This window comes from Lactuca serriola, chromosome 6 (assembly GCF_051521515.1).
Source record: "Lactuca serriola cultivar US96UC23 chromosome 6, Lser_US96UC23_V15, whole genome shotgun sequence".
NCBI lineage: Eukaryota > Viridiplantae > Streptophyta > Magnoliopsida > Asterales > Asteraceae > Lactuca > Lactuca serriola.
The window spans coordinates 55,074,984-55,147,072 of record NC_136413.1 but is presented as its reverse complement, the minus strand read 5'-3'; the positions used below and the strand labels follow the sequence as shown (position 1 = coordinate 55,147,072).

The 72,089-nt window shown below is 33.6% G+C and overlaps 5 protein-coding genes across 5 annotated transcripts; 2 read left to right on the top strand and 3 right to left on the bottom strand.

The window, feature by feature from the left end:
- The first annotated feature begins 29,787 nt into the window (after positions 1-29,787).
- On the top strand, positions 29,788-32,412 carry LOC145058564 (glucan endo-1,3-beta-glucosidase 14-like). The gene is made up of 4 exons (XM_079006455.1): positions 29,788-29,944; positions 30,496-31,526; positions 31,604-31,730; positions 32,216-32,412. Exons 1-3 carry the CDS (start codon positions 29,902-29,904, stop codon positions 31,661-31,663), a joined length of 1,134 nt encoding a protein of 377 aa, XP_078862581.1. The 5' UTR covers positions 29,788-29,901; the 3' UTR covers positions 31,664-31,730; positions 32,216-32,412.
- An 18,115-nt stretch (positions 32,413-50,527) lies between these two features.
- LOC145059770 (uncharacterized) lies at positions 50,528-51,049 on the bottom strand. Its single transcript, XM_079007558.1, has one exon. The coding sequence runs from the start codon at positions 51,047-51,049 to the stop codon at positions 50,528-50,530; it is 522 nt and encodes a 173-aa protein (XP_078863684.1).
- A 2,321-nt stretch (positions 51,050-53,370) lies between these two features.
- On the bottom strand, positions 53,371-55,037 carry LOC145058471 (Calcium-binding EF-hand family protein). Its single transcript, XM_079006370.1, has 5 exons — positions 54,435-55,037; positions 54,151-54,197; positions 53,870-54,045; positions 53,762-53,780; positions 53,371-53,638 (listed from the first exon to the last, which is right to left on the bottom strand). The coding sequence occupies exons 1-5, from the start codon at positions 54,829-54,831 to the stop codon at positions 53,531-53,533; spliced, it is 747 nt and encodes a 248-aa protein (XP_078862496.1). The 5' UTR covers positions 54,832-55,037; the 3' UTR covers positions 53,371-53,530.
- A 2,782-nt stretch (positions 55,038-57,819) lies between these two features.
- Positions 57,820-61,622, bottom strand: LOC145058470 (sec23/sec24 transport family protein). The gene is made up of 13 exons (XM_079006369.1): positions 61,177-61,622; positions 60,734-60,799; positions 60,558-60,611; positions 60,291-60,463; positions 60,009-60,192; positions 59,790-59,935; positions 59,493-59,647; positions 59,326-59,407; positions 59,135-59,250; positions 58,871-59,066; positions 58,525-58,802; positions 58,236-58,450; positions 57,820-58,161 (listed from the first exon to the last, which is right to left on the bottom strand). The coding sequence occupies exons 1-13, from the start codon at positions 61,502-61,504 to the stop codon at positions 57,950-57,952; spliced, it is 2,205 nt and encodes a 734-aa protein (XP_078862495.1). The 5' UTR covers positions 61,505-61,622; the 3' UTR covers positions 57,820-57,949.
- A 6,939-nt stretch (positions 61,623-68,561) lies between these two features.
- LOC145058932 (uncharacterized protein At2g27730, mitochondrial-like) lies at positions 68,562-70,339 on the top strand. The gene is made up of 4 exons (XM_079006813.1): positions 68,562-68,713; positions 69,335-69,482; positions 69,662-69,700; positions 69,903-70,339. Exons 2-4 carry the CDS (start codon positions 69,381-69,383, stop codon positions 70,110-70,112), a joined length of 351 nt encoding a protein of 116 aa, XP_078862939.1. The 5' UTR covers positions 68,562-68,713; positions 69,335-69,380; the 3' UTR covers positions 70,113-70,339.
- The last annotated feature ends 1,750 nt before the right edge of the window (positions 70,340-72,089 follow it).

The window sequence follows — 72,089 nt, the reverse complement described above, 5'->3', positions numbered from 1 at the left end:
CTTTATATTATGTGATAATTGATATTGATCTGATGTATCCGCATGCTAGAGTAGGCTAGGTGTTACTATTAGGACTAGAGTGGCCTGATTTGTGTGCCAGAAAAAAAATACGGAGGGCACCTACCAAAAAATGTGTGTCGTGTAACTGTGTAGCTTTATATATTTTTTTTAAGGGAACATGCGTTTTAGGGGGGGGGGGGGGGAAATAAAATCCGAAAAATTAACCCCCCCTCCTATTCATCCCAAAAATTCCATGCCTCTTCGAATTAGGGCCTTCGTCTTCATCCACAGCTTCCTCAATTCCTCGATCCATCACCTCCACCAAAAAGCTAATTCTCGGTTCCAACAAGGTCTTAAACTCTTAATTCGATCCTAATGAGTTAAGGATTTAGGGTTCTTACCTCCCGGTTATCAATTTGATCCGATGATTTAGGGTTCCTAAATCCGACCCTAATTTTTTCTATCTCACTCTCGTATTTCCATCTCATCCCTCTCGTCTAGTTCAAAACAATTAAGGGGCAACGAGGATTTATTGTCTAAGACGTTACAGGTGGAGGTGCAGGAGAAGACGTAAGGGGAGATGGAGTTTAACTTGGGCGGCGGCGGAGGTGCACGAAGCAGTGGGAATGACGTGGAGCTATTGTCTAAGACGTTACAGGTGGAGCATAAGCTGTTTTACTTTGATCTCAAGGAGAATCCACACGGTCGTTACCTGAAGATTTCGGAGAAGATGTCGGCGACAAGGTCCACCATAATCGTACCTTTCAATGGAATCTCTTGGTTCTTTGATATCTTCAACTACTACGTCACTTTTGATGACCAAGATATTTCTAGTAAGGAACTTTAGCTTGATAGCAAGGCAATTTATTATATTACACATTACACATAGTATACATACACTTTCATATTTATTACTCTACAAAATGTGGATTGACTTTCCTAGTTTCTTCAACAATTATCATAGATTTTTCTTTCAAATAACCTTCATATCTGTCCAATTACCTTTCTGATTAGGGTTCTTTCTTCAAGTGTTTTACTTTGACATTGGGGAAAACAGGAGGGGTCGGTTTCTCAAGGTATGCAGTTGTGTAATTATGGTTTCAGTATGCTTAAAAACGTGGAAGCTTGTAGGTTTTCTGTTTGTGCCTGTATAATCATGGAGGAATCACTTGTGTGTACTTGTATTGCAATATGAATATACCTAAAGAGAATGCAATAATGTTTGTTCAGATTGCTAATCTTCACTAGGGGTATATTTGTCCGAAAAGATCCTATTTTGATGCCATCACAAGATTCACGGCTGTCTGTGGGTACTATTAGACGTGAGGTTGGGAGTAAAGTAGTTGCAGTTGAACAAATTCAAGAGACCCCTCTTGTGATCAAATCGACTTCTTGTGAGAACTTTTTTTTAAAATTTATTTAATCACCATTTTGTTATCATCTTGTTTTGTATTTGAAATTATTTTTAATTTAATGTAAATTAATTGTATTTATGAATGGTTAAACATGACAACTGGTTCTGAGCAAAGGAAGGTGGGACCCAGTGAGCTTCAGGGAGTGGGGAAGAATGTGGTTTCAGAGTCATCTTCACGACCATGATCATCTTCTCATGTCTCTTTTTCCATTTCCAGGCCTTTATCAAGTTGTAATAATAGGATGCAACCTGTCATCTTTAATTTAAATTTTTAGTAGAGTTAGGAACTAACTCTGTTTGTTTTTTTACTTGTAGATTGCTCCTGTTATTCATGAATGGACATATGATGCAATGTTCCATGATTTACTTCAAATGGAGGGAAATAAATATGTTCATGTGGTTAGTGTAGTGTACATTGTTTATTATTATAAAATCTTGTTAGTGAAATTTTTTATATTATTTTTGTATTATACGTCAAGTACTTATACTGCTTAGGTTCCAAGCAAAACAGGTGATGGTTATGAAAGGAAAGAGGTCCTTTTAGAGGATCCTGATCCAGTATGGCTGGAGCTCTGACATTCCCATATAGCAGATGTATGTCTTTTTTAGATTTTTTTATTTATTTGGTTTTGGTTTTTAATAAAATATATAATTATATAGCTTTTGATCAATGGTTCATTGTCAGGCTAGTGAACGCTTGCATGACAAGATGACAAATTTTGTGTCCAGAAATAAAGCTGCTCAGATGCATGGCAGGTCTGTTTGTTTGTTTTTTCTAGTGTGAATGAGACCAAATGACCATTTTACCCTTACAATTCAACAAACATTTGTAATATTCATGAAATTTAACATGAATATCATGAGACTAAATGACCATGTAAATTGTGTATACATAAGGTCTGTTTTTTTCTTTCTAGAATGAATAAAGTGTCTGAATGAGACTAAATGACCATTTTACCCTTGTAATTCAACAAACATTCATAATTGTTTTTGTAGAGATGGTGGGGAGATGTCTACTCGTGACTTGCAAAAGATGGTTCAAGCATTGCCACAATATAATGAACAAATGGACAAACTATCCCTCCATGTTGATGTAAGTCTCTAGGGTATTTGTTTGTTTGTTTTTTTTAATAAATAAATAAATAAATCCAGGGTTATGTTGATATAATGGTCAACTATGTCTGATATTAGTTTGACTGAAACAGCTTGCTGGAAAGATTAATGGTATTATCAGGGAGATGGGGCTTAGAGACGTGGGGCAATTAGAGCAAGACCTTGTCTTTGGAGATGCAGGAACAAAAGATATCATTAAGTTTCTCAAAGAACAAGTGAGCAAACAACAGGAATTAATAATTTATTATATGCATTCCACATGTCATGTCCATAATTGTAATGTTGTATGTTGTTGCTTCATGCAGGATGCAACAGATGAACAAAAGATCCGATTATTAATGATATATGTAGCAACTCATCTCGAGAAATTTGAGACTGATAAACTTGCAAAGATATTGGACGTGAGGATCTTTTTTTCTTTCTATTATAGCATTGTATTTTTGTTATCAAGGCATTGTAGTTTGTAAAATATACCCAATAACATCATTTTTTTAATATTCAGTTAGCAGATTTGCTTCCTGAAGATATGAAGGCAATTTACAATATGAGATTTCTGGAGTCAGCACCAGATAGTATGAACAACTCAAACAGTGGCTTCCCACTAAAATTTGACAAGGTGTAATTATACTTGTTGATTATAATCATAGCATCCTACTTTAATGTTTGACCATGTTTGACCAGTCAATCTGTTTCTCTTCAGAAGAGGCGTGGTCTTAGAAAAGATCGTCCTGGTGAAGAAGTGGCTTGGCAGTTATCACGCTTTATCTATCTAGAATAAAAAAACTGATCTATGGATCTAATCTAAAAGCTCAGGTTCAAGATAAAAAATGGTATCCAAGCAGAACTTGAAGAAGAAATAAAATTTCAGAAAGATTTGAAAAATAATTTGAGTATACAATTGAATAAAACTCAAGAATCAAATCTTGAGCTAGTTTCTATCCTCCAGGAACTGGACGAACAAATAGAAAAACAGAAATTGGAGATAAATAGTCTCAAGGCATCAGAACAATCAGTAGTTGATGAAGACAATGTAGAAGAGAATACAGGGGTAGAAGTGTCAAGAATTACAACAAAAGACAACTTTAGACTTGAGCTTGAACTGCAGAAATTTCAGGAATCACAAGAAAAGTTGAAAATCCCATGAGAGGTATGATTATGAAATAGAGAAATTAACTTTTAACTTTTAACTATTAATCTTAATTCTTAAATCTTAATCTCTTAATTAATTAAGGTTATTATCTAATTTTTTTAGCTGGTCTGTCTTCACCTTGTTCATAATTATGTTATTATTGCATATGACCCTTCTGCCCTTGGAGCCACTGGTGCCTTAGTTGTACGAGCTGTTGTACTTCTTCCTTGTAGGCAAATTTAAATAATCTTATTGGTGGCCATTTTTCCAATGAAAAATGATCGTAACACTTATGGAGAACTGTGTGTAAACTTGTATGAGTTCTGATCGTAGCACTTATGTAGAGTACTGTTTATATATCTTTCACACCACACATCTCTCTAAACACAGTATAATCTATTTTTGTATCTTTTTTTCTTCTCCTCCTAAATCTTGCACAATCAATCAAAAACCCTATCTTTATATTTTTAAAATTCAAATCTTTTGATTTCCTTTTCTTGAATATACGAGTCTGAATAGCATAGTAGCAGATCAGATGAATTCTTGATGTTGTTCACTTAGCTGCACTAGAGATGGAACAAGCCATGCCCCTGCTCTACAAGAGGTAATAATTAAAGCTCTTTCATGATTAATTTAATTATTTTTGATGTATTTTTATGATTTTTATTTTTTGAAATTGAAATTGTAGGATGATATTGGTCTTGCTATGGGCATCCAAGGAACTGAAGTTGCAAAAGAAAGTAGTGATATCGTAATCTTGGAAGACAATTTCGCTTCCATTGTAAAGGTCTGATATCTTCTGTTTCTTGTCTTTATGTTGGTATAGAAAACGCTTCAAATTATTATTATTATTATTATTATTTTTTGAGATTAATGTGTTTCTTCGGCATGCAAACATACAAAAATTTATTCAGTTCCAACTCACTGTAAATGTGGTTGCCCTTGTGATTAATGTTGTGGCAACTGTTTCTTTAGAGGATGTCCCCCTTAATGTAGTGCAAGTCTCTTTTTCTCTCAATCTTGTCAAAATATCAAAGATCAACAATAATATGATAAAGGCAACTTACTTTGTATCACTGTACTTTGATTAAGATAAGCCAAAGAAATTTAATATATGAATATTTCTTTTCTCGATAGTGTTGCTCATTTATTGGAGTCACGTAGAATGATTTATGAAGCTTTAGCAGTTGCTACAGATCCTGATTATAGATTTGAACTAGCTATTCAGCTTGGTAAACTAGAGATTGTGAAGGTAAGCAAAAGATATTCCAATACTTGACTTTATGAATTTGTTTGTGTATATAGGATATCGCACTAGTAGCACAAAGTGAGTCGAAATGGAAGCAGTTGGGTGAATTAGCAATGTCTACTAGACTGGTATGTGTCATTTTCAATATATTTATTTTTGGTTTTAGATAAATAAATCTAAAATAATAATAATTTATAAAACATTGCTGTTGGAAATGGCTAAATTGCAATGTAGCTCCAAGACCATCTACTAAAGCAAGGTTGGTTTAAGAGTTGATGACGAGAACATTGTTCCAAGACCTTCAGTGAGTTATGATGATGTCCCTTAATAGCAATGTAGTATTAGGTTATATAGTTAGGGATTATTATTTGTATTTGACATGTTAGTGCAATGGATTATCTTTCTTATTTATTGTATTTTATTTTGTATTTTGTATGACATTAACTTTTGTGCAATGGATTGTATTTTTTGTAAATGATATTTTATTATCTATTATTAGACATGAAATGCAAATTTAATTTGAAAATTAGTAAATCTATAAATAATTTTTTTTTAAAAAAAATAAAAATTACGATACGCAAAAATGTGTGTCATCTTCATTTATGACAGGCCTTTCTTGACAGCGACTTTATTGATACGCGTTGCGTGTCATAAATGTGCGTCGTCTCTAGAGGACACGCAAAAGCGCGTCGTCTCTCGTTATGACAGGGCCTTCCTTGACACGCATCTGTGCGTCGTCTGAGCATTTTACGACACGCAATGAGCGTCGTAAAAGGTTGTTTTTCTAGTAGTGTATGAAATGAGTGTCATTGGAAATGTTTAAAATTGATCTATTTCACAAAGTAAGGACCATAGGTAAACATAGTGTGCATGCTTGGAGCATGGGATGACTATTGTTTTAATTCAAGTATTAAGTTGATCAGTCAAAACATTATATAATGAATAATGTGTAATCAATATGGTGATTAAATAAAAGGTGTTTTATTTATATTCAAAAGTTTTTAAACCATATTGGATTCGATTATTCTTGTGTTTCACTTCGCATGTTTTGGCTTCACGAATAATAAGATTATTCAAACCATCCACAGTCGATCACACTTTGGAAGTAGGTATTGAGGCAAGACTGTCATGAATCCATCTGTAGATTGTCTAAGTGTTAGACACAGCACAAGTTTGTTGCGGTATTAGAGAGTACTCTTATAATAAGATTTGAGTATTGAATTAAACCCACGCTCATCTGTATCACTTCATGGATTTTATCATGAGTGATTGTGAGACGATAATATCTTGTATTCTTGAAACGGAGAGATATGAGTTGTAGTTTACAAGTCAGTTTCACATTGATGATTTAAAAACACACCAGTAACTTGGTGTTATAAAACGCATTATGTGTGTGATTTGATGAGTAAATGGAGCAAGCATATGAGTCGAAGTTTATCCATTCCTTTTACCCTAAGAGGGATAAAAAGGATATATGTGGGCCCCTCGATGATTTAGTGATGACATCCTAAGCGCTTGGCCAAGCCTGGACTGATTTGATTTGTTCAATTAGTCAGTCATCATAAATCAGAAATCGGGAAACAACACATGGACATAGAGAATGATTATAATTCATGTCTCATATCCATACGATATCTAGAATGGATGAATATATGATCCCCTATCTAATGGACACGTTGCTACGATTGCTAATCGGATTTTGGAGACGTACTTGCAATAATAGTTATTAAACTTATCCAAGTGGGAGACTGTTGGATTAGGTGTCTAAGCCCATAACTATAATTGGTATGTACTTGACCCGAGAGTAACATGGTCTATTTCGGGTTGCCTTCACCAGAACAATTTGACAGGGTGTATATTTGAGAAAGAGGTTATTTGTAATTTATTAATATATTATAAGAATAATATATTAATTGAGAAATAATATTATTTAATTGGTATTGATCAAGAATTAATTTGGAATTAATTTAGTGATCAAAAGAGACTGATTAAATTTACAGGGACTGATTAAGTAAATCAATAATACTTATAGTTTGGGCTAAAGATCCATGTTGATTAGGATTGGACTAAATCTTTGTGAGAGTCCATGAAGAGTTGGTCCAAAAGGCTAATGAGTTATTGGATTAAAAGCCCAAGTGAATTAGGGTTTACAAGTTGAAACCCTAGGAATTCCAAACTATAAAATGAACTCCTAGCTTGCTAAAATCGGCCTAAGACTCCTAAGGTGAATGCCTAGCCGATTTTGAGCTCCCAAAACCACTCTTCAATTATCCTCCACTTGTTCATGGTGTTTGTGACTTGTTTGAGGCATCACACTTGAGGTGCTAAGATCTTGAAAGGCCAACAACTACAAGCTACAAATAAGAGGTATTCGTCTAACTAGTTTTATGATTTATGTACAAATTTGTATGCTATATACGTTTCATGCTTTGGATAATTTTGGTTGCATGTATAACTAGAGAAAACTTAGATCCAAAGCATTAGGGTTGTATGTTCACCATAAGAGTGTTATAGTACTTCAAACCCAACATAAACTTGGACCAAAAACCATAGATTGCATCTATCTTGGCCCTGCCATGAATAGTACAGCCTATAGGTTTCTTGTGTATAAATCACACGTTGATGATATCCATAACTAAACCATCATGGATTCAGCAGACGTTGAATTCTTTGAAAATATTTTTTCTTGTAAGGATAAAGGGAAAGAGGTTACCTGCTCTAGGAAAAGACCTCTAGATGATGGACTGAATGAAACCATTCTTGACAAAAGTTTACAGTCAAATGAAGAGAGTTCTTCAAATGTTCAAGAAGAGAACTTAGAACCTAGAAGAAGCAAATGGGGCAAAATAACCAAAGATTTTGGACCTTATTACATGACCTATGTAGTGAATAAAGAACCACAAACTTATAAGGACGATATGGATTTTTCTAAAGCTCCTTTTTGGAAAGAGGCAATCAAAGGTGAGATTAACTCCATTGTGCAGAATAACACTTGGAAATTGGTAGATTTGCCACCTGGGAAAAAACCAATTGGCCATAAATGGATATTCAAGAAGAAGTTTAGACCTGATGGTACCATTAAGAAGTACAAAACTTGTTTAGTAGCTAAATGGTATCGTCAAACGGAGGGTCAAGAATTCTTTGACACTTGTTCGCCTATTACAAGAATTACACCAATTCGTACATTGGTAGCCATTGAAGCCATTCACAAGTTGGAAATACATCAAATGGATGTGAAAACTGCTTTCTTGTATGGTGAATTAGATGGAGAGATATATATGAATAAGCCTGAAGGGTTTATGGTAAAAGGTCAAGAAAACAAAGTCTGTAAGTTAGTTAGATCACTTTATGGACTAAAACAGACTCCAAAGCAATGGCATGAGAAGTTTAACAACATGTTGCTTTCTAATGGATTTAGAAATAATGAATATGATAAATGTGTTTATGTCAAACAACACAAGAATGTTTGTGTCATCATATGCTTGTATGTGGATGATATGCTTATAATAGGTACTAGTTTGGATGTGATCAATCAAACCAAAAAATGCTACATTCCTCCTTTTCCATGAAGGACTTGGGAGTAGTAGATGTGATTCTTAGTGTACGAGTTCAAATAAGACCAGATGGTTATACTCTTACTCAGTCCCATTATATTGAAAGTGTACTCAAGAAGTTCAGACACTATGATGACAAGTCAGTAGTCACCCCTTTTGATCCTTAAATTCATCTTAAGAAGAATAAAGGTGATAGTGTAGCTCAGTTAGAATATACTCAAGTTCTTAGTAGCTTAATGTATATTATGAATTGTATTAGATCGGACTTGGCATACAATGTAAGTAGATTGAGTCGTTACTCCTACAATCATGGGAAAGATCATTGGTACGTATTAGTGAGAGTGCTTAGATATTTAAAGCATACAATGGATTATGGATTGCATGACACAAGATATCCTCCTGTTCTTGAAGGATATTGTGATGTAAATTGGATTTCCAATACTTCTGAGGCAAAATCCACAAGTGGATATGTGTTCACTCTTGGTGGAGTCGCTATCTCTTGGATATCATCTAAGCAAACTGTGAATACTCGCTTTACAATGGAAGCAGAGTTTGTTGCTTTAGATAAAGCTGTTGAAGAAGCTGAATGGCTTAAAAGCTTCCTATAAGGTATTCATGTGTGGCCTGAACATGATACTGCCATTGGTATACATTGTGATAGCATGGTTGCTCTCACCAGAGCACAAAGTAAGATATACAATGGAAAGTCAAGACACATTAGGCGCATATACATTACAATAAGAGACTTGTTGAAGAATGGAATAATTTCCATTAGTTACATAAAGTCAAAGGAAAATATAGTTGATCCCTTGACATAAGGCCTTAGTAGAGAGCAAGTTCTCTTAACATCGAGGGGAACGAGCTTAAAGCCAACACAATGAGTCACCACTTGGCGGAAACCTCACCTAGCAACATTGGAGATCCCATGGTCTAGGTTCAATAGGATAACTAGTTGGGGAAGACTCAAAGAAGCACTAACATAAAGATATGTTCACTCCTATGATATTTATTTTGTGTTTTTCGTTGATGATATAGGGATGAATTCTTTATTCGTAATAATGTTGATAGCTTTTATAGTGGAATAGCACGAATTATTCCATATTAGCATTACATATGTGAGATGGATGAGAGGTCGCATCTTTGGGAGCTGATATGGCTATGCTCTCTAAAAGTCTCATGAAGAAAGGATTGTTCATGACCGAAATGAACACAACGGTAATATGATCTATGTTTCGATATGATATGTGTGATACTTCTTGTTTTTTATTCTACTATCAAAAGTGGTTAGTTCAAGACTCTAGTTCACTACCCATAAAGTAGATCCAAGTAGTACTCCCTATGAAAGGTTCAAGTTTTACAACACCTATTCAGATGTATGTCATATCTTACTTCCCTTATTTTAATATATCAAAGTTCTCTTATTTTCTATTCAGATGTAGGGTATTTTTAGAGTTTGAATAGGAAATGTGGTGTATTGTTAGAACTTTGCTTGCTAATTTATTTTGTGGGACTTGTCCCACATTATAAGCAAGAAAGAAAAAGCTCCTCTATATAATTCTAAGCCTTATTAGTTTATAAATATGGATAAACCATTGGGCTAAGATTGATGGGATTGGTTTGTGGTGTTGGACTAGCCTAATTGGACTCAAAATAAGCTAATATCAAGAGAATATTAATGGTCAAAAGACGAGCCTTGGGCCTTGGGACCTTTGGGGTCTTCCTGATTAATTAAATATTTTTCTTTAATTACGAAATTAATTTTTATTTTTAATTACATTCATAATTACTGAATGACATATATTATGGCAGTTATTTTCGGTTTTTGACATTTTCCAACTGTCATAATCAACACCTATAAATACATGTTTTCAGTCATTTGTGGAAGGTTACAGAAATCACATCACGCCACAAGTTCTCTTGAAAATTCGTTTTTTCTGAAGATGAAGGAAACATAGAAATTTTTGAAAGATTCAAGATCACTTCTTGGATTGATTGTTGTATCTTCTAGACAAATCCCTATTAGAGAAATTTCTATCTTAGAACACTGCAATTCGCAGACCTCAATTTACATATTTTCGTATTTGTGTTTCTGTTGTAAACATCAACATTTTTCTAATTATGATTCTTGTCTATAAATTTGATTTAATTGTGTATGTTTGCTAGATTTCGTGTTTTGATTACTTTTGTCGCAACAAGTAATTCATAAATTAATTTGTCAACTACCAATTCGTTGTTCCACTAATTTGATCAAAAATGACCTTAAATCCAAGTTCCTAATTCTTAATCAATTTGTATTAATCATCAAACCTAAATACATTACTTAAACTTTTACGTAATCGTCTGGCGATCGCTCAATATAATCGATCACTAAAATTTTTGACGTAATGAATTTTAATTTGCTCTGTAATAAGAAGTTAAAGATATAAAAATTTAAAACTTTTGACATAATAAATTATATATATCTCTAAAAAATTCCAACCTGGATAAAAACGAATATGTCATGGCAAAGGCACCGACCTTTTGGCGATTGCTTGGCCCCAATATCATTAACACGTGCTCTACTACGGAGATCTGCGTCACCTTTTCTTTCATTATTAGACTTTCAGTAATGACAAATCCCGTCCCTCAGTTATTCATCAAATTGCAACTTTGGCTCACTAAGATTCGGCTTTTTTGCTTTTCAAATTTTAAAACCATAATTTTGTATATCGTTTTAATTTTGGAGAAATATCGTCCGTTTATTAATGTCATGTCATGCAATACATCATCTTGAGACATGGTATGGAATTAAAAAGCGGGTATGTTGTTGAAGTTTAGAATAGTTGTCGGAAAAACTAGAAAGAAAAAGAAAAATTGAAAACAACGTTTGAACGGATATGTGTGTAACTAACAGCATTTTAAGTGTTTACTCCCTTTCAGGTTGTAACTTATAAGAAAGAAATTGGAGGTGGATTTTAATAGTTTTTAGAAGTTTTTAACTTTGAGTAAATTATATGAATTGTCTCTGTGTGTTAAAAGGAACTTTTGTTTTCTATTTTTTAAAATTAATTGACCACCTCTTCTTAGTTTTAAAGTTGTACGTTTCATCCTTAAAAAATGAATTTATTGTTTTAATCTGTTCCAGATTTAAAATGATCATATTGTCCTTGGTGTATTTATTTTTCAATTATCTTTACTTATTCTTTTTTAAATTTATTTATTATTTGTTTGTTTAAAAATGTAAATGGTCACACTCACTCTTTTTAGTCTCTGTTTCTCATCTCAAGTGAAGAGAAACCGTCAAACCATCATCTTAGTTCACCAATACCTTACTTAACTATTGGATGAAATAGGGTTCATTTTGGATCTGAATACCCTTTGGATCATGTGAACACATTCCGAACTAATATTTCTATTCTATGTCTGGGTTGCATGAAATTTAGCCTAGAATAATCCAATAGGACACTTACGAATCTAGGTATAGAAATTGTAAGTCAAATTGCTAGAAAGATTTTATGTCCGTTTGAAGAAAAAGAGAGCTAATGATTTTCGTGTGTCTCTTCTCAAAGAGAATAGTCGTTTATATAATAAACGAGATTAGGTTTTGCCTCTTAGGGTTGGCCGTCATAGGTTGCTTTGGAAGCAAGTCAGGGAAATCCGAAATTTAATGAGGATTTAGGGTTTTCAAAAATAACGAATTTCGTTAGTTTTACCATAATCACCTTCAAGAATTCGATTTTCCAACTATGCTCTCATATGTAAAATTCGAAGACCCTGCTAGAGCCCCTAGCGGGGGCTCTGCCCCTTGGACCCCGCTAGGGGTGTAACGTATACTACGACTTTCGTTTAGATCGCTAAGGCTAAAATGTATTTTATCGCAAACTCACTTTTTACGATTCCCGGTGTCATGCCGGTTTTGGCGTAAAATTTCGACATGTTATAACTTATTCGTTATAACTCAGATTTCAATGTTCTTTATATGTACGAAACTCTTGTGACATATATTATAACTTAGTTAAGATTATTTATTCTAAATAATTTTCTATGAAAAAGTTATTTATGACGCTTATTGTTTCTAAATTGACTAGCCCGAATCTGCGGGCGTTACAATTATCTCCCCCTTAGGATGATTATGTCCTCGAATCATTAACGAAACTGGGCGTGTATAGTGCTCCATAAGTTATCTCTTCATCCTAGGTAATAACCGTAACTTCTATGTTCCTTTGAATGAGTATTTAACTCTGGGACTTCTTGACTGCAGGCGGTGCTCAATCTTGTACCCGCTCTTTATCCTATGTTGAACTTTCAATCTTAATCTTCGAGTTACAAAATCGATCCTTATTAGAGACTCCTAATTCTTCTTAAACATACTTAACTTAAGAGAAGTTCTTTAGTTTGATTATCATGACAGATCGATGGGTTACGTTCTAATGACCTCATGTCGTATGATGCAACGCTTAGACTCGGGTCTCTTAGAGTCAATTTCCAGAATGGAATATACCTTCTTTCATGTTCTAATGTGATATAATCACATTCTAGCATGCAACACTTCTAGCTACAAGCTTCTTACTTTAACAATGATCATGATACTTCAACTGATCGCTTCGATTATCTTTCATTTTGATCTTCTGGCTTAAGTCAGATGCTACATCGATCTTGGTTCTCTGAACCATGTAACATACTCATCTTAGTCGGGCTCGATTTGATATGAACACTAGGTTCAGAAAACAATCATCTTCTTAGTCATTACCAAAACAATGGTAACGACAGGCATGAACAAAATGGGATCAATTACTAGTGCCTTAATAACCTTGTGACTTACCCTAATCCAAGTGCGAGTCCTGTGCTTCTGGTAGTATAGGCCTCTACTACCATTCACACCTACTCATACTCATCCCAAGTATTATCTCACAGTTCTCAAAGTCACCATACAAGTATTTCACATAGTCATTTAACACATCGGATAACATAATTAAGGTTTATATTATTTCTTGAAACAGTTACATAGATGTTCACTAGGCCTTTTATAATAGGCTACACCACATGATACTATCTATATGGCTACTTCATATCCCGATAATTGGATATATAGATCCTCACTCCTGATCTTTTGCATTGTCACATGCTTCGTCAATGATCATCTGAGATGCTCTTGCCTTTGTCTTTGGAGGCGCATTCGCTCTTGCTGCTTCGTTTTTCTTCGGGAAGTCCCTAAAAATATTCCCTTCTTCCTTACATCCGTAACACACCCTCTTGTTAGATGTATACTCATTGGCGTAATGCCTAATTTTCCTACACTTGAAACAAGTCACCTTCCTGCCATATTTTCCAGAGTGTTTCTTTTTGCACTTTTCACACCATTTCTCTTTACCTCCTCCTCCTCCAGACTTTGAGAACATGTTGTTCTTGTTGGACCTTGAAGTTCCTCAAATTTCCTCTTCTTGCCAAATTCAACCTTGTTGGCGGTTCTTCCTTTGATCATTTCTTCAACAGACTTAGCAACCCAGATGGTTGCCTCAAGAGTAGGTGCATGGCATACTACCATAGTAGGTTCGTCCTTATTTTGTTGAAGTAAATCCCTTGTCTCTCCATCTGACGATCCAACATCATCTGTATCAGTTCTTGTACTCCTACCATCATGATTAGCTCGGATGCAGCTGCTACTTCTGGTGCATGCTCACTCACTTATGGCTCAGGTTGCGGGTTACCACTTTCCAATCTGCTTCGAGTTCCCACCATGTCGATCTATACACCAAATCAGACGTTTGGTGTGTAGTGACGAGAATTTGGATAGGGAAAGCTTTATTTATGATAGACGTATAAATCTCCTTATAGCTCCGAAAAGTTACATACCAATTCTAGTACCGTAATTAAACGTTTAGAAATCTGAACACATAAAGTTTCTAGATCCGATCAGCAACAGACCATAGATCCAATCAAATAATGGCATCATAAAGCATCACAAATCATTTATCACATAAATGAATTTTAGGCATCTTCCCTAATTAAGCTAGTGCTTGTGTCTATTCAGGTATACTTCCTAATATATATTAGCAACACTCCTCACGATCATCGCTTAACATTTTAACTGTAAGTCTAGAAATAAATCCTTATTTCTAGTTCGCTTAAACTAATAGTCTAATACCAATTATGACGTTCCAAAATTCACGGTCATTTAAAAATTTATTTATGCTTATTTTAAAAATCAGAGTATCCACTTTAAAAAGTAGTATTGCGGAATTTGTTCCAGAAAAACATGATAATACTATTATCAAAGCACTTACGAAGAAATGTATTTTTTTTATATTAAACCTTTGGGATGTCATCATCAATACATAAACATAAGCATAAATAGACCTTACATTCATTTACACTAGTGATTTACATCTCCTTTAATCTCTCAGTGTAATATAGCTTCGTATCGACACCTATGATACAAATAAACTGAGTGGGTCAGGTTGGGAAACCTGGTGAGTAAATAAGGTTTTCAACCCAGAATATAATAATAATGTTATTATGTTTCACCAGCAAACAATTAACCCAATTAATCATCCTCATTATCTTCTTTATTTATTAAGGATCTACCCTAAGAATCATCTATTCCTCAATATTTATTCCTAAGGATTGTCCTAAGGAATAGGCAAGAAGTCTATCGTAGTCAGGGTTTATATAACAGGCAGTAAGTCCATAGTTGCCGATGTTATTTGTTAGGCACTAAGTATATAGTTGTCAGGGTTTATCTCTTTTATTGACAGTATTATTTTAGGGAGTCCACCCACAATACATGTAAATGGATTTTTAGAGTACATCTGGTGAACACATCGTTCATAACACCTACAAGTTGCGAGTCTGCTAGTGTTTCACTGGACTGTCGAGAATAGTCTGTGGTTGTCATCTATACTCTGCTAGATGACTGGGTCATCGCTTGGGTCATCCCTTCTCATCATTTTTCATCTCTCATCATCTATATCATCTTTCATCTCTCATCATTCATCTCATGTTTCATCTACCCATCTTTAACCATCGTAATTGTAGGTATAAAATACGTATACAGTTTAAATCGAGTAAAACATGTATGTTATGTTTATCCAGCATAGATATCAAGAACACAAATAATATGTACACATAGCATGTAATTTATATTAAATACTTCATATCTATGTGTAAGATGAAAGTAATTATGCACTCAATTGTTAAAGTGATGATTCCAAACTCGGGTAGCGCTACGCTTTTAACAATTCTATTTTCCTTCGGTGAAACCTAGTATCATTACCGCTAGATTTTAGTCTAATATTTATTGCAACTATTTATGAGCGATATTGTTTTATAAGTGTTAAAAAATACTTTTCAACTACTATGTACATAGAGGGGACATACATGAAACACCGGAGGGCGGGACCATTTTGGCATTTAAGCACTTCTGAAATCCAACAACCCTATGTAGCCTTTCAAACCAGATTCCCCGTACCGCGAGTAGTTAAAAGATATTATAATAACACTTTGTATATTATATTTTGTAATATATATATATATATATATATATATATATATATATATATATATATATATAGGGTTAGGTTATATTGTTTCCAGTAACTATTGTGTGTCAGAATGCACAGATCTGGACCATCGGATGAATAGAATCAACAATCATGATCTGAGGGTCTATGATCTTACAATAGGGTAGCATGTATCATATAATCACACAATTTTTATCAAAAGGGTATTTTGGACAATTAACTACATTTATAAAAGGAAAATTTCGGATTTTTAGGATGATTAATTCTCCTAATTTTAAAAAATCTGAATTTTTTAATTAATTCAATTTCAATTTTTACCGATTTTATTCTATCAGAATATTTTTTTGTTAGAATGATACTCTTTCAGAATTTTATTCTAACAGAATATTACTGAAGAAAAAAAATTCATGAATAAGATGTTCAAATAACAAACATTCTAATATATTCTTATACATCCGAACTTAAATACAAATTCATACATATTCTTACAGACTAAAAGTCTTATACATTTTAATATAGTTATAAAAGTTCTAAAAGAATATAAACAAAAATGAATAACATTCTTAAAAAAAATTAACAACATTCTGCTAGAATACTATCGTGTGCCATGTTTTCTTCTTGAATTCTGAAAGAATATTGTTGTTTTTGGATGTTGAATCTTGAAATTCTGAAAGAATATTGTTGTTTTTCTTCATTCTTTGAGAATGAAGTATCATATATATTTTTTTTCATAAGTTTCCTCATCATTCCTGCATCATCCTAACAACTGCACCCTAAGCATACAAATAATTAATTGCAATTCTTTCAGAATACAACAAAAATATTCTTACAGAATAAACTATTCTTGCAGAATGTTTTTAAATATTCTTAAAGAATTTGTAGCCTTCTTTATCAGATCAACACAGACTTGAAGTGGCACACCAACCACACAGGAGCCCACGTTTGACCGTTATTCTTCCCGATTGAGTCCCTAAATCATTCCAATTGAGGTACAATTACCAATTTCATGGTTCGCATCACACATCCGATTTTGACATATGCCCCGATTCCAAGACCCATAACACAGCGAACCTGAAAAACGTGAGGCACCAAATTGCGAGATGGAATTAACAGTGCTTCGATAGCCTATGTTCTGACAGTCTTCAAGGCATCGCACCATTGTAAAGGCTTGTTCCAAAAACTAGATTAACAAACAAAATCGCCAGTTCATTGCAACAACAGCCTTCAATTGTTTAATCCAATTTTGACTTTTCATTCTTTGACCAACTGTTCGACAATTGTACATCACAGGACCCAAAAATCTTATTCATCCAACACCACGTTAATACTTAAAAGATTAATTTCATTTAGAAATCATTAGCAATTTTAAGAAACAAATGAACTCAAGTCAACAGAAATAACGGGAATAAAAGAAAACGATGAACAAAGAATGGATGAGCAACAAATTCAAGATACGTCTTTTACATATGGGTCGATTGTAATAGCTTTAAAGAAACGATCTATATTCAAACGTTTACAGACAATAGCATCAGTCAATCATCGAATTGTTAATTTTGACAAACAGGAAAGATTGACTTGAACACAGAATGAAGACGCAATCGGAGACTCAAAGAAAGAAAATCTTAATAATTGATTGGAGAAGGATAATTACCTGGTAATGAGTTTTGAATCTTGATGATTGATTGTAGAAGAAGAAGCAGAAGCCGTGGATTAGAAACGATGATGAGTTAAATTTAGGGCTAGGGTTAAGTAGTTGGTCAAAGAGATTTTTATGGTAATTCCCATTAATTAAGTGATTTTATTTTAATTATCATGCTAAAGTTACATAATTACCCTTATTCAATTTTTTAATTATTTCTCAATTCCTATTGGTGCATTCAGTCACACAATAGTTGTCAAAAACATTTGAACCTAGCTCTCTCTCTCTCTCTCTCTCTCTCTCTCTATATATATATATATATATATATATATATATATATATATATATATATGTGTGTGTGTGTGTGTGTGTGTGTGTATTGTTTATAAGTTCATAATGATGATAATGAACTTAAATATAAGCTATACTTAAAGTAGGGTAAGCATAACTCACTTACTAGGATGTTTGGCTAGGAACCAGGCTCTGCGGGGGCAAAACTTCCAAGCTGAAAGGTCTTCTTCTCGGAGCCTTCTGGAGTTACGGGACTCGCTTCTTAGCACTTGGGAAGTACTAGGGATTGGAGGGGTTTAGAGAGATGTTTGAGAGAAAAAGAAAGGCTAAGGTGTGAAGAATATGGGAGGGCCTCGCATCTTATTTATAGTGGTTGGCTTCGGACTACGTTGGGCGTACTCCTCGGGGTACGCTGCACGTACTCAGTACGTTGTGCGTATGAGGCTACCTGCGCGTACGAGGTGGCAGCTGTCGACTTCGCATGTGAGACCGTGGAGAACAAGCAAGGGCCAGGATTTTGCCATGTCACCCTACTCGCAACAGCATTGTCCTGACTTCTAAATTCCGTAACTTTTGCATACTATATCCATTTTTTATGTTCTTTATATCCACGTGTAGGTGGCGACGTAATCTACAACTTTCGTTTACACTTCGTTGGCTAATTTTGACTTTATTTTTGAAGTTACATTTTAACAGGCGTAAACAAGTAAAGTCCAATAAAAATTCATAATTTTGTCATCCGACTTCTGTTTTCTTCTATCTTTATTTCGTTGAGTTCTTATTAATGAGATCTTCGATTCTCGTTTAGATTGTGCCGGCTCAAAATCGATCGATCTGAAATTCAAAATCATGGTTGTGCACTTTTGTGTTAAATCTTGGAAAAATCATAACATCCTCATACGAATTCAGATTTGGACGTTCTTTTTATGAACACTCTCGGTTTAACATATACTACGAATTTCATTTAGATCGCTAAGGTTAAAAGGTATTTTATCACAAACTCACTTTTATAATTCTCGGTGTCGTGAATTTGCCGTAAAACTTCGACAGGTTATAACTGTTTCGTTATAACTCGGATTTCATCATTCTTTATATGTACGAAACCCTTATGAAATATACTATAACTTAGTTAAGATTATTTATTGTAAATAATCTTTTATCAAAAACTCATTTTGATGCTTATTGTCTCTAAATTGACTAGCCCGAATCTGTGGGCGTTACACTGAAACCAATGGTTCCTTACAAGAATCCATTGAAACATCTTACTGTTGCTAATATGTACCCTGGAGCTTATATACAACACGAAAGACGAAGAATGGTAACGAAGAACATCCTGAGATTCAAATCGTCGTCCTGAAACCACCATCCTTTCTGGTGATGTTCCATATCTGTCATGGCCTTCGATCCAGGGTTTCTTAAAAACGGGTTCAAAATCAGAGGTTTGCGAACAATTTCATATATGAAAACGATTTAAGTGTTCGTGTTCTTGATTCGGGTTGAATTTCTAGGTTCGTGTTAAAAAACACACACATACACTACCATCTTGTTCATAGATTTCTAGGGTTTTTTTGTAGGTTTACACTCCCAAACGATTTCTGTGATTTCTTCAAATAATTTTCTAGGCACGAGTTTGTGGATACAGGGGATCAATGGGCATGAGTTTATAAATCTAGTGGATTGATTTTCCAGAAATTGTATAAAAAATTTATGGGATTTGTACAAACATTTTCAGTGATTTCTTCAAGCACTGTGTCAATATTCATGAATCTGGAACTCAAGAACTTTAAACGATTTTTTAGGATTTATTCAAACAATTTTCAAAATATATATATGTGTGTGTGTGTGCGTGTTTTAGGATCGATTTGGGGATCTTAGTATTGATTTTTATATTAGGTATTTTCACTAGTGATGGTGGTTACGGGAGACGGTTGTTGGATTGTCGCAGATGGTTGGTGGTGTTGAAGCTCCGGCAACTATTGAACGACTAGTTCAATAGAGAGAGATAGAGGAGGGGGGGGGATACAAGCGAAGAATGATAAAAGAGGATATGACCTACTACTTTAATAATTAAAATAATTATATAGATGAATTAAAGGTAATATAATTGAATAAAAAAAGAAATTAATAAGAGCAGTATAGTCATTTCATGTCGGCAAGAATAATACGTGCAACTTTTAAACTAACAAGGGACGGTCCAAGCTAATTTTTGAAAATATGGATTGAATATACTTTTTGGTTCCTGCACGAGGGACGATGCGTGTAATTTACTCTTTTAATTTTTATGTATTTGTAATGTCTTATTTCTATAATGATCTATTTGTTTGTTTTTATACTAAGAGTTGTCGGGTTCGCTTCTTAAATACTAAACAACTAATATTTAACATATTTATCCAAGTTCTTAATAATATATTTATACATTATAAATATATTATTTATTTATTTATTTATAATATTTTTAGTGTAACATCCTATTTTCTTGGTATAAATTTTTTTATTTAATTACTCGGTTCGACATATGGGGCATTGGACTTGTCAAAAACTAAGATTTTGTATTGGGCATGTGTTGGCCCAGTAGGCGCGATGCGCCCATTAAGGAGGCACGGGGCGTCCTCGACTCATGGGCTTGACAAGATTATTAGGATTTGTGTGTTATTTAAAGACACTTAAACCCTATAGTTGATCATTTTACAACCTCCTTCACCCTTGAATGATCCCAATTGAAACCCTAACCCTCTCTCTGTCTCTCATTTTGAGCTTAAAATCTCTATTGGAAGCTTATTCTTTCATGTTTTGGTGTGAAGCTTAAAGATCAAGTTATGTGTAAAGTGTTTTGATGAAGAGCTCAAGTGTAGATCTAGCAAAGTTATTTCATTATTGGACCATTGTGAGTGAAAAGCTTCTACATTGATATTTAGTTTGCTAGATCTTAAATTATTATTGATCGTTGTAGGATGAACAAATTGATGATGGGGAATTTGCTGCAACGATGAGGAAGTGTATTGGGCTATTGGTGGAATTGGGAGAAGAAGCATCTTTTTTTGGGTTGTTTTGATTCCTTTATACTCAAGTGTTAATACCGAGTGCCATATTGCTAAAATGAATGTCAATAATGCATTCTCCCTTTATTATTCTCTTAAGTAAAATTTCAATGTTCAATTGTTTAACTACCCTTTCGAATTTGGAGACGTTATAATGATATTGAGTCCTAAATAAAACCGAAGGTTACCAACCCCGCAAAGCGGGGGAACCTTCACTAGTTTTTATTAAATATGTTGTTTAAAATTAGTTACATCAGAATTATAAATGCAGCATGCATTCCACATAAATCAGAATTATAAAAGCAACATGCATTCCACATAAAGTTTAAAGTTTTTTTTTACAAAATTTTTGCAAATTTTAGATATTACAATAATTGAAAAAAAAATCAGAATTTTGTTTTTTAATTTGTGTGTGTAACTGTGTATAAGTATCATAAATGTTTGGTATCCTAATGGTTTCGATGGATATTAGAAACCACAAACGTGGTTTGAAAATATGTAACTAAAAAACAAAATAACTAAAAGAAAATATCAAAAGTATCAGAGAAGTTGCACGACAAAAACAATAAAATTGCATACATCCCAATCAGTACTAAAAGTTAAATTTGTAATTTTCTATATAATTTTCGCAAAATAAAAGTTAACGGAAAGGAATATTCTTTTTTGATAATATATATATATATATATATATATATATATATATATATATATATATATATATATATATATATATATATATATATATATATAGGTTTAGGTTCTATAGAAAACAAAAAACCTAAAAATCATAGAAAATGCATAAAAAAATACTTAGAGATTAAAAATCTATTTTTTGACTTTTTATAAATAAAAATCGCAACCTTTTATAAATTCGCTGAAAATGTTTTTGAAAAAAAAAACCAAAAAAAAAATTCGATTTTTTTTTCAACGAAAATGTTAAAATACATGCGATTTTTATATATAAAAAGTAAAAAAAAAAAAAAAAAAATAGTGATCTGTAAGCATTTTTTTATGCATTTTTATGATTATTAGAGTTTTTTTTTCATATGGTTAGGTTCATGTGAGACGGCCTAATTTTGTGAGACCGTGAGATGCATTTTTTTATATTTTTTTTAGTTAATTTAAGTTCCGAAAATAATATTTAAAAAAAGAATTTTTGGATTTTTCCATTTATTTTGCATTTTAAAATTATTTTTTAGAATATGTACAATGTAATATTCTATTAGAATATTTCATGTATTTTTCAAAAAAAAAAAAAAAAACGGGATTTTTTTTAGTTAATTCAAGTTCCGAAAATAATATTTAAAAAAAGAATTTTTAGATTTTTCCATTTATTTTGCATTTTAAAATTATTTTTAGAATATGTACAGTGTAATATTCTATTAGAATATTTCACGTATTTTTATTTTTTGTAACATCCGGATTTCCAGGTATATTATTTATTCATTTATTTTGGAGATTTTGGAGGGACTCGGCGAGTTGATGCTTAGACTCGCCGAGTAGAGTCGCAAATTCCATCCGGATTAATGACCGGACTCGGCGAGTCGACTAGTGGACTTGGCGAGTCCGCGTTGTTTAAGGAAACCCTAATCTCCGGGGTTTGAGGCCTATTTAAAGGGGCTTGTAGCCACCAATTGCGGCTACCAGACCCCTGAGTGAAACCCTAAGCGATCTAGAGCATTTTTGAGGAAGGAGAGGCCATTTTTGATCCTTGTGTGGGTGTTTTTGCGAGAAGAAGGTGACCAAGGCAAGAGGGAGCTGAAGAGGGTGCTATTATGTGGATTTCAGAGCCTAAGAACTTCATATCGAGGTATATATTCAATCCTTCTTCAGTTTTGGGTGTTAATCCTTGAGAGTTAGGGTTTCTAGCCCATTTAGAGTATGAATGATGGTGCAATTGGTCCCTTCTTGTGTTGAGGCTTCGGATCTGGATCCAAAAAGGTCGAGAGACCTTAACTCCCTGATCTTTATGGGGTGACATTAGGTAATATGAGCTTAGGGTGACATATTGAGGCCATTTCTTCAAATAGAGCCATTGGATCTTTGCATGGGCATCAAAATCCAGACTTTACGTGTTTATATTGCTTACGGAGGCCAGATCTATGGATTAGAGGAACGGATCTGACCTCATGAGGTCATTTGAGCTTGAGCATGGCATGAACTCGTCGAGTCCCAACAACAGACACAACGAGTAGGGCTAGGGTTTCTCATAGTTCACTCAGTGAGTAACTTGCCGAGTTGAGAGAATGACTCGGTGAGTCAGAGGGAAATAAAGGACTGGAGTTCAAGGCGGAACTCGCCAAGTTCATAATGGGACTTGGCGAGTTGAGTCGGGGTGGCCCCGCGATTCATGCCAGGTGTAACCTGTCGAGCAGGGGAAAGACTCGACGTGTCATGCGAGACTAGAGGGATAGTGGACACGCGTAGACTCGCCGAGTCACCCAAGTGCACTCGGCGAGTCGGGTCAAAGTTTGACTGTTGACTTTGTTGACTTTGAGGGTTTGGTCAACAATGGGGTCTTTATGTCAAGAGAGGGGTAAAATGGTCTTTTACCCTTCTGAGGATGCCAAGAGAGGGTTGAGTCTAGTCTCGATAGCTATATTTATAAGAGTATTTACTTTATGTGATTAGGTGGAGGCTAGACCATATTTCTACCGAGTCAGAGATTTACCGAGACATCTGAGGTGAGTCTTCTCACTATACATTACATAGAGTGGTAACAGAGTTATGTGCTAGTGTATTGTATGCTATTTATGTGTTATTATGATACGTGATATGCATGATTCTGAGTTTCCAGAGTTAGGACCAGTGGGTCCATAGAGTTGGGGCTAGAGGGCCCACAGAGAGAGTTGGGACTGGAGGGTCCCACTGAGACACACTTACCAGAGGGTCAGCAGAGTTATAGCCTTGAGTGGCTAATATATGTTAGAGTGGTATTTTGGGGAACTCACTAAGCTTCGTGCTTACAGTGTTTTGTGTTATGTGTTTCAGGTACTAGTGAGGAGCGCGGGAAGGCGTCGGCATGATTTGTATACACACACATGGAGTTTTATGTATTTTGATCTTGGGAAATGTGTTGTGGAACAATAGATATAATACAATGAGATTTTATTAATAATTGTGAATGAACAATGTGTTTTGAAAATGTGAAAAATTGCTTTAATTTTTACGGTGTTACATTTTTTTATTTTTTTTTTATTATTTTTAGTTAACTCAAGTTCCAAAAATAATATTTAAAAAAGAATTTTTGGATTTTTCCATTTATTTTGCATTTTAAAATTATTTTTAGATTTGGTCTCACGGTCTCACAAAATTAGAATGGTCTCAAATGAACCTGAACATATATATATATATATATATATATATATATATATATATATATATATATATATATATATATATATGGGTAAATTACACCAATCGTCCCTCGTGCATATGACAGAAAGTGTGTTTAGTCCATATTTTTAAAAATTAACTCGGACCGTCCCTCGTTTGTTTAAAAGTTGCACACTTCATCCCTCCAGTCATAAAAAGACCATTTTGCCCTTATTTCTTTTTTGATTTATTTGTTAGTTATTAACTATTGATCTATTAAATGAAATGGTTTAATTAAATATATGGTTCTTTCACTATTTTTTACATCAACAAGCATTACTACCGTGGAGTACAAGCACTAACTCCAACACTCCGGCGAGTGGAAGTCATCTCCGACGACACTCTCAAGACTCTAACAACCATCTATATCTTTTCATTTGCTCTCTTGTACCCCTTTCTCTCTCAGATCTCCAACTTTTTTTTGGTGAATCAAGACTGAAAAGGAAGAACAGATCGGTGAACCCCAAATTAAAAAGGAAGAACTTTTTCGGCGTAGCCCTAAATCATCATCGACACATGAAGTGTCAAAAGCAAACTCTAAATAGCCGTTGTATCCTTTCATCTTTTTGGGAAGAGTCATAGTCACCACAATCGCAGAAATGCATAACCACTAACTCATATATATATGCTTTCGAACAGAGGTGGCGATGGTTAGGGTTTCAGACAACGTTAGGGTATCCGTGAAGATCTACAATGACGATGACAACTCACAACACAAGTGATTTCAGTGCCAATCTACGATGGTGAAGGCGGCTCTGCAAAGTCAACCTTCTCCGACGAGGTGATGGCCTCAAACTTCGTTGGAAGTGAGGGAGTTGTCTGGACACGATGATAGATGTAGAGAAAATGTTCGTCGGAGGATGGAGGCAGTGATGATGGTTGTGACTTGTTAGTGACTTGCCGACGAGCTATGTCTCATTTTTCCTTTTCAACGAGTGTGTGCATGTGTGTTTCCGATCAGTAAAAATGTGAGGGTGGGGAAAGTGATGGGGATGGTATAGTTGGCCCTATTTTTTTAAATTGAAAATAATAAAAAAATATCAAATTAATTGAAAAATAAAAAGACAAGGGTATTATTGTCATTTCAGTTCTGGTATGGACTAAGTTTGCAACAAAATCGTCTTTCAGGGATGAAGCATGCAAGGTTAAACCAATCGAGGGACGGTCCAAGTTAATTTTTGAAAATAGGGACAAAACATGCTTTTCGGCACCTGTATGAGGGACGATTCATGTAATTTACCATATATATATATATATATATATATATATATATATATATATATATATATATATATATATATATACATATATATCATATTTTGAGGTGTATATCTAGATATAAAATATACTAAGTGTGAAACCCGTGTATTACACGGATTTATTAAAAGAAAGTTTTAATAACCACAAAGACCATGTTCATAAAAAAAAAAAAAATAAGTAATGATTGAGTTGTCACATTTTGGTAAACCGCATGGACTATTTATGTAATTTGGTCGTAATTAATCTATACTAATAAAATTAATTAATATTAATTTACAAATGGAATGTACTAATATACATATATACATTAGTTAACATATTAAGGCCATGGGGTATGGTCATTAGATATTCACTAGAAAAGTGATGCCACCTATACGCCACATCACCCCACTTACATATTCACTACATGTTTACTAATCATTAGAAATGGTTATCACTCCACATTGTTTTTTTTTATTTTATTTATTATTTTTTTTACATTATATTAAATTAAAAACACAATAAAACATTAATAAAAAACACATTAATAAAAATAAAAATAATATTTTTAAATTCAACATATATGCTTACTAATAAAATAAACATTGATAAACATAAAAGTGATATTTTTAAAAATTCAACGTACATTTTACTAATAACATAAAAATTAATAAAAAACATTGAAAAAAAACTATTCGTTTGCATCATTGTCCTCATCGTCTCCGTCCTCATCCACTTCGTTTTCGTCTTCAAATTGTCGTTGCCATATGTGTTCAGTCAAATCTTGACGTAAATTGTGATGTGTTTCACTATTCTGTATTTCCAAAAGCCTTGTAAAGTATGTTGGGCTGCCGACTTGTATTACTGCAGGTGGATTGAGCATATCATTCGGAGTATACGTACAAATAGCTCTACCCACTTCTTCTTCTAAGATCATGTTATGTAAAATAACACATGCTTTCATCACCTTCATCAATTTTTCCCTTTCCCATGCTCGTGTTGGATATTTGATTATGTGCCACTTCTGTTTAAGGACCCCAAATGCCCGCTCCACATCCTTCCTTGCAGATTCCTGTGCTAATTTGAACAATTTCCTTTTTTCATCAGCTGGATATGTGTATGACTTGACAAATGTTGCGTACTCTGGATATATCCCATCAACAAGGTAATATCCATGATTGTATTCACGTCCATTAATACCATATGGCATGTTTGGTGCTTTACCCTACAAAATATCGTTAAATAATGGAGATGCTCCAAGCACATTCAGGTCGTTGTTTGACCCTGCCATACCAAAAAATGCATGCCAAAACCAGAGGTCCTGTGAAACAACTGCTTCTAGTATAACAGTAGGCACACCATGATCACCTCGTGTGAATTGCCCTCTCCATGCATTGGGACAATTTTCCCACACCTAATGTGTACAATCAATACTACCTAGCATTCCTGGAAATCCATGTTTAGCCTGATGTGCGGCATACAACTGTTCGACATCATTTCTGGTCGGATTTCGCAAGTATATGTCGCCATAAAGCTCTATTACATACTCACAAAAAAAATATGTGCATTCTCGACCGGTCCTCGCAGACATCTTCAAATATTCATCTGAAGCGTCTGCGGCTATGCCATACGCTAATTGTCTAAGTGCTGCTGTGCATTTTTGAAACGTAGTAAACCCACGTTTACCCCTAGCATCCCATCTCAGTTGGAAGAACTCATAATTGTTTTCCAAATCTCTAGCTATACGTAGAAATAAATTTCTACTAATACGAAAGCGATCCTCAAACTTCGATAGGTCATATAAACTATCAATGTTAAAGTAATCACGTACCAAAAGTTCATTCGTCGCCTCTCGATCCCGGTTGATGGACTTTCTTTGTTTCTTCTCGACATTTGAAGTTTCGTCTCTCTGACGTACAATGTCGTGTGCCGCAGACAACAACGTGTGCATAACCAACTCATCATCATCGGAGTCTTCATCAGATGATGAAGACGAAGAAATAGCATCCAAAAAATTATTCATATTCTTGTTGTTGTGTGATTTTTGTTTAGTTGTTGTAAAATATATAATATGTATTCTGTTTGTATATATAGGTGAGGTTTTAGTTTTGATTCTTTTTTTTTTTTAATTAATGTTAACGGTCAAAAGGGAAAGGAGATAACGGTAAAAAAAAAAGAATCAACCAATCAAATTGTGCGTGAGGACCCGTGAGAAGTTCCAATCCGCGTCACATTCACCGGTAGGGGGGGCGGTGTTCACGCGTGAATACCCCCTACACGTCATCCATTACGCGTTAAAAATCAAGCCATACCCCATGGCTTAATAGAAAAATGATTCAAAAATAGAAAGTTTTTATGTACATTAATTAATATATTTATAAAATTAATTAATATGAGGTGACATTTAATATGTGAGATTTGAATGAAAAAAACTATAAAAATGACAAGTGAATATTAAATAATTCAAAAAAATCTAGAAAATGACAAGTGTTAAAATGAAAGAAAAGATGACATGTGACAAAATCATTCTTATTTATTAAGGTAGATGTTTTGAAATGCGATTAACTAATTTATACAAGGTAAATGTTAAAAAGGACCAACACATTATTTTATTTTATTTTTAGTTAATGAATTTATTTTTGTTCAATTTTAAATAATAAAACTTTTTATAATCGTCTATTTTTAATCATTCAATTTACTTTTGTCTCATTTTTAGCAATAAACTTTTCTAAAATCATTTGTTTTTAATCATTGAACATATTCCCTAGGATACCCTCGTAAAATGACAACAAAAGGGTGTTGCTAATAAGACACTCCTTGGACATCCCATTGACCATTTTTTAAAAAGTCAACCAATAATTAACTACTTATAATCAGCTTTTCTGGAAAACAATGCAATTTTAGCCAATAAAATTATTTAAAAAATTAATTAGGGTGTCCATATTGCAATATGGGGTGTCTTTTTAGCCAACCCTTTTTTCTATATAGACATTCTGTTTGGTTTTTAAGATATTTTTATTGGTTAAATTTACATTATTTTTCGAAAAAATAAGTTATAAATAATTTATTATAGGTTGACTTTTAATAAAAGTATTCATAGGATGTCAAAGGGGTGTCACTTTAGCAACACTCTTTTGAAATATTTGCTATCTAAAAATAGACACAAATAAATTGAATGATTAAAAATAGACAATCTTAAAAAAAATTATTTACAAATAAAAAAAATAAGCTTAATAACTAAAAATAAACAAATAAAATAATTCCTTGATATTTTTAATATTTTTTCTTTTATAACAATACGCTTAAAGATTCTAATCCACATGTCCATATTTAAGAAAAAAAAAAAAAAAAAAAGAGAGAGAGAGGATAATTCTATATATTTTAGGGAGTTGATATTTATTTTTATCTTTTTTATTCATTCACATTATAACAAAAGGATTTGATATTTATGTCGTCATTTTACTCGAAGAGAGAATAATAATAAGGGGTGAACATCATATATTTTAAATTAACAAATCAAAATCATAAATAAAAATAACACCTCCTATTATTTAAGGTAATTAACAAAAATGACTGTATAGAGAAATTAATGAAAATAATAAGTTTTTTTGTATTTTGAAAAAATAATTATTTTGTTCTGAATCAAAATATATAATGTATATATTTTGTTATTTTCGCAAAAAAATTTGGTTAATTTCATATCCAAAATTTTTGTTTCCAACTATTTAATACTACCGTTTTTTCAATTAAATGTTTATCGTATCTAATTTGCATTTGCTAACTTTTTTGTTATATTTGAATAAAATGATGTGTTTTTTTTAAATGTTGTTTATTTGATTTCATATATTTTCTTAAAATTCTAAAATAATTATTTATTATTACTATATTATTATTTTAACATTATTATTATTATTATTATTATTATTATTATTATTATTATTATTATGTCCATAGTTGAATTGCTACGAAACGCAAGTTCAAAATATATTTTCAGAAAAAAAAAAATCTTTAATATGACATAAATTTAGTCTAATATAACACAAGTAGTCAAATTTCCTAAAACAAAAGAAATTTGATATTTTTATTAATTAGGTTCTTCATTCTTCATTAATAGTAGTTATTTTGTTAATCTTCTCTTATTTAATTAAAATACTAAACGTAATTAAAATTTCACAGCAGTCACATCACGAGCTCATTAAGGAATTTAGCTGTAATTTCAAAGCGTGACTGTGTATATCGTGTATATAAAACCGCCCCCATTGAATTCGAATCGCCTATTACACCTCCAATTTTCGCCGGAGACACTTCATCAGACGGAGGAGCACGGCTGAGAGCGGCGGAAGCTGCAAATCTCATTTCCAATGACCGCTATACTCTGTACACTTCTTCTCCTCATTTTCTCAAGTAATTCCTCTTCCTTTTTCTCCACAACATTTCTGTAAAACTTCTTAACTTTATTTTTCTTTACATAAATGAGAAACTTATTGCATTATCTCGTGTAAAATTTGTAATTTTTTCAGTTGGGTGTTCATAAATCTTCAACTTATGTTTTTCAGAATCAGATTCAAACATCAAGATTCGTCTTTTCTTTGATTTTCTGCCACCTTGATGCATATTCATAACATTTGAACAAGAAAAACCTTAAATTCGAATGCAAAAAGGTTTATAGTTTTTTTAGAAATCATTCAATCTGCAATCTTTCCAAAAAGGGTTTTGAATCTGATTCCAATACAATCACTTCTGTCACTTTCAATGAATATTCATAGCATTGAAGCACAAGTTCATGTAAAATCCTTCGTTTTTCCTTGATTCGATGAATTACATGTCAGTTTTCTGGGAAATTATCAACTTTCTAAATGGGTTTTTGAATCTAGCTTCATAATTATATCATCAAACTCCAAACTGTTTGAATTCATGAAAAATAATCGATCTTTCTTCAATTTTTTCCTCCCCAGAATCATTCATCGGAACTTTCAGTCTCGGGGTCGGAATCAATTACGGACAAATTGCGAACAATCTTCCATCTCCTTCACGAGTCTCCATCCTCCTCGGATCTTTAAACATCAGCAGAGTAAAACTATACGATGCTGACCCAAATGTTCTAACAGCATTCGCGAACACAAACATCGAATTCATCATAGGTTTAGGCAACGAATATCTTCAAAAAATGCAAGATCCACAACAAGCCCAAATCTGGATTCAACAAAAGGTACAACCCTACATTTCACAAACCAAAATCACATGTATCACAGTCGGAAACGAAGTCTTAGGAGGCCCAGATCCTCAATTACCATCCTATCTTCTCCCCGCCATGAAAGCCATGTATCAAGCTTTAGTCAACTTAGGTCTAAGCTCTCAAGTCTACGTCACCACAGCTCATTCTCTCCAAATCTTGAAAACATCATTCCCCCCTTCAAGTGGCGCATTTCGCGATGAATATGTCCAATACATTCAACCGATTTTAAGCTTCCATGCACAGAGTAACTCGCCATTTTTGATCAATGCGTATCCTTACTTCGCTTACAAAAACGACCCGAAAAACGTTCCGATTGAATACTTGCTTTTTGAGCCGAATTCTGGAACTGTAGATCCGAATACGAATTTGAAATATGATAACATGTTGTATGCTCAAATCGATGCGGTTTATGCGGGGATGAAATCATTGGGTCATAGTGATGTTCAAGTAAGGATTTCTGAAACTGGGTGGCCTTCAAGAGGTGATGATGATGAACCAGGGGCAACAGTTGGAAATGCGGGAATTTATAATAGAAATTTGTTGCAAAGAATGCAAGAGGGACAAGGGACACCTGCCCACCCTTCACAAAAGATTGATATTTACGTTTTTGCCCTTTTCAATGAGAATATGAAACCCGGTCCAACTTCTGAGAGGAACTATGGATTGTATTATCCGGATGGTACTCCGGTTTATAATCTTGGTGTTCAAGGGTATCTTCCTATAATGGATTATTCGTCTTCCGGGGAAAATGTAAGGAAATGACGGTTTTGCCCTTGTGGTTTTCGGGTTTTTGGATTGGTTTTGATTGGATTTTGTGTTTTTTGCAGGGGTTTTGTGTCTTTAGGTTGGTTGTTTTGTTGGTTGGATTGGTGGTAGTATTTGGTTGAAAGATGGATGGTTTCACTAACTTTACATAGAAAGGTGAAAATTCCATAAAAGGGTTGTCATATAAAGGTAATGTTTAAAACAAGTATTTTTAATCTTGAGGACATATTTGTCATTTCACTAATTTCTTTTTAATAATTATTTAGTTCATAATTTGCCATATAGTTAAAACTTAAAAGTAGGTTGTTACTCTTTTTTCGATTTTTTTCGATTTAAACCGGTATCTTACACAATTTCTGCAAGATTCTGGTTCGAATCTTACCAATATCTTGTAGATTTTCTGCAAAATATTGGTAAGATTCAAAGTTTTAGGCAATCTTAAATAGTTTTCAATGATATGAATTATGAACAAACACAATAAATTCTTAAAAACACGTGAAATATCCCCAATTGCAATTATTCATTTTAGAAACTAATTTCTTATTGTCTTCAACTATAAAGTCCAATTTTGAAATAGGCAGCTTTTTACGTTCATTTTTAGTTGATAGTAATAACAATAAATTAATAATAAAAGCATAATAATCATCTAACGATATTGGCATTGTATTTTGCAGGAGAATGTATGATTGGATAATTTATCACTTATGTCATCATCTAACACTGAAGACGACCAAGATCCACAATGCCAATGCTTTAGTGGTCGATGTTACAAAATAGTAATTTACCAAAATGTATTTAGCAATTTCTGTAAAATACATAGGAAATTTATCAAAAATATTTATTAACAATAAAATTTACATTTTTAAGGAAATAGGAATTCCTTCTCTCTTTTTCTTTTTCCAAATATTTGTGCTCATTAGTCATTAGGACCATGTTTTGCACATTCTATTGTAATTATTTCATGCGAAATATGAATGAAAAGTTATTGTAAACATTAAAATAGTATTTTTTTTTTATATTTAATTAAGGCCGGTATATAGAAAAACAATCATATGGTCTTATTAAAACCAACAAAGTTTGTAATTTTTTCTTTGTTGACCATTGTGACTGTTATAATAACAGGTTAAATTGCTTATAATGGAATAATTTGATAAAATTTATCGAATTTAGTGGAGTAGAAAATGTTGTCAAATTGTTCACTATAAATAAAAAATATTCTATATACTAAAACCATTCGACTTCAACAAAATTTTCTATTTTGATCAATATGTTAAATCAGTTCACAGTGGCCGACATAAAAAATTGTTAAATTCGGTTGGTTTTAGTTGAGCAATTTGATTCATAATTATTAAACCATAAAAATGCCAAAATATAATTATTTTTTTTAGTTTCTTTTTTATTTAATATACGAAAACATATAAATCAAATTAAATGTAAAATTATGAAGTGTAATAATGTTTTGTACGACTTGTTTGATAAATTGTGACAGAAGCGATATTATTTTCAATAAATGGACTCCACAAATACAATAGTGTTGCTTTCACTTCTCACCTTCATTACAATCAATTTTCATAATGGTTTTTCAAGTGCATTATGTAGTTGTAACGTATATTTACCCAATGCATGATCAATTATTAATAAATCACCATTTTTAACAAATCTTTTGTTGCTTCAAGCTCCTTCAACAACTTTCATTTATTTACAATCATTTTTTCTTCTAAAAGTCAATTAAATAAAATAAGATATTTAATTACGATTTTTTACTACATACCAATAAAAATTTACAATAAAATTACATACTCTTAAGTGATTTATGCATAATATTTTTTTAGTTATACGTAACAATAATATGTATTAAATAGTTGTACACTGTATAAATCATAAACTGTTATATATAAACTAAAAAGTGTTATGTAAACACCCGAAAGTTATATCAATTATATTTCGTTTTTTTTTTCTAGTTATGGACTATAAGAACACGTTGGTATTTTTAGGATCCATAAAATTATTTAATTTTATTATTGTTTGGAAGTATTCATATATTTGAAAGAATGGAAAATGACTTAAGAGGGTAATTACCTCTTATCTGTGTTCACATATTGGCAACTTCTTTTTTTTGTACATAATAAAGCAACTAACTTGTTTTAACTGTTTAAATTACACTAATATTACCGGCTAATACCTGTTTTAATCGGTAACTCAAAGGGAAAATGACGTAGGAGAGTAACTACCTCTTATCCGTGTTCACATATTGGCAACTTCTTATTTTTTGTACATAAGAAAGCAACTAGCTTGTTTTAACTGTTTAACATCCCAAAAATCATGACAAAAAATTTCGTTTTTAATTTAATACTAAAACCATAATTGTCAAACCATTAATTTAATACTCCGGCATCGGGCCTCGCCCGGCATCAGGCCCCGCCTAGCATCGAGCTCGACTCGTTATATAGATCTGTCTCTCTTTGGCCACACATAAAGAAACATACTTTACTGTATCCCTATCCTAAGAAACATACTCTGCTAATAATGAGATACGGAACTTCGTCCGTACTCAGCTAGTTCCAGTCAAGGCTTCAGCAGTGCAAGATGAGTCTCCTCACTGTGTGAATGTGTCTAAGGCCACAATGCCAGCCCATGTAGTCTATGAGTAGGAAGACCCGGGGGTTAGCCCTAGGCATTGTATGCTTGTATGTTTATCTAGACCAAGGTCCGATGTCGGGCGGGTGCCCGAGGAATGTTTGCATGTTAGATTATACTTGTTGTCTGTGTGATACTTGTATGTGCTTGGTAAGGAGGTGAGTGTGGGCGAGGTCCCGTATCTCATCACTAGCTGAGTACGGACGATCTTCCGTATCTCATTATTAGCAGAGTATGTTTTTTAGGACAGAGATACATTAGAGTATGTTTATTTATGTGTTAGCATGTTATATGATTGTATGTGTTTAGTGGGCGGGGCCTAAGAGAGACAAATATGTATACCGAGCAGCGCTCGATGCCAAGCGGGGCCTTATGCCGGGCGGGACCGATGCCGGAGTATTAAATTAATGGTTTGACAATTATAGTTTTAATATTAAATTAAAAACGAAATTTTTGGTCATGATTTTTGGGATGTTACACAGTTAAAACAAGTTATTTTCTTTCTTATGTACAAAAAATAAGAAGTTGCCAATATATGAACACGGATAAGAGGTAGTTACCCTCCTAAGTCATTTTCCCTTTGAGTTACCGATTGAAACAGGTATTAGCCGGTAATATTGGTGTAATTTAAACAATTAAAACAAGTTAGTTGTTTTATTATGTACAAAAAAGAAGAAGTTGTCAATATGTGAACACGGATAAGAGGTAGTTACCATCCTAAGTCATTTTTGCTTGAAAGAACCCATATTTATATAATTATATCTGTCAAAGCGTTAGTACTTTTTCTAGGATGTATAAAAAGGTATTTTATGCCGAATATACTAATATAGTCCGTGGTTGCTTAACATCCATTTTTGTTTGCTATTTTCCCTTATTTTATTATGTGATTTAACATTTTGTTTTTATATAATATATTAATAATCTATCATTGATACTTTTTGCATTAGCATATATTGTTTGCTTATACTTTTACGTTAAAAGCTATAGAACTTTTGACAGAATTTATATATAAAATAATTATCTTGCATAGTCGTTGCTTGATGCTTGAAAAACTTAATAACGTGTTTGCCATGAAGCTTTTGAAAAGTTTTTGTGAGCTTTTTGTTTTTAACTTTTATGAAAAATACTCCATATATATATATATATATATATATATATATATATATATATATATATATATATATATATATATATATATATATTACAACGGCAGCGTTTATCTATTTATCTTTTGTTTTTATGTAAACAATTATTTTGTGGAATACTTTTATGCAAATAAAACTTAAATTTTCAGTTTCTAGCTACCAATTATTTGTTGTCAACTAGTTTAGCAATAAACGACCAATGTATTTAGAAAGATTTATTGTTAAGATTACATTGTAAGCTATTTGTAATTTATAACTTTTTCTTTTTTGATTTAGAAAAGAAATTTTATACAATAATTTAATTGAGGCAATAGTTAAATATTAAAAGGAATTAAATGCTTAAAACAAGTAAGAAATTATTTGGATCCCAGCATGCATGCGGGTCCCGTGGAGATCAGATCATGTCATGTGATTGTGAGGTTGGAGGTTTGAAAGAACGTGAATGGTAAGCATGTGTATGTGTCAAATACAGTTAATGAAGCTGACATACTCCTCAGTCCCCCACCCCCACCCACACCTAGAGGCCCCCACCCTCACGCCTTCCCAAATAATAGACAAAATATCAAAATTACATTATTGGTCCCTATGGTTTTTCCCAAATGAGATGCATTCAAGACAACTATTAAAGATTGAAGCTATGAATTGCGAAAACACAACAAGCTCTTTGATTAATAGGACTCAAAACCTTTGTGTTTTCAATCTATTTTACCCTAACACTGCTAGATTGTTTATATAGATAAACTGAACCGACTTGTACAATTTCGATTAGGAAACTAGCAAGGACCAACTTGTCAAATACCAGGTTGCTTACTCTTTAAGATTTTTGGTATCCACGACTTAGGATTCCAATGATCACAACTGAATATTTAAGTCCTTTTAGAGATGTTTTTGATCCCGATTAAGCTCCGTATTTCCTTGAACTTGGTTCGAGCTAGTGGTTTAGTAAGAATATCTACATTTGTTCTTCACCGGGAATGTATTCCACGTCTACTTGTTCGTTTTCAACGCAATTACGAATGAAGTGAAATCTCGTGTGCATGTGTTTATTCCTTCCATGAAAAACGTTATTCTTTGTTAGTTTGATATCCGACTTGTTATTAACTCTTAGAACCACCTTCTCTTACGTTTTGATCATGATTTCTCCTAACAAATCTTGAAGTCATATTGCTTGACATGCGGTTGTGGTGGCCGTCATGAACTCCGCCTCACAAGATGATAAAACAATAGTATCTTGCTTTTGCGAACACCATATTATCGGGGATGACCCATATAGTAGAAAATCTGACTGGTTGTACTTTTTTTGTCATTCGGGTCAACATTGTGACTACTATTACTATAACCAATGAGTCGGTTTTGTCGCCTTCTCTTGTACTTGATTTCGTATCCTGTTGTTCCTTTTTAAGTACCTTAGGATATGTTTGATTACACCACAATGTGATTCTCTTGTACCTATGGGAAATAAGTCGTCAACACAAATTGTTGAAATTAACAAGTTAGCTCCTTCATTTTTCCGGTGCACCGATGGTTCTTTCATGCACTTTTGAAATGTCATACTCTTCAAAATCTCGTCAAGCTTTGTGTTCTATGCTCGAGGTGCTTGTCTTAGACCATATAATGCTTTTGTAAGGTGATACAATTTATGCTCATTTCCGTTATTTATATAGCATTATGGTTGTGACACATAAAGAGTTTCGTTTAATATATTCTCTATGCAAGAACGTCGTTTTAACATTTAAGTGATGTAGCTCCCACCCATTAGTAGCGGCTATGGCTATGAGAAAACGGATATTTTTTATTTGAGCTACCGGAGCAAATACTTCTTGAAAATCAATATCGGGTTGTTGCACGTAACCTTTAGCAACCAATATTACCTTGTATTTATTAATGGTGTCATCTACGTTTTTATCAGACGACATATTAATCCTTTAGATAAATGAATGTTTGTTTGTCATATAAAATATTATATATTCAATGTATACCCATAAATAAACGATCCACGCCTTGTATTTTTTTAGGGCACCCAACAAACCATCGGGGGTACAAATGCTTCAACCTGCAAACCCAAACCATCACACTTTCCCGTCACTTTGTATTCGATGAAACTATTTTCCCCTTCTGAAATTTTAGAAAAGGCTGGGATGAGTTAGTGTCACCCATCTTTCACGTCGGTCGATACCAAGTCCAAATTAAGCTCCACCGATGGCACTTTACTACCCGACGGGGGTGCACAATACCGTCAACTTGTGGGTGCTCTCCAATACTTAACGTTTACTTTTCTTGATATTCTTATGCAGTTCAACAAGTATGTATGCGTATGCATACTCCGCGCACGACACACTTCAATGCCTTGAAACGAATTTTGCGTTATATCCAAGGTACCATACATCATGGCTTGCATCTCTCCAAGTCGCCCCTCACCAGGGTCGGAACACGAGCATTAGATTTAGGGGGCCGGATCAAACTTCGAAACAAAACAATATAAACAAGTTTTATTTGATTCACAATTAAGACATATCAAAAATCTAAATAAAACCATCAACATGAAATATTCATAGATCGTTCGTAAAAATAGGTCTTGTCGATTTTTTTTTTAATCTTGCATGATTTTATGGTGTTATATTGATATCTTACAGAATTTTGTTTTTCAAAAATAATTTTTTTTCCTTTGTGAATTAGCTTATTTTGACAAAAAGAATTAACTATTTTTTTTATACATGTTGAGAATTTACATGTACATTAAAGTTAAATTTGTATGTATTATAAAGTTAATTAAAATTTAGTATGCTGATATATATGGTTTTTGGTCAAAAAATTTTGTCACTAAAATTAATATTACAAAATAATTTAAAATATCTTATGGCAACATATTCAAAAATATAATAACATTACTAAGTTTTACTTTTTACAGTATATTTTGTTCTAAGTCACACATATTTTTAACATTTCTTATTATAAATAATATATCCCAATTATTTGATGTAGATAATAACAGTTTATCATCATTAAAAAAAAAGTAAATATTGACGTTAAAAATAAATAAATAATATAGATACACATTTATAGTATGTATTGGGATAGAATATATTATTATTCTATATATTTATAGATGTGGCTTTGGGAGACTACAGAGGAGAGACTTTTCGTTTTTACATTGTTAACTAGTATTGCTTAATTTGATTTCTATATAAGTATAGTAAAAGTAGGAAAAAGCTGGGGGCCATGGCCCCCCTAAGCCCCTATAGCCCTCCGCCACTGCCCCTCACATTACTTTTAGCTTATACGGATGTCGATTGGGCAGGGTGTACGGATACACGGCGGCCAACTTCTAGTTATTGCGTCTACTTAGGAGACAATCTCATTTTATGGTCATCCAAACGACAAACGACTATATCTCGTTCGAGCGTCGAAGCAGAAAAATCGCGGACTCGCCAATGTAGTTTCAGAAACTTGTTGGATCCGGAATCTTCTATTGGAACTCCATCTTCCACCGGCCAAAGCTACGTAAGTATACTGTGACAATGTAAGCGTCGTCTACTTGCCGTGCAACCCGGTTCCACATCAGAGAACCAAACATATTAAAATTGATATTCATTTTGTTCGGGAGAAAGTCGTCCGCGGTCAAGTTCGTGTATTTCATATTCCCTCACGTTACCAAGTATCTGATATCTCCACTAAAGTGTTACCTCTCGTACTTTTCGACGACTTCAAGAACAGTCTCAACGTCCGCCACCTTCCCGATTCGACTGCGGGGGTATATCAGACGATATATTAATCCCTTAGATAAAGGAATGTTTGTTTGTCATATAAAATATTATATATTCAATGTATATCCATAAATAGTGAGGGTTAGGTCTTGTATATATATTTTGGTGATTATCATAATAAAAGAACGAGATATTGAATACCATTAACAATTTTTCTTCAATTTGAACACCCATTTGAGTCTGATTGGCTTCACCCCTATAGACTTGTTCACGAGAGTCCAAGTATTATTCTTGTTTATCGAATTGATTTCTACATACATGGCTTTGACCCACTCCGGATCTTTCTTCGCCTTTCAACTGATATCGACTCATCAATGGTTGTTAGGAGAAGTTCTTCGAGATTATCAAGATCAAGCTCATAATCTTGAAATCGTTTTGGAGGTACTCTTGGTCTCGAGGGCCTTTGGTTTGCAACTCCTTGTTGAACATTATTGTTGACCGGACTTGGTTGTTCATTATCTTGTGCTTCCGTTCTGTCTTCAAACTCGTGACCCAATTTAATTAGTTCAATTGGATCATTGTTTACATTGTTTCCTTGATTGTTGTTCGCCTCGTCTTCCGGGTAGTCCCATGGTACTATGAATGTGTCTGGTTCTTCATTGTCGGTTATTTCTTCTTTAACCCAATCCCATCATTTGGTTTCATCAAAAATAACATCTCGACTCACGATTATTTTTGTGTTTTTGGGTTAAATAGTCGATAGGCTTTCATACCCGGTTCGGAACCAAGATGTATTAGTGGTCTTGATCTTGCATCAAACTTCTTGAGATTTACCGGTTCAACTTTTGCATGTGCTCGACACCCAAATATACGAACATTTTCTAAATTCGGTTTTCTTTTATACAACTTTTCTTATGGAGTTGTATCACCTAGGACTCGTGTGTAAATGCGATTAATTAGATTTGTAGAGTGATTTACCGCTTCTCCTCATAAGTAGTTTGGAACATACATTGTCTTCATTATGCTTCGTGTCATGTCCATAAGTGTTCGGTTTCTTCGTTCCATAATTATGTTTTGTTGCGATGAATATGAGGCGGTAAGGTGGCGTTTGACTCCGTTTTCATCACAAAAAGAATTAAAGTTAAGAGAAGTAAACTCACCTCCTTGATCACTTCTAAACACTTTCAAAGGCTTTCCAATTTCATTCTCCACCAAAGATTTGAATTTTTTGAAGTGTGTAAACGCGTCACTCTTTTCTTTTATGAGATAAATCCACATAAAGCGTGAAAAGTCATCAACTAGTGTGAAGACATACCGATTTTGACCCTTGGTTGTCGGTGTGATCGGAGCGCATAAATCACCGTGAACTAGTTCCAATGGTCATTTTGTTTTGTATGTCGTCATCGTCGGGAATGACTTTCTTGTTTGCTTGCCCACCAAGCAAGTTTCACATAGTTGGTTCTCATGATCAAATTGGGGTAATCCTTTGACTAGACCATTTTTAGACATCTTTTTCATTGACTCGAAATTCATTTGTCCAAGTCTCACATGCCATCTCCATGTATCTTCACATAGTTTCGAATGAAGGAAAATAGGTACTCCTGTTTGTAATTTTATTTTATAAAGTCGATTTAGAGTTCTTTGCACCTTTATGAGTAAACAGATGTCAGCATCGTGCATGGTGAGGTAGTTTTCTTTCATTCGGATGTCACACCCGTCTTCTGTTTCCTGGCCGAGACTAATGACGTTGTACTTGAGATCTGGTATGTAGTAAATCTCCGTTATCAACCTTTGTTGAACCTTCTTCCCTTGGAAAAGTATAACACCTTTTCCTTTGATTTTTACACACGAATTATCTCCGAATTTAACCCTCTCGGTTATGCCTTCATCAAGTTCGGAGAAAAATGACCGGTTTGCCGTCATATGATTACTTGCCTTGTTTTCTAAATACCACACATCGCTATCTTGTGAGTCATATTGAGATGCGTATGGTATCACTTTTTCTTCATTTAAAAACACGGTCTCATGTAAAAATACGGTCTCATCATTGTCGTCGTGTTCGGTAAAATTACTTTCTTACAATTTTTGGATTCGGTCCGGACATTGAGATGCGAACTGGCCCGGTTTATTGCACCGATAACAAATAACTTTGGATTGATCCTTCTTTGTTTTATTCTTATTTAGGTTATAATTCGAATTGGATTGGTAACTTTGGGCTTTTGCGTATTGGACTTACCACCATGTAAGTTCTGATTCGTTTGTTTGGACTCACTTGCTCCATTAAACCCTTTCATTGTCCTTTTTTGTAACATCCCCATTTTCACGGCTAGAAAAGACCGATTTTGTTTATGCTTTATAAAAATCAGAGTACTTCTTTTCATAAACATGGTGCGGAATTTGTTCCCAGAAAAACATGATAAATACGTTATCAAAACATTTTCGAAGGAACGTATTTTATTTATTTTAAAACGTTTGGGATGTCATCGTCAATACAAAAACATAAGCATAAACAGAACTTACTAGTGATCTACATCTCTTTAATCTCTCAGTGTAATGTGACTTCATGACAACACCTGTGACATAAATAAACTGAGTGGGTCAGGTTGGGAAACCTGGTGAGTACATAGGGTTTTCAACCCACAATAATGTATTTATTATGTTCAAACAATCAAACAATCATCCCAATTACCCATCCTCATTATCTTCTTTACTCTTAAGGATTTACCCTAAGAATCAACCATTCCTCGTTCATACATTCCTAAGGATCATCCTAAGGAATCGGCACGAAGTCCATCGTCGCCGGGGTTTAGGCACTAAGTCTGCATAGTCGCCAGAATTTATACAACAGGCACTAAGTCTGCATAGTCGCCAGGGTTTTGGCACCAAGTCTGCATGATCACCAGGGTTTAGGCATCAAGTCTGCATGATCGCCAAGGTTTAGAGTACACCGAGTGAACACATCGTTCACAACACTTATAGGTTGCGAGCCTGCTAATGTTCCACTAGACTGTCTGGAATAGTCTGTGGTTGTCATCCATACTCTGCTGAATGACGGGGCCATCGTTTGGGAAAAGGCTTCTCACATCGTTCACCTCTCACCCTCACCTCGTGGTCTATAACACCTCTCAACTCATCGTCCAACTTATATTCCATCTATTACATCTACCCATGTTTTACCCCAACATTTTTGTAGATATAAAATACATATACAGTTTAAATCCTTTAAAACGTGTATAAAATCGTTCAACTAGCATAGACAGCAAGTACTCAGATAATACGCACACATAACACATAATTTATATAGAATACTTCATATCTATGTGTAAGATGAAAGGGACCATGCAATCACTTGAAAAGGTGGTGATTCCGAACTCAGACAGCGCTTCGCTTCTTAAAAAAAATAATTTCCTTCGACGAAGCCTAGTATTATTACAAGTCGAGTTTAGTCTATTATTTGCCGAGACTAATTAATAGTCTAGCTATTATTACTATTATATAAGCGTTAAATAACACTCAATATAACTCATAATGATAGCCCAAATAATTATTTTAAGGTCCTAAAAATGTTACTATAATTAAATAAAAGCTATATTAAATATAGTATAGGCGTAGCTAACTTACAGCGGGTTTTTATTAAAAACCGGGCTTCGCTGGAGTAGCGTTTCCGAGCCGAAAGCTTTTCTTCTCGGAGCCGTCGGGCGCTCCGGGGCTTTCTTCTCGTGCTAGGGAGGTTCCCTAGACTTGGGAGGGGTTTAGGGAGGCTAGAGAGAAGTTAGAGAGAGAAAGAAATGTTTATGGTGTGAAGAAATAATGAAGGGTTCACCCTTTATTTATAGGGATTTTATAGTAAAGTAGTCGCTAAGTTTCGTCTGTATCTTCCGCGTACGAGCTCCGTTTTCTACGATATTTATATCTACGCGTTGGTATTTACGAGGACTGCAACTTTCATTTAGACCTCGTCGGCTAATTCTCTTTCTATCTCAGATTTACAAAAACTGTATCGTATTTATCGCGCTCGAAGAGTAGCGACTAAGCTTCGTCCATATCTTTCGCATACGAGCTCCGTTTCCGACTTTATTTATATCCACGCGTTGGTACTTACGAGTAATACAACTTTTATTTAGACCCCGTTGGATAATTCTCATTCTATCTCGGATTTATAAAACTGTATCAAATTTATCGCGCTCGAAGAGTAGCGACTAAGCTTCGTCCATAACTTTCGCATACGAGCTCCATTTTTTACTGTCTTTTTATCGTTTAACTCCTATTAACGATATCTTCATTTCTCGTTTAGATTATTTTTGCTGAAAATCGACCGATCTAAAATTCGAATTTTCGGGTTGTGCACTACTATGCTAAATCTTAGAAAAATCATAACTTCCTCATACGAAGTCAGATTTGGGTGTTCTTTTTATGGACGCTCTCGGTTTAACATATTCTACCACTTTCGTTAAGATTTCTAAGTCTAAATCTTGCTCTATCGTAAATTCACTATTTACGCTTCCCGGTATCGTATCGGTTCCGTCGCGAAACTTCGACGGGTCATAACTTCTTCGTTATAACTCGGATTTCGGCCTTCTTTATATGTACAGAAACTTTGTAACATATACTACAACTTGGTTAAGATTATTCATTCTAAATAATATTTTGTCGAAAAGTCGTTTTCGACCCCTGTTATCTCTAAATTGACTAGCCCGGATCTACGGGCGTTACATTTTTCCTTTCGTTCCACCCTGAGAACCAGATGACTTCTTCACAAACAACACCTTTGATTGATCATTATCACCGACGTATTCCTCCTTGATTCGCTCCCCATACGTCTTGAACCTTCCAACCACATCCTCGAAGCCCGCCGTTTTTAGGTCTAAAACATGTTCCAACAAAGCCACTATGTGAATAAACTTCACTCTGGGTGATGATTTGAGAAACTTCTTCACAAGCTTAGTCTCAACAATTACTTCTCCTAGGGCTGCCAATTTTGAGGCTAATCTAGACAATTTTCCCGCAAAATTGTCAATTGATTCCGAGTCAGCCATCTTCAATCTGTCGAATTATGCCATCAGGGTTTGTAACCTAGCCTCCTTCACGCGGTCAGCACCCACGTGTCTTGCTTTGATTGTGTCCCACAGTACCTTTGAGGACTCCACATCTCCGATTTACATGATCAAAGTCTCCAGGATCGCCTGATACAACAACCCCATTGCCAGGTAATCTTTTTCTTCATTCTCCTTTGTTCCTGGATCAATCACAACCCAGGCTTTGTGGATTCAGAGAACCACCTTCATCCTCATATCCTACACAATGTAATTGGTGGGTGTAAGCATCGTACATTGCATGGAAGTTGTTCATACTTCCTTGATTCTCACTGGAGCAACTCCTCCTCCTCATTCTCCTTCCGACATGTTGACTGCCTTGTCACCATGTTAGTAATTCGATCTCAAATCCCTCTGTTCTTGGCTCTGATACCAATTAAACATTAACTATATGAATTGTGAAAACACGGATACTTAAACAAGCTCTTTGATTAACAGGAAAATAACTTAAAACCTTTGTGTTTCCAATATATTTTACCCTAACAGGGCTAGATTGTTTATATAGATAAATTGAATCAAATTGTACAATTTAAATTAGGAAACTAGCAAGGACCGACACTACAAGGAATTGGGGTATTTACCCACATATAAGTTAGCTACACATTTTATTGTGTAGGTAAATACCTACACATACTTTGTATATGTGTGGATAATTGTCAATAATCTTTATTTTGGATTTCAATCATATAATATGTGTAGATAATACTCTTTAGTGACACATTATTTTTAGAGGGAAATTTCCCTCCAAATATAGTGATTGATATTAGCTACACATCTTGCAAATTCTTTTAATGTGTTGGTAATTACCTACACATATATAAAATTAACTGTATATGTGGATAATATTTTAAGTTTTACCAACACATAATATTAACTTATTATAAATATGTAGCTAAATCTAATGAATAGTTGTAAATTAAAAAATGACATGGCAAATTCAGTATCTATACATATATAAGTTATGTGTAGGAAAATATAACAATTACTTACACATATTATTCATTGATACAATATGTAGGTAAAAGTATTTCAATTTTTTTATTAAATGACATGGGTTTTGAAAAATATAAATTAAATCATTTAAAAGCTAAAATATAAAATACTATATTTGTCTTGGCTAAAGAAAAATATGTATTTACATATAATGCTCGTTGATAAAATGTGAAAGTAAAAAGATTTCAATTTTTTAAATGAAAAACTCGACGTCAAAATGTAAAATCTTAAATCTAACATTTCAAAACAAAAATAAAACAAAGGATAATAATAAAAAAGAATAAGGGAAATAAATGGGATATCGATTAGAAGAGGGAAACAAATCACGCCCGACATTCACGGTTAGTTATGCGAATCGAGGATGCAATCCCTTCCGATATTCACGAGGTGATGAGGTTTATAGATGGAGACGATCGTTCAATTGACAGCGCATCAAAACCGTCTCCTACAATCCACGATGGCATGGGGAAGAGAATTATCAAAGACCGGTCAGGCATAAGGTGTTAAGTCTGGTCATGAACTGATTTCGATTTGAAGGAATCAGTCTCAGGTATTTTCAATTTCTTGTTTGGAATTGGGGGTTACGTGTTTTAGTTTATTTGATCGTACATCGTTTGATATAGTAATCTTCCTCCTCTTCTTTCATTTATCTATGTTATCGATTCATTACTCGGCCACATCAGAATCTTAGCTGTAGGAGCAATGTGGATGGCAGGAGGTTCAACCTATGTCAGCAATGGATAAACGGGGTAGTGATATATAAAAAGGGGGTGGGTTGTGTATATGGGAATACCATCATCTTTTTGATTATATAGTATATACACTATTATTATTTAGTTATCCCTCCATTTTATTTTCCAAAAAACAAGATTGTGTATGGTGTGGAATTTGGCATAACATTGAGACAATCTATACGTAAAAACGTCCAGACTCATGGAGAGTCCATCTGGTCATGGGTCTTCCCATTATTTTGTACAACCTGTTTTTTCCATCATTTTTATATTATGACTAAGTAGTTCACATGAACTGATGTCTAATAATTTTGATTTGTTATTGGCTCTTTGATATGGTTTTTTGTGATTGAACATGGCAAATTCTTTTTTATATATGTAAAATGAAAGCAGGGGGTTAAAGTTGGAGTCAACTTTAGTTTTATGAAGTTTTGGTGCCATTATGGAAACATAATGCATGTGTATGGATTGACTCCACAATTTATTGGTATTTTCTTTCTTTAAATAAAGATCTATTTTGTTATTGATTTTGCTTATTCTTTTGTCATTTTGTTGCAGATCTATGCTAAAGAAGACATAGATGTTGATCTCATGGTGGACATATACCATATTGGAACTCTTGAGATGAAATGAAATGAGAGAAAATTAGTAGTAGCACCATTTTCATGCAGGAAATTAGTCAAGTCGTCCTAGAAAACAAGTCTTTTTATAACAGGAGGTTGTTGTAGCCACAAGAAATAGATGTTTATTGGTTTCACATTTGTCCTCTAAGAGACTTGGTTTAGTTTTGTACAAACTTGAGATGAAAATACAATCTCAAAGCTGCTAGCATTGTTATTAAGATCTATTTGTTATTATTATTATCAATTTTATTACTTTTATTTTTGTGATATGTCGTTGTAAATAATAAAAATATGTATGTATTTTCCAACACATCAATATTTTTTCATTTTTTAATGCACATACCAAAATCGATACCTATACATCTATAAATTATGTCTACACATAAAATTACCTTTATCCACACATATTTTATGATATGTGTCACCAACACTTTGTAGGGACATGCCACGTAACTTGACATGTCATCCATGTAGTCTCCACGTCACTGTCCAGGTCATTAACTATGTCATCTGCCACGTAATTGGCCACCTAAACATATTTTATTACTTTTACCAACACATACTTACTAGTTTTAGCCACACATGTATTTGTAGGTATAGCTTTCTTTATACCTACACATAACCGATGTGTGGGTAATGATCTATATCTACAGTCATGAGCCAACACATAGTGACACTTAATTTATGTGTAGGTAAATACAACTGCCAACATATTACAGGGTTTTACCTACACATAACATGTGTGGGTAAACACCCAAATTTCTTGTAGTGCGACTTGCCAAATACTAGGTTGCTTGTTCTCCAAGATTTTTGGTATCCACAACTTAGGATTCCAACAACCATTAAAACTTCTATACCTTTGGTCTTTGTGGTTTCAGTAACTTGTATGTCTAATTTTTTTGGCCAACGTCTTCCAAATGAAGTTAGAGTATCACACATGGCCTCCTTGGCTTACGTGGCTTTCCACATCAAATCACACTAACTCATCAAACTAATAAACATGTGCCTAAATATTATGTATATGGCCTCTATGGTTCCCTAAAATTGGGATAGTGGTTCTACGAATTTTTAAGTATTTTTTTAGTTTTTTTTTCTTGTAACTATTTGCAATTGATTAATTTTTATGAATATTTGTACAAATTTATATGTATTAATTTTTCAAAAAAAATCACAACATTTTAATGCGAACTACAATTACAACGAAAGTACATTACCATTTCAAGTAAACTACAATTACAATGAAAATACATTACCATTGCATGCAAATTATCAACAACCAATTCATGCAAACTACAATTACAACAAAAGTGTATTACCATTTCATGCAAACTACAACTACCATTATCAAACCAACAAAAAAAGACATTACAATTTCATTCAAACAACAAATACCAACTAATCCATAACATTTAGAGTAAAATTTAACAAAATACCAACACAACCAAAAACAACACAACCCAGAGAAAACATAATCTCAACAATATAGGACTCACGATCTATTTTTTCATACCTTGAGATGACAAAATCAATAAACATTTTAATTTTATTGTCACCCTTGTTTTCTTTGTGAAGATAACCCAATCCTCTTGTCATTTTTGTACTTGAAGGAATATGTTGCAAATTCTGAATCATTTTGGTTATTGTTTTTTCATATAAAGTATGATACAATTTGTCAACACGGGGGTTGACTTTCTTTCTTAGACCATCCGTTATACCCACCACATACCACATATGTGGTGGGTGCCACATCAGCACCACATTCCACTACCACTAACATGGGATACCTACCACTAACACACCACTCCACATCATTATTTTTATTTTTTTTAATTCAAAAATACAATAAAATTACTTTTTTTTTAATTCAAAAATTACAATAAAATTACATTTTTTATAATTAAAAAGCATTCATTTTTTTAAAACTATTTTTTCATTAATTATAAAAATAAAATAACAACTTTAAACTACATTACTTAGTTAATCTAGAAAAAAAAACATTACATTAATAAGAAAACGAACAAACGTACATATAAAAATCATAATCGTCGTTCATGCTATGTTGGTACAAATGTTCCGCGACATCTTCTCGAAGATTGAAACACGTTTCACTGTTATGAATTTCAACAACTCACTCTAAAAAAGCATTTGTTCCGGGTACGAACTCCTTAAAAATTTGGTGGTTGTCGAGGCCAACAAAAATAATAATCCTATATATTACACACTAAAATAGTGTATAGTGGTAAAGGGGTCGAATCCTCGGAGATTGGTTCAATTTATAACTCTATGAAAAATCTCTTTGTAAAAATACTTGTAAAATAACAATAAAAATAAAATGGGGGGTTTTGGTGTTTTGAAATACTCGAAACAAACTAGAATTAACTATGATTTAAATAGACAATTTCAACAAAAATAAGGGTTTGGTGTAAAATCAATAAGGGAGAGCTGGTTGACTTAAAGTTTTCTCACTTTGACTTTTGATGAACATATCATTAGAATCCAATGGTGCAATACTTTGATTTAAATCCTTAATTTGGCTATAGTAATCCAAGGAGCTTGAGATTACCTAGACTTTTCTTAATTGTTGAAATGGCTAGAGAAGCTCATAACAATTTCCTTAGTTAAAGTCACTAATTCCAAATAGCATGTAATTAGTGAAAGTCAACTAGCATTAAGAACCAAAAAGTCACCAAATCGAAAAGGGGTCAAATGCTTTCACCTCCATGTTGGAGGAAATGTTTTTAAGATTGTGTGAAGCAAAAACAACACAAAAATCATTTGTTGCTTGCTAATTTGAGGATCCTTTACTTAATCAAGAAATTAGCCAACTAATCACCACAAACACATTTAAACTCATGAATAAAAACATACTAGTAGTGATAATATGATAAAACACAAAACATTTCCATAAAGATTTAAGAACAAGTTCATGGATTCTTCAACATTCAACAAAAGTTCAAAGGATTCAACAAAAAGTCAACCAAGATTAGTTTAGCCAAGCATGACTAAACTCAAAGAAACAAAGTTAGAGAAGATTGTACCAAACATTAAGCAAGAATCAAGAGGTAAAAAGATGATGTTCTTGAGGTGTTCTTGGCCTTCAAAAGTTTTCAAAACTCCAGAGAGAATCTCCAAAAATCGGATGTCCAAGAGTCTCCAAAAGATAGGCACCAACCTTCCCTATATAGCTTAAAACATGAATTCCCGGAAATGCCCCTGCAGGGCCTTGCGCGACTCGCGTGCTGTTGCGCGGGTGGGTTGCGCGGGTGGTGCCTGGCATGGGTTTCTTTGAGTTTTTGGGCCTCCAAAGCATATCCCACTAGCCCAGATCGAGTCCAATCACCTCCTAGCCCATTGTCTTCAAGTTTTTCTTCATTTTAAGCCCAATTTGACCTCTCCAAATCCTCCAAAGCTCGTGCACTCGCCCGATTAACAATCTACGCACGCTTGAATAAACTCCCGCATCTTGCAAGTTTAAAGTTTATTTCTCTCCAAGCCTTCAAATAATCATCAAGCTCGCTCCATGCATCATCTCCACAATCACCAAGCCTAACATCCTTTTTGTCTACCAAATCTCATCGCTTCCCATACGTCTCGAACACTCCCGCTCCGCTAGACCCGAAAACCTGCAATTATGCTCACAAGATTCAAAAGTACCCGAAATAGTCATAAAATAACAAAAAGGAAAATATGCATGGAAATTATCTAAATTATGAATGAAATATGCTAAAATAAACTATAAAAAGAAGTAAACAAAACTAACTATCAGAACTCCTCAATTGGAACGACAACGTCGTTCGGATCATACGTGCAAATCGCTCGACCTTCATCTTCAATAATCATATTATGCATTATAATACATGCTAGGACCATTCGTTTAATTATTTCTTTATCCCAGAGTTGTGTAGCATATTTCACTACATGTCGTGTTTGCTTAAGGACTCCAAATGCCCTCTCGATATCCTTTCTCGCCGATTCCTGTTTTTTTGTAAAAAATTTTGCTTTTTCACTTCGAGGAACCGAGTATGCCTTCATCAATGTAGAATAATCCGGGTATATCCCATCACCGGTAGTAACCGTATTTGTACGCGTGCCCGTTTACCGTGAACGTCATATCAGGTGCTTTGCCGGTCCAAACATAGTTGAAAAGTGGAGACTGACCAAGAACATTAAGGTCGTTGTTAGACACCGCTACTCCAAAAAAGGCATGCCATATCCACAAATCTTGAGATGCAACAGCTTCTAGGATGATAGTTGGTTCACCTATATCTCCTCGAGTGAACTGACCACGCCATGCAGTTGGACATTTTTCCCAAGCTACATGCGTACAAACTAGACTGCCAAGCATACCAGGAAATCCATGCCTCTCTTCATGAGCCGAATATAATCTCTCAATATCATGTTGAGTAGGTTTACGCAAATATTCTTCGTGAAAAACCTCATAAACACATGCAGAAAACCAATCTACACATTCAACTGCGGTCCTCTCGGATACTTTCAAGTATTCGTCAGATGCGTCAAATGCTATACCGTATCCCAAATACCTAAGAGCAGCCGCACATTTTTGTATACTACTAAAACCCATTCTTCCTCTAGCGTCGGGTTTTTGTTTGAAAAAATCATAACGAGATTCTAAAGCATTACTAATACGTAAAAATATAGCCTTATTCAGACGGAAACGACGTTCGAACGAGTCGTCATTATAAAGACAATTATCGCCTTATCAGCCGATCACGATTGACGACCGCCCTTGTATGCGCTGGATCGAACTTTCTTCGGCGTGAACGTGTTGCACAACATTGAAGAATGTCTCGACGAATTCTATGTCGTCATCCGAGTCAAAACTTTTTAAAAATTCCATATGTATTGTGGGATCCATGTGTATGTATTTTGTGGTTTAGAGAATAGAATGGGGTGTAATAGAATGTGTATGTATGTGTATGTGTTTTGGTAATAGAAGTTTATTTATAATTAGTGAATTGAGTTTGAAAAAAAAAAATGACCAAAATAGCCGTTCAACGGCCAAAAACCAAACAACCAATCAAATGCCTCATTTGAATCCGTTGTCCCGAGCACGAGTCACCACGAAAACGAGCCACCACGAAACAACGGGATGGTGTGCACGTCCGTTGTTCGTGACCAGCTCGACCACGAACCCATTCGTTATATGTATACCGTTTGGCCTTATCTTTGAATCTCGTTTCCATGCAACGCAAGCTGTGTGTTGTACTCTTCGGCAATCATGTTTGGGGTATTGTTGTTGAAGGTCTCCAAATGATTAATAAAAGTTGTATCAATTCTAAAAATTAATAAAAGTTATATGAAATATATATTGCCTCTAACCATGACTATTTGCCTCTAATCACGACCCTTTTCCCCTGCCTTAGCTATGTCTAACCTATCTTTCTAACCAAGAAGGCACCGAAGAGTCTAATCACCACCAAAGGTCATATCGTTATTAATGCAATAAAGAACCAAGTTGGTATTAACTAATCTATATAATCAAACAAACAAAAGGTTAATTTCACTAGAAGTTCCAAAAATAATTAACCCATTGCTATCATCTTCGTCAACAACAAATGGAAAACATGTTGCACTTCACTGAATGTCTTATGTTAGCATTCAAACATGATTAGGACTGTTCACTATTCGGATAAAACCGAAGTATCCAACTGAACAATTTGGATTGGACTATTTGGTTCGGATATTCGGATTTTTGGATTGGTTTTCAACAAAACCGAATTATTATTTTGAATTTCGGATTGGTTTTGATTTATAAAATAAGAACCGAATAGTCCAAAAAAACCGAATAAACATTTATTTTATATATATATATATATATATATATATATATATATATATAGTTTTTTATTAATTTTGTAATTTATTTTTTCAAATAGGAACGTTTCACCCGATAAAAAAACATTAATATGCATTTTCACTCAAAAGTTTTCTATCTATAAAATATTTATCTATAATATATATTCTTATTAGTTGTTTATAAATTTCAAATCACAACTAAGTAATTTGTTTTTGCTTCTTGTGTAAAGTTTAGTAATATTATAATAATTTGTCGTCTTAAAATGTTTCGATTTTTGAAAACCGAATTATAAAAACCGATCCAACCGAATTGTAATTGGATCGGGTCGGATTGGATTTAAATTTAGTTTGGACTATTCGGATCCATGTTTTGAAAACTGAAATCAATTTGGATTCATTTGTTTGGATCGGATCAAACCGATCCATCCAAACGAACACCCCTAAACATGATATGTGGTGGAAGGACAAATTGAAAAATAATAACATATTTGGATATGATGATAAAAGTCTTAGTAGGGTGTCAAATAAGCATGCAAGTGAGGGATCAATTAATTGTATCTCGCGGATCATAGCACAAGGGTATCTCAGTCAATTCATCGATAATGATCTGTAGATCATTGTTGAGTCGGTGAATCTGGTGGAGGTTAGTGATGAACGATTGGAGAGAGGGAAGGAGATGCAACGTAGCTTAGAAGAATGATGAAATTTTAGGGTTCATAGTAGTTTTTCTAGTGGAGTTTTGTAGATGTATAGTTAATTGATATTCTTTTATTAGTATATTTCACTTGATGACGACGTTTGCCTCAATAAATAGCCTAATTAAACACATTTAACAAAATATGGAGAACGTATTTGAAAATATAAATAACATTAAATAAGTAGATATAAAACCAAACAAATCCAAAATGTTAGACAATCAAAACATAACTTGAAAAATATAGATACATCTTAGTGAGCACATGACCTTTAAAATACATAATCAAAAGATTGGTTCTTTTTTTTTTTTTGTATTTGTATAAACAATTTTTCACATATAACACAAGAAAAAAAATCTTGTTAAACCTTGAGCTTTAAAGACACATACACTTTTAACAACCCATGAATTGCTTCAAGATCTACAATCATCTCATTCCCATGTTTACATCTTAGATTTACTCGAACAAAAAGATTTACTCAAACAAATCCACAAAAAAAGAAAACCAAAATGAACCTAAAAAGTCACAAACTTTTTCTTTTACATATTTGCTTATTCAGCTGCAAGAAATGGAATCACCATAGTCATAAAAGTCTCATATGAAAGGGTGGCTGAACCCGTGTATCGTGTATCCTTCTCCTTAAACTTCTCTGTCAAACCCTGCAAAAAAAGAATTAACATTTATTAAATATGACCATTTTGCCCTTTGTGATATTGTCTAATTCCACAAAGCAGCCTAATTCCTGATTATTTTATTAAGGAAAACAAGAACAAGATGCTCACCTTCACAATCATTCCACACCTGAAATTGATAAATGAGTAGATAATAAGTAAAAGTTGGAGCTTTGAATGTTGAAAATGGAAAAGGTGAATTTACGGAAATAGCCTTACTCGACAAAACTGTCAAAGGAAAGATCGGGTCTCCTCCCACTTTGGTCATCATATTTTGCGATCAAGAGTTGAAGAACAGTCGGTGGAATTGCATATCCGAGACTGTAAAGAGCATCTCTTAATTCTGCTGCATCAATCTTTCCACTTCTGTCCCTATCAAATCTTTCAAAGATAGCCTAATGTGTACGAAAGAAACAAGAAATTAGGGAAAAGGAATGGAATCGGCAAATCTACAATGAGGGAATGGAATTGGCAATACAGGAATGGAATTGAAGACTCACCCGCCATTGCCCAAGACAATTCCATAACTCGGAAAACTCTTTAGGACCTGAGAAACAAGAAACGGAACATGCATAATGAGAAAATGAACATCAAGGCAAACAATGATCGAATCCAAAACATGAACATTAGAATACATAAACAGATTGAGTTCATGTTCATTGAATCATTGGTTAGGAATTGGGGAAAATTTTGACCTAATCAGCTCCCAACAGTTTATCTAAACGCTTGAATTTGAAATACGATCGATAGATTTAATCAAATCAAGGGAAAAACATATACAAACCAATTCGGTGAGGATCAGCGGGATTCCCAAATTGGAAAATGAGCAGGCGGATAGTCCGAAGGCTAAACTGCTGGTACCCAGAAGATAAAGCCCGCTGCAATTCTTTGGCATCTATAAACCCGCTCCGATCTGAATCCACCATCTGAAAGTTCCGGATAATTTCCGGGTGAGTACCTGGTGGAAACGATGGCGTCGGTGGCGCGTATCCATATTGCGAACCATACCCACCAGCACTAGTCGGGTTCTGCGGCTGCCCGTAATTGTAATTGTAATTAGATTGTTGAGATTGGGGTGGACGTTGGTAGGGGTAACCGACGCCGGGTTGTGATTGGTTTTCCGGCACCGGCGGTGCAGAAGGGGAGGTGGTGTTGCCTGTAGAGTAATGGGAGTAGGACATGTTTCTGAATTTTTAGATTGGGGATTCTGGGGTTTGTAAATTGTATGTATTATAAGATCGATTGAAGAAATTGATGGCGGTTTTTGAAGAAATTGGGAGGATGGTGAGGAAAAGTTACGCGTAACAGCACTCGCTATGGATCCTTCTGCGACACATCGCCTTGCTTAACGCTATCCATTTACAGGTCCAGATAAATTCGAGCATCATCGGAGAACCGATATTTACCTTCAAAATTGCAAAGGTCAACTTGACCAATATTCAAAGTTCAAAAGTCAAAACATTTTATTTTTTTAATCTCCTCATACAATATAATTTTTTGATTATATAATAAAGTTTCGTACTATATAATTTTCGGTTCCTATTTTCCATCAAATTCGGTTTCCGACCGGTTCCAGCCGGGTTGATTCCTTTGTTCATCCCTAATGTATATTATGTGCATTAAAGACCTGTATCATTGCAGATGGTCATGTCATCTGTGGTTTCGTTCTTTATTTTAATTTCCAGACAAAGTTCATACACATAACTTTTAAATTTCGGTATATATGATAAACAAAAATAATATATATTATTACTTAAAACATTGTTTTGCGGAACGTCTTCTTCAGCCATCATAAAGAGAATTTTTGTATCATTTGTAACACCCGGTTTTAGTGATGTTCTAATTTTGAGACGTCGGGCCAGAATTTTATCAAGTGATGGTGTTGGGCTTCAAAGTAATAGGGTTTAAGACCTTTTCGGATGTTGGCAATGTTGGATTAAGTGATTAAGACCCTCAATTTGTGCCTTGAAGCAAAGGGTAAAATTGGAAAGGTGATATTTCGGGTTTAGTGCATTAATTAAGGATTTTAGTTAGATACGTTTTTAGTCAAAAGTAATTAGATAAGATTGTGGGGCTCTTCAATACCTTTATGTGCATATAAAAAACGCTGAAAACGGAGTTGAAACGAATAAGTTATGGATGTTTGAAGTTGAATTAGAAGTAGGGGGTTTTGCCCTACGCAGGGCGTAAGCAAGCTACGCATGGCGTAGATGCTGAAATTAGACAGTGGTTTAAATAAGCTACGCATGGCGTAAATTAAGCTATGCATGGCGTAACTACTGCTAACCAAAAACCCTAACCCTAAGGTTTAGGGCCCTATTTAAGGACTTTCTGACCATCGATGCTCTCCAAATCAACTCTACATCAATCTCATGTGGTTGGTTTAAATAGTTTTCTAGCCCAATTTGGTGGCAACAACTGTTCTTCATCAGGTTTGTAGATAATATCAGGTAAATAGTACATTGAAGGTGAGAATGATAGTTATAAACTTTTTATCAGTTTTTTCTTTAATCTTTATGTGAAATAGTGGTGTAAATTATTATATTAAACTATTAAAAAAATGTCATATGTATGTTTATAGATAATGCTACTTATATTAATAACAATGCATTTGTTACTGTAGGAAATATACCCTAATAAATGAAAATATTTTTGCCACTTATCATTTCTTCAAGATTTTTGTCACATGTCATTATGTAAGATTTTTGAATTATATAAATTTCACATGTTATTATGTGGTATTTTCATTTTTTGTTACTAAAAAGTTAACCAGTTCAACTAATTAACAGCTTTATTATTATATATGTAAAATATTTATTATATTAAATGTATAGATCAACAATATAATTAATGAAACATTTAGTATATAAAGTAATATATTTTTCTCCATAAAATGAATATAATAATAAATAGTTTGTTTTTTTTACCACTAGAAACATTTATTATAACTTTTTTGTTACACAATTAAAATAATAAAATATTATAAAACAATATTGTCAAAATTGAGATATAATAAAATATATTATGTTTAAACCTTGAAATGAAATAGGCATTAAAAATATTTAATGTTTACACTTTGATATAAAACTTTTAATTATAATAAACTTGTGTAATACACGGACACCTAGTTAAAATATTATTCTACCGTCGTTAACAAATCTATATTTTTAGACGACAATAATAATTATAAATTGTAAGGAATAATTAATGTTGACAAAATATATATTTATATTGCGACCCTTTTATAATATATAAAACAAATTGTTATGTCTTTCAAACAAAATAAGGATCAAGATTTGACTATCAATTATTCAAATATCATTTATATAATGATATTCCACATAACTTAAAGGTATGAAATGAATATTTATATACAAAAAAAAAATGGAACTTAAATCAGTAATTAAAGGTTATACATTCTTTTTAAAAGACCAAGATAAAGAAAAATATCATGGATAGATTTTGGGATTTATAAACCATCTCACTTTTTCGAGGTGTTTTTATTATTATTATTATTATGTATTCATGTTTTCTAAATCAAAAAGTAGTTTTATAAATTAGAGCTTTTTTCTAATTTTATGTTTTCATGTTTCCCAAATCAAAAAAGTAATTTTATAAATTAGTTCTTCAAAAAAAAAAAACTCTTCAAACTAACATTTCAACAAGCTTATTGAATTCTTTTTTAAAATTATTTTAAATATATCATTAATTAGTTATAAAAATAGAACTTCATCTTATACATATCATTTTACATACTTCACATAGTCTATCAACTATTTATAAGTAATCTGTAAAACATAATCTTATACATACTTAGGTACTTTCAACTAGCTCAATAATGGTTGTGTCTAGAGATGATGTAGGGATAAGGATACACACCATGGGACCTATATCGACATCATCCAAGTCAAACGACATTTCTGACTTTATCCTCATGAGTCGTGACATTGTCAAAGTAGTACAAAAATAGAATATCCCTCCGCAACATTTGTCCACATAACTAAAATAAGCAGCAGCCCAGCCTCCATTCATTTCCCCATATTTTTAATAATAACAATACACTTGGAAAATCATCATAAACTTAGCATACGCAATTACTAATCTTCAATCAAAATTCAAACAATACTCTAAAACCCTCTTTTTCCTAACTTTTTTCCAAATTTGCAATATTAAAATAAACCCAATCCATGTGTATAATTCTGATTCTGTAAAATGACTAAAAAATCCATACCCTTATTACACAAAACAAACGTCCCTCCAAAAATGAATTTTCAAATATCTACATATTTCTTTTTGTATCTATTTGATATATTCAAGAACACTCTGACTAATCTCTTCAAGAAACGAAACAAACCCCATAACACTAGAAAACCCACTTCCATCAACATCCTGTTCTTCAATCAAATAATTCTCAAACACACTCGCATCCTCTTGTCCCCCTCTTATAAACACCAACCTAGGCGTCACACTTCTCTCTTGCTTCACTTTATTTATCTCCCTCCTCAACAAACCTAAAAACAATTTTTTTTTTTTTTTATATTTATTTATTTTAAGAAAAAAAAAAAAAAAAAAAAACAAGACTTACAGTCGTGGGGTGGAGGATAAGGTAAGGTGGGGTCCGCTGTAGAGGAGTAAAAAACAATAAGAGTAGTAAAAGCATCAAGAAAGAAAATCGGGCTTTCACTTGTTAGCAAAGCGGCTCGGCTCAATGAGTGGCGTGGGTAAGCTAATTTATCGGGAGTCGCGTATGACGTCAGCAATGGATATATCGCTCGGTGTAAACTACTCGCTTCTAGCCCACTACATCAAAATTACATAAATATTAGGTTTGACTATTTGATTTTGACTTTGACTTTTACTTTGACTTCACGTACCTAAACAAGCATTGAAGATAAATGCGATAATCGGGATGAATCCCTTCTTCATGAAACCTCAAAAGAGGGTTTCTCAACAAAGCAAAAACCAATCGAGGCAAAGCTTGTAATTGTGGACATTGAGAAAAGGTAACATCGATGAGGGACCCACTTGAGCTTCCATACTCAGTAACACCACTTTTAATCACTTCGTTATATTGAGCTGTAAGGATCACAAGCCAATCATGTAACAGCATTCGCCCTTCTCTAACTCCTTCACTTGCTGACGCCAGTATGACCTGGCATTGACACATGACACGCCACGTCAGCACCAATCAAAATGACCTTTACTATTTGATTAAATTACCTTGTGAACAAGAATTGAGAGAACGACTTCAGGGTCAACGCTATCGTATAATTCATTGAAGTTATGAGCGACACCAAATTGCATGGTTCGGATTCTGAGGCGTCGTTTGAGGGTATATTTGGAATTTGTTTCTGTAGGGGGGACGATTACTGTGTATTGAAAAGCTAACTGTAGCATAGGAAGCTCTGCAGTGTGTCTGGAAGGTAATAAGATTAGGGAAATTGCGAAATTGGAATATGAATTTTTTTTATTTTTTTTTTATACCTTGAAAACCCGTAGTTATTTGCAAAGTCGAAGTCGTATGCATATGTGGCATAAGAATCGCAGCAAATAACATGTTGAACATTTTCATATTGTGGATCAGGGAAGAAATGTCCATACTGGAAGAAAATAACAACGATTCAATGGTTTTCTTGAAATTAATCCAAAGAAAAATGATAATGATAATAACTCACAGAATTCCCATGTTTGAATTCAGTTGATGTTCTTAATCGCATGATACAATTGAATGCATATGGGCGAGTTAACATTCGATACCTTCAAAAAGAAAAAAGATTATTAAAAAATTTAATAACCTTAAACTTTTAAAAGATTATTTAAAGCTTATTTTTTGGTTACTTACATGTCTTGAGGAAGTGTTGAGTCATCAGTATTTGGGTATAAAAACAATGAGCCTCCACTATCAATACTAAGAAATTTTAAAGATGCTAAATCTGTATACTCATTTGTGACAGCAAGTATGTCTATGCATACGCCTGCTTGAACAGCAACAGCAGCCTGTAATATATAAATTCGTAAGGGTAAAATGGTAAACTGAAGGAAAAAGCGACATACTTTACTCTTATTTACCAATATAGGTGATGTAAGTTTGTAATAAAGTAATAAATAATAGTAAAATAAGATTAAGTTAGATTAGTACCAAATCTTTGTAAAATGGTGTTTGTTCAGGGAGTAATGCCAGCTCAGCATCCTCTCCTTTACTAGCATATTGTTCACCATATCTTCTTGTGTCAAGTTGACCAGGTCCATAATCAGGAGGTCCAGATAAAAAAGCAAATATTCTAGCTGAAAATATAATTTTGGAATTAAGAAACTCAAAATCATTAAATGAAAAATGAGAAGGGTTAAAGCAATAAACCTAATGCAAAAGTGTTGCCATGTTCAGATCCAAGGTATGAGATGAGTGTTTCCATTGCTAAACCAAAGCCTCGACCTCCAAGCAAGATTCTATCCAATCCTTGTCCGCCACCTGTACTATCCCATGATGATGTTGGCCTTAAAGTTTCGAGTGCAGATGCAATACGATCTTTACAAGTTTCCACCTGTAGAAAAGATGAAAGGGTATTCAAGGTTTTTCATTTCTTGGCATGATTGGATATGAGATTATGAGGGTGAGGGTTAAATTTGTCATTGAACTTACTGGAGCCAAGAATGAAAACAATGGCATGGCATCTTCAAGCTCAATTGGTAGGGTTCCATCAGAGTCTGCGGGTAAAAAGACATTTTTGACCACAGGGATAGGGCCTTGTACATCGTATAGACCCAATTTGTGGCTGAATGTAGCAAGCCCAAAAAGTGAACCAGGAGCAAGAGCTGTAATTTGAAGAATATTTTACAATCAAAAACTCATTGGAGAAGATATGGATTATGAGTCTGGATGATTGTAATGGGAATACCGAATACCAACCTTCTAAAGCTGCTAACAATGCACTTTTTGTAAGTTCTAAGAACTCGTCTGATGCTGAAAAAAGTAAGTGAATGTTGATTAAGTTCATGTAGAAGTGTCATGTCGAAAAGAAAGATGATGCATAATGTTTCAGCAACCATAATCTGTAGGAGAAGTAATAAAAAGAAGAATCTTACAAGCCAAATCAATAGCAGCAACATAAACAGGCCGTGCTTGCATATCCTCCTCCTCTGAAGCTTCCACTGCAGCATAGAAAGAGATGAGTATAAGCTTATGAATATCAAAATCTACAATTAGAAAAATTGGAACTTCAAAACCTATAAATCAAATGATTTCCAGTGTAAGGAATAGCCAATTTTGTACTAGGCTACATTTGCATTGACAAGGAAGAAAAACTGAATAAAACCTACAACAATGCCAATTCTCCATTTCTATAAGATTGGATTTTCGAGCAAGCTTTTTGAGGTCTGGAATCTTGACTGAAGCTCAATCAACAAACTTTTAACAGGATTTCTCAATCCCTAGTCCCCAACTCATAACTAAATTGAACAATGCATAAGGTAATTGAACATGTATTAATGTATTTAATGTTTGTAGAGAGAGAGAATGTGGAGATTACGAGGCATTTCGAGGTCGATGAAGGAAGACATGTTCTCGGGGGCAGATTCAGGGCGAGAGTAACGAGAAATTGTTTCAGATGAGAGGCCATTTAGGGTTCCACAGAGGGAGCAAGTCCACGCCCACTGATCTTGGTCACAGTATGTGTTGTAGTACGCCCAACAATTCTCGCATCTAGGGATCAAATCTCCGCCCGATCCATACACAGGCGAGTTACCGTTCTCGTCCTTGGAGGCGAACGGCGTCACCGTCACTCCCCACGGCACACCCGACGAATCCTGCGCGTCCGGGTCCGACGGAAACCGTATCACCGTCGCACGCACCGCCATTATTAGTAAAAATCTTTTTGGGAGTTTTTTTGTATTTTTCCGATCGGGGCGGAGAAGATGGCGGGTGCGTATGATTGCGGAGGGGTGTCTGTATCTCCGGCGCTTGTTAGCAGTTTCATGTGTTTGACATTCCACGTACCATCAGCAAATCATTTTGTGCCACGTAAGATTTCCATTGACTACGCTGTGTAGCATGGGTCGGGTAGGCAGAAACGGTTTTCAGATTTTGACATATATAAAAAAAAAGAGTAAATTACAGAAATAGTTCCTGTGGTCTAGTCAAATTCACACTTTTAGTCCAAACTTCGAAAAGTTGATAGGTTAAGTCTCTATGGTTTCCAATTATTGCAGTTTTGGTCCTTCCATCTAACTCTGATAGTAAACTTCCGTTAAAAACATTTAAAATGACTAACATACCCCTCATTCTATTTTTTTTAATTTGTTTTTATTTATTTGTTGATTATAATTTATTAAGTTAAATCGGTCCGCCATGTCCTCACCCCCTCTCACCTGTATGTTCATTGGCTCCAACGATGGTGTTTTTGAGGATGGTCATCTTCTCCAGCAAGCCATAGCCGACAGGTGATTTTGTAGTTTTACAGCAACTGATGAGTAAAAAAGCATAAATTAGAAATCTAAAACCGAAATCGAATGATATTAGAACCTAAATTCGTAACCCAAATGAAAAGAAACCCAAACAAAATGAAACTAAAAACTGAAAACCAAATCTCAAGTACTAAAACCAGTCACACTTAAATCATCATATCGAGACTCAGATACCAATCAAAGAACAATAGTGACGATTTTTTTAAAGGACTAGATGCTTGGAGACTTATATCCAAACCATACCCTTGTTTATGTGTTTCCACCATTGAATCATTGCAAAAGAAGATGATGAATTCAAAATCATAGTACAAGGACGCAATTTTGTAATTAGAAGACCTAATTTTTTCACAAGAGATGAGTTGCAAATTCAAAATTAGGGCATTAAAGGACTCAAGTATTGTTCCATTGCACCATCATCCAACACTTATTGTCCCTGCCAACCCCTATGACGATCTTCGATCTTAATCAACCGTACCCATCAACCTTCGTCTCTTTACCCCTCCCCCTAATCTCTAGAAGCCAAATGTCTGTGACGATCTCAGTGACAATATCAATGACGATCTTAGTTCATATAGCACATATCGGCAAGAAAATTGTTCCCTCCAATAAAATCTGGTCCACACAACAAACCATCCAGGATGTACGAGTAGTGGTTTACCCGAGAATCCATTTTCCAAGTGAATAAAGAAGGATGAACAGGGCGGCAATGTGAGAGATCTAAAGTCGCCATGTTCATATCTTCCATTTTCAACAACTTTGGTGCTTTCTACCCTCGATAACCACTTCTTTTAGCATATTCCTTGAGGTGCATATGGTTTCAAGAAGAGGTTATGGCAGTGGATATGGAGTCAGAGGTGGTGGTGGTGGTGGAGATGGAGACGATGATTTAGGCATAAGAAGTAGTCGTGATGGCGACGAAAGTGGTAGCAGTGGTGCGATGACAACAGATAATGATGGTGGTGTCGTGATACATTGAAAGAGAGCGGAGAGTTGAATGATATGGAAAGAGGATCATCGGACTTTAAGGTGGAGTGGGACAATGGGTTAACTTTTAGGGCTTTTATTCTTTTAAGTGTTTACTAAATAATTAGTCCATGTAGTTTATAAAATAAAATGATAACAACAAATAAGTAAATAGGGGTATATGTATATTGGTCTTTTATTTAGACTTAATGTATGAGTATTAACAACGTCAGTTAAAAAGGACCAACGATGTAATTTATCCAAACCACAAGGATACAATCTATCAAATTTTCAAATGTTGGATTAAACCTACGAATTCGACAAAACCACAGGGACCATTTTTATAATTTACTTTTAAAAAATATAGTAAAATACACAAATGATAATTGTGGTTTGTAATTTATGTGTTTGGTCTTTAATTTATTGTATTAATTTCGACCATCCTTACTATATGTTTTTGTTGCGTCTCTGGACTCTCTCATACATAAAGGGACCATTTTACCCTTATTTATTTATTTATTTATTGGCTATATATTATATTTCTTTTTTAGTTTATTGTTATTTATTTATAATCATGGTTGTAGAAATCAGGATTAATCGTGGATTAATCGTTTGGTGTTCTCCAACCGAGTAGGATTAGTGTGTTTGATGGAAATTAGAGATTAATCGGGTTTGACAGAATAGGTCAACAAAAGTCAAAAAAATAAAAAAAAATTCAAAAATTAATTTTTTTTACTCCAAACTTTTCAAAATTTCAAATATTATACCAAAATGTTCATATTTTCGTATTTTCAAATTACCAATTCTCTTATTTTCTTTTTTTGAAGTACTTATTTTTCTTAAAATATACTGCCTCCGTCCCAAATTAATTGTCCACATTTGACTTTTCAAGTCTTTATTCTTCAACTTTGACCTTAAATAATTTTCTTTTTGATAGATAATATTTGATGCAAAATATATGAATGAATTGTATTTTAAATGTCTTTTCATTGTTATAAGTTTCATCAAATAATATATAACACAAATAAAAATATTTAAGGTCAAAGTTGAAGAAAAAAGACTTCAAAAGTCAAATGTGGACAATTAATTTGGGACGGAGGGAGTATTCCCTTAACACCAGTCGGTTGTCGATAAATATTTACAACCTTGTTTATAATTAATCTAATTTAAAGACATCGATCCCCTTATTCCTTTAACAGTCTTGTGCCCGTTACGTTTCACTATTATCAGAGAGTACCGCGACCACAATATATGTCACACGAGTAAATCACCACCACCTTTTTCACCAAAGTAAATCACCACCAACTCAGCTACCGAAATAAATCGTCATTAACGTTGCCACCGAAAAACACTCCATATGAACCCATCCAAACCATAAATGCATTTGAAGGAAAAATAAAATCCAAAAATCATAACCACGTATCAAACACAACTCCATATGAGAAGAAAAAGAGAGTGATTATGTTCGTGGATGTGGATGCGACGACGAATGTGACAACGTCTGGTGATGTCCGTGGGGCGTTTTTTCCGTAGATCGGCCCCGATATAAAAGCGGTGATGTTGCAGATTGAAGAAGATGGTACAAATCAATGATGATGGTGCATAATAATAGTTAATGGCGAAGATCGATAGAACAGATGGCCGATGGTGTAGATTGGTGAATTTTGAGTGCAGATCAACGACGTCGAAATGTTTCCAATGACTTCCATAGGTTTCCGATGGATTTAGAGTACCGGTCGACGACTTTAGAGTACTAATAAGTGATGTACAGAGGTTTCCAGTACGTCAAGTAGTTTCCAACACTGTGGTTTGGTATCGTTCGACGTTCGATGGTTTTGTTGGGTGTAGTCTGATGGTCCACTGATTATGTTGTTCATCCTTTTAGTTTAGAGGAGTGATGGTTCAAAGAAAAATATATGGAGATAATGTTGGAAAGTATGTCTAAGGTCATTAATTACTGGTGATATTTTTAATAATAACATGGTCCTCTTGAATTGTCATCAAGACTCAAATTAAGTAGAATAAATAAAGGATAAATTGGTTTTCAATTATTATGGTTTAATAATTAATTAAAAACTAATTGGAAAAATAATTTTGGGAATTAATTAACAATTTAATTAATAGAAAGGTTTAATATCAATTAATCCATTGTTGATTGATCATGAATATTCTAGAACCCTAGAAATAATGGTGGTGAATGAAAATTCCCTTAGGATAAGGGGAATTTCATTTTTAGGGTTATCCATCCCGCATGTGCTCGAGGATAAAACCTTGGAAAGCATCCAATGCTATAAATAGGGCCTTAAGGATTAATTCTTCTTTGCTCACTTGACTTGAATTTTCGCCACTTTTTTCTCCCTCTTTGTGGATGAACTCTCCTTATAGTTTGTACCCTCCTAGTTATTTTTTATTATACTATTTTGTGTTCATTAGATGTGAACCAAGAGAGGGATTCTGGTTTGGGTCCTTTACATCCAAACAAGATGGCACCCACGAGAGCTTAAGCAAGAAGGTCTTTGGCTGCAAAAGAGGTATATGATTATTCCTTTGTATTTTCATTTTCTAGGGTATATGTAATTAGTGTGAAATCATGATCCATAGGGTACATGTACACTTAGGTATATCATAGTTTTGATTTTTTTTTTCCGCTACCTAGTTTAAGTGTATTTGATGCATATATAACCTAATAGTGGTATCAAAGTCATTGGTTCATAATTACATTCACCCTTGATCTCTCTCTCTCTCTCTCTCTCTCTCTCTATATATATATATATATATAAGAATGTTACAACATGCATCATCGTGTATTTAAATATTAACATTATTAGTCTTACCATGATTAGGCTCACCCATATTGATGTATGGATTAAAGGAGGTCTTTGTGATTCCTAATGAGGTCGTTTTTTAATATGTTTCACGCTTAACACCCTTACCACCCTATTGCATTTTGAGAATGAAGTTAACTAAAGGGTTGATAGTGATAATGGTTAATCTAAAAGTATTCTAAATACAAGTATAAAATCAAATCCATTTTATTAATAGAATGTGAAATTTATATTATCCATGTTCTGTTGATGGAACTCGTGTAGTTACCCGACATATCAATCTAGAGTATATTTGAGAATGATATGGAACTCGTGAATCTCAAGCGTAACTTGAACCGGGGACAATGCAATTTTGCATGGTTAATTTACAATCTATTTAATGTGAATCTTATGTTATCCATAAAAGTTTCACATTCTCTATATAACTTATTGATGGAATTCGTGTGGTTAACCGGAACCTCAATTAGAGAGTATAGTTAGAGAATGATATGGAACTCGCGAATCTTAAGTGTAACTTGAGCTGGAGACCACACGATTTTGTATAGACGATTCACTATATGTTCAATGATCTGCGGCGACCCTGTTATTGAATTTGAGATAAACATAATCTGAGATTAACATATCGTTGATAGTCAATGAATTTAAAAAATCTAGGAATTTTGTGGTCATCAAAATTAGTAAAGGGCTTTGCTTACCTAAATAACTTTATGGTGTGTTTACGGGTTCCTTTACACATCATGAAGCCAAATATGGATCATAGCCTTCTTAAACAATTCTATTTAGGGTAACTGTTTTCTAAGGATAAGTAAAACAAGCTATAATGGAAATTGATATAGAATGATGTCTATAACCTTATCCACTGAAGTATACTGCTATAAAACCTTTGAAGGTATTAGCTATTAGGATGTTATATCTTGTCCTAATTCGTAAACGAAAGGAAAGATCATGCCTTTGATAAAGCTCTTCCTATGTTACACCAACCACTGCATTCTAATTTATTAGAAGGAGCAGGTATATAGTGTATGTTGTAAACTGACATATTGAAGTAAAATAGAATTTCCTTGAGTTAGAAGTTAACGAGGGTTAGTCAACTACCTGACATGTACTTTACTCAAACCACATGGATCATTCATGTAATTTACTAAAAAAAATCTTAAATATATAACCAAAATATATTTAACAACTTTGTTGTCTAAAAAACTATAAAAGAAATTAGAAAGTTATAGTACATTATCAAAAAAGAAAAAACTCATGTTTGCTTATGATAAAAAAATAGTCAGAAGTTAGAAAAGTTACCTTATAATTTTTCAACACTTCAAGAGAATCTAAAATCATAAACTTCTAAACATCAAAAAGTTGGAATAGAGTTAAGAGATTGTTGTTTCAATGCTTATGAATTCGAAAAAAATAAGAATAATGAAAAAAAAAAATGATTTACTTCTAAACATACCATAAAGAAAAAAAATATAATGAAATAAGTAGGAAGCAAAATATACAATGTCTTCTAATTTTCGACACTTCAAGACAATCTTAAATCAAAAACTTCCTTCTAAACCTCAGAAAATTGGATTGATAGTCAAGATATTGTTGCTTCAATGCTTCTAAACTCAAAACATCATGGGTATGAATGTTGACAAAGACAAATATAGACTATAATTTCTAATAAACTTTAAGTTGTCGTTTTGAGTTATTTTTAATGTAAATTGTAGATTTTTACTTATGTATCTTTTAAGAAGTCAAATTTAACTTTGCATATTGACAAAATATTTTGTTTCTAGTAGAAAAAAAAGAGAATTATGGCTATTAAAATTTGAATTTATCTATGTTTGCATTAATGTTTTTAGTTTGAATATACTTGCATGAATGTTTTAAATTTTCATTTGAATGCTTATTTTTTTTGGAATTAATTCATGTTTAATTATCAACTTTATTTATGAAATCTGACCTAAGAACTCACAAACTCGAATATGACCTGCGATCCATGACCAAATCTGACATGCGGCCCATTAACTGCGTTATAAGTAAACAAGTTGGTGGGTCGTGTCCAGGTTGATGTTTCCAACCCATCAACCTATGACCCACATAATTATATGGGCCGTGTTCGGGTTGATGTATTTTAGCTGCCAACTCGTCAACCCTAACACAACACGATTGCCACCCCTAAATATCATTTACATGAGTATGTGTTATATTGATAAACTCACTAAACTTTGTATTTACTCGTTTAACTTAAATGTTTCAGGTTGTTTTGACAACAAAGAGAATAATTTTGACTAATTGTATCACATCCACAAATATGTTTTTTAGAGACCTCATTTGATTTCATTTACTATCTATGTTACTTTACTACTCTAGTTTTGATCACGATTTGACATGTTTTGAACAATGGTTATTTTTATTATATTTTTGGGAATAATATTTGGATACTTATTTATTTATAAAAATGAAAATTTAAGTTTGAAATTCGAGACGTTAGACATAATTACACATTCCGTTACTTTCTTTCTTTTGTTAAAATTGAGTGTATCATTTTTAATAAATCCTAATATATCATTTAATGTTAATTAAAGTATTGTTAATAGAAAAAATCAAAATCAAAACCTATAAATCAAAAAATACCGAGACCTAACAGAAAACTATTTTAGAACCGATCTTACAAGTTACAAGACTAAAGGGTTTCGATAGTATCGTCAATAAAACAAATATTCGGGCCAAAAGCCCAATCCGATGAGTTTTTGTCCGTTCTCTTTCAAGCAGGAGTCGCCAAATTGAAATAAACCCAAAACCTCTCTTTCTCAGCTTGGATCTATCTCTGGTAAGCGTCTTCTGATCCTCTTCTTCTCCGAGCAACAAATTTGTGCAGATTCTTGTTTATGATCTTTTGTTTTTTGTGGCTACCTAGAAAGTTAGCAGATTTGTTGCGTAGATTGACAAATTTGTTAGATGACATTTAGGTTTTTTACATGTAATTTCCACATTTCGATTACAAATCATAAGACTATTATATTCATATCGAGCTGCGATTGACTTACCTCTGTGTTCATGTCAATACACACACATGTGATTATTCACGCCCTTGATTCTCTTTGTATGTTATTTCTCTTTGCTCGAATTTACACTAAGCCTCTAACATGAGCTCATTTCAGAATTAATTTTAATCGAACGATGATTACAAGCCAGTTGATGTCTTGTATGGAGTTAATAAGTGCATTAACAGTTGTATATGTCCACTTAGAGAAACATCAATTTGATTTTCATATGAATGAGTAGGGTTCTAGTGCTTCTTCTTAGTCCACACATACTCATACTCAGTGTGGAGTTATCATGGCCTCTGTTACAGCTTATCGACCATTTTATTGCCTTGACATGAAATTGTTTTATCATTTATCATGGAAAGATTTGTCATTTATCATCAAAACTTATGATGGATATGCAGATTCTTTCACATAATTGAAGTGATAAAAGTTAAAAGAAACCTCACCATGGCAACAAGACAGATGGTTAGATATGTATCTCGCAGGTTCTCAAGTGGTGGCAAAGTACTTGGTGAGGAGGAGAAGGCTGCAGAGAATGTCTACATCAAGGTAATTCAGTAATTGTTAATTGAGATTTGATTCTTGAAATCATAAAGTGACATTGGCATTTTGTGAAAAATATGTGTTTATATTCATTGTTTTACAAAAATACTACCCAAAAGTTTAACATCTTTTTGATATATTATATTATTTTTGGTCCTTATCTAAATTCCATTTTTCTCCTCCAGAAAACCGAGCGAGAGAAATTGGAGAAGCTTGCACAAAAGGTCTCTCTCTCTCTCAGACACACACACACACATGAAAAATTACAGAATTTATTCTTTTGGGCAACTTTGAAAGTGTAGAAAGGAAAAAAAGCGGTATTAGAAAGTATTGGTGATATTGAGTTGAATCCACAAGATTATACTGTTTGTGGACTGTAAAGGGTATTTTAGTCATTTGGTTGATAGTGAAACGATTGTGTTTCAGGGCCCTAAACCTGAAGAGACACCAGCATCAGCAAGTGGAGTAGCAGGTGATGCAAAAGCAAGTGAGTCCACATCAGCAAAAGTTGTAGGAGTATCAACAGATATGCACAAGAACTATGCAGTTGTAGCTGGTGTTGTAACTGGTCTAAGTGCCCTTGGATGGTATCTTTTGTCAAAAGACAAAAAGACCCCTGAAGACCTTCATGATTGAAGAGTCACTCAATAAGGTATTTCCTTATATGCCCCTTTTCTTTCAAGACTTTAAAACAATAAAAATTTACATGATTTTATCACCAATCTTGGTGCTTTTGCTTTGTTTTGTAATCCATATATGATTGTTTTCATATTAAAACATACTCTTGAGACCCGAATGGCCGAATTCGTTCATGTTTTTGTTAATTTTATGATTTTAGGCATCAAATTTATTATTTCCTCTAATTGTGTTGTTTTTTTTTCCTTTTCATGTTGAGACTCCAACTAAAAAGAAAAAAGAAATCAACATTTTTAAAGTTTACTACAACATAATGAAAACAATAGTATAAGTTTGGTTATCCAAAATAAAAACCATGCCAAAGTTTGTTACCTATTGTCTTTGTTAGATAAAGGGAAAACCCAATGTATTATCATTTGATGCTGTAAAAAACCTATGTTATACTGAGTTTGAGTTGACTGAGTCCAAACATTTTTGACCTAGTACTCGGCTGAGTTGACTGACTCGTTTCTTTAAAGAATGTTTTGAGATCATTCCTTGTGTGTGCACATCATAAGCACATAATAAATATATACAAAAAGTAGAGGTGGCAAAAACTGACATGATAAGAAATCGACATGAAATAAAGAGGTTTGATTAAGATATTTCAACTCGTTTAATTAAACGGGTTGACATAACACGACATAAAAAATAAACGGGTAAAGTTAGGGTTGAGAATTTCAACTCAAATATGACTCGAAACGACTTGTTTGTATGTAATATTTCTGAATATTTTAAATAAACTAGAAAAACCAAAACCAAAACAATACGTAAAAGAAAACATTTGGGTTGATTCGTTTTGTAATGTGAAATACCCTTAGTTTTCTTAGTTAAGACTTTGATTTTTAGTTTTTTTGTTATCGCTAAAATTACATATTTCCCTCAACCATTCCCTCATCCTCATGATCCCTCCATTCTCATTTCAAGTTATATTCATTCAATTTTGCTCTCTAAACTTCTTATAAATTTAGCCATTTCGCTTCCTAACTATTGCATTTTCTTTCCATTTATCAAAATCATACTCTTTCAATATGTTTAATGTTTCAACCTCACACGCCATGATATATTTTAAGGTATACCTCTAATCCTAAATCTGACACGAAAATAAATAAGTTGACATGACATGACACATTAATTGAACGGGTCGGGTTAGAGTCAAGCTTTTTCAACCAGTTTATTGTTTTGATACGACACATTTGCCAGCTCTAACAAAAAATAAACTTTGTATATATATATATATATATATATATATATATATATATATATATATATATATATATATATATATATATATATATATAATGTGCAGTATACAAGTAAGTTAATGCATGTAGTATAATTTCAATCCCTTAACTTTGTGTAATTGTCATTTTCAACCTTTATGTTTTGTAAAATGATATTTTTCATCTCTGTACTTTATAAAATATCATTTTTACCTTCTCCATATTCAATGTTGTAAAATATCACTTTCACCCATTCGTTTTTTAAACTTTCGTCTTTATCCCGTAGTATATAAATACGATTCTCCCTAATCTACTTTGTAAAATGCATCTTCCATTCCTCTCTTTTTGAAAATGTTACTTTGATGCTCTCAACTTTATACTTTGTAAATTAATTATCTCTATTATATATGAATTTATGTGCTTCATGATAAACCTGATATCCGAAAAGAAAATCTTCTATGTAAAATTCAAAAAGACAATGTCGGAAAGAAAATGCAAGAAATTCTTGCACAAGAATCTATTTATTTCTCATGTTAACGCTACATGTAATGTCTTCAAAGATCTCTAATTCATGCTAAGGTAGTGTTTTTGTTTAGAATTTTAAATTCGAATTGAGTTGCATTCGTTCATATTTTATTAGAGGTTTTGTTGTCGGAAAAATAGTGGTGACTGAAAATAATGACGGTGGTTAGAAACATTTTTGAGGATGGTGATA

What these genes read in the sequence shown, in the direction of transcription:
- LOC145058564 (XM_079006455.1), top strand. Translation starts at nt 29,902, where the DNA reads ATGACCGCTATACTCTGTACACTTCTTCTCCTCATTTTCTCAA. An exon ending in TCTTCTCCTCATTTTCTCAA is followed by an intron (nt 29,945 to 30,495) that starts GTAATTCCTCTT and finishes TTTCCTCCCCAG; the next exon opens with AATCATTCATCGGAACTTTC. An exon ending in ATTCGTCTTCCGGGGAAAAT is followed by an intron (nt 31,527 to 31,603) that starts GTAAGGAAATGA and finishes TGTTTTTTGCAG; the next exon opens with GGGTTTTGTGTCTTTAGGTT.
- LOC145058932 (XM_079006813.1), top strand. Translation starts at nt 69,381, where the DNA reads ATGGCAACAAGACAGATGGTTAGATATGTATCTCGCAGGTTCTCAAGT. An exon ending in CAGAGAATGTCTACATCAAG is followed by an intron (nt 69,483 to 69,661) that starts GTAATTCAGTAA and finishes TTTCTCCTCCAG; the next exon opens with AAAACCGAGCGAGAGAAATT. An exon ending in TGGAGAAGCTTGCACAAAAG is followed by an intron (nt 69,701 to 69,902) that starts GTCTCTCTCTCT and finishes ATTGTGTTTCAG; the next exon opens with GGCCCTAAACCTGAAGAGAC.
- LOC145059770 (XM_079007558.1), bottom strand. Translation starts at nt 51,049, where the DNA reads ATGGGTTTTAGTAGTATACAAAAATGTGCGGCTGCTCTTAGGTATTTG.
- LOC145058471 (XM_079006370.1), bottom strand. Translation starts at nt 54,831, where the DNA reads ATGTCCTACTCCCATTACTCTACAGGCAACACCACCTCCCCTTCTGCA. An exon ending in CGCTGATCCTCACCGAATTG is followed by an intron (nt 54,198 to 54,434) that starts GTTTGTATATGT and finishes CTTGTTTCTCAG; the next exon opens with GTCCTAAAGAGTTTTCCGAG. An exon ending in ATTGTCTTGGGCAATGGCGG is followed by an intron (nt 54,046 to 54,150) that starts GTGAGTCTTCAA and finishes CGTACACATTAG; the next exon opens with GCTATCTTTGAAAGATTTGA.
- LOC145058470 (XM_079006369.1), bottom strand. Translation starts at nt 61,504, where the DNA reads ATGGCGGTGCGTGCGACGGTGATACGGTTTCCGTCGGACCCGGACGCG. An exon ending in ATTGTTAGCAGCTTTAGAAG is followed by an intron (nt 60,464 to 60,557) that starts GTTGGTATTCGG and finishes TTCAAATTACAG; the next exon opens with CTCTTGCTCCTGGTTCACTT. An exon ending in TGGCAACACTTTTGCATTAG is followed by an intron (nt 59,936 to 60,008) that starts GTTTATTGCTTT and finishes TTATATTTTCAG; the next exon opens with CTAGAATATTTGCTTTTTTA.